Here is a 55337-nt window from a genome sequence, read left to right as displayed (position 1 = left end):
CTCTGTAATGGGACCACGATGTTGCTTTTTTTCGGCAAGACACAGAACACCCCTAGATGCAGACGAATCCGAGGGCCAAACACGCATAGGCTTTCGACCGAGAATACATCTGGGGATGCTAAGGGGCTGGGCAGGAATCAAGGGCTACGAGGCTATCTCTACGTGTGAAATGTGTAGGTTGTGTTTTGGGCTGGCGCACCGTGTACTTTGCAACCGAACATTGCTGGCGGCCGGGTAACGAGCACATGATCATCACAACGTGCGATCCGCGAGAGATGACAACTGGACGGGAGCATCCATTTCCCGGCCGGTTCCTATCTCTCCGTGTTTCTCCTGGGCTGTCTTGTTTTCTTTGGCGGCTGCTGCTTTCTGGTAGATAGGGTCGAAGTAATGAGCAAGTGACTTTCCTTTTCTTAAACCGATATCCTGACATGATGCATGGGCTTGGTGACTGCAGTTCCGACAGTTCTCATGAAATCGACGAGTTGTGAATGTCTAGGCTGCCATGAGCTTGACAACGATGACATATGACGTGCGACGGTACTCGGGGAGGATTCTTCGGATGGGCCGGCGGTCATCGGGCGCGGCCTCACGTGGATTGGGTTGGGTTGGGGGTTTGTACTTTTGGGGGTTGGGTTGGGAGGGCAAGAGGGAAAGGCAGGACGGGAGAAGGATTGCGTCTGCGGGCATTCCGCAATCCGGGGGGGACACCACGCACGCACATGACCCCGCGCGGTCACATGCGTCACTTGGACCTCAGTCGATACCCACATCTGCCCCCGATAAGCTAAGGTAAGGTAGGAAGGGGGAATCCTCTCTTACTAACGCGCCACTCCTGCGGCCGAAGACTGCCTGAACGACATGGTTGGTAGGAATTCATGTGAAGTCTGTTTGTAAATGAAGTCGTGATGACGGAAAATAGGGGACAACACAAAAGTAACTGAAGTCGTCATCAGCAGTCAACGCAGTCACTTGGCATGGATCTTGTAATGACACTTTTTTGCGGCTTTTGAAGTCCTTCTTTTCCTATCTAAGGGGAATTCAATCCCTGGGTATTATTCGTGACTACTTGAATCATTAAAGATTCGCCAGTGAGTGCAAGTGAAATCCTCGGTCTTCCCAACCGAGCAGCAAGTTTTCCGCGACCTAAAAGAGGAGGACATCGACTCCCTTTTCCTGTAAAATCCTCTTCCCCGATGTTGCCATTCACTCGACTCGCCCCTGACGATCCACCACAAAAGAAACCGATCGTTACGCTCATACAAGTACAAATGCTTACAACAGTGTGTGATGCCAGCCCACATGCTAACTCGAATGCTAATGAAGAGATAAGAAGGGGAAAAGAACTGCGTCAGGCGAGGCCGAGAAACTTCAAAGCCTTGCGGCTGTTGCCCTTGTTGCGAGACTGCTGGGGAGACTTGTTCATAAACATGGGCATCAGACGTCTTTCCTCGAGGTCCAGATCGCTCTCGTAGTCCATATCGACGGTCAAGACGGATGCGCCGTCCCCCAGAATCTTCTTGTCGGCTCTTCGAGACTTGATCCGCCGGGTCTTGATCGTGTCTGCAATGGATGAAGGCCGACCTGACGTCTTGATTGAGGCCGACCTCTTTCCCGTTCTCCTGCTGTCCGAGGACGGCGGGGACATGGGAGGGCTGACGGGCGGTTGGTTGGGCTGGGGGAACGGAGAGAAGTTGCGCTTGTCCCCAGGGTTGAATCCTTCCTCAGGGAGGTAGAATTTCGAGACGTTGATAAGAATCTTCCACACCGTGGACATGAAAGTAGAAATCTCGCTATCAGTCGCCTTTGATGTCAGGAGGAAGTTGGCCTTTGAGACTGCCATGCCATCGCGTGACGACGATGAAACACCGGTGTTTGAACCCTTGGATTGAAGGGATCCCGAGCTCGAGGCCAAGTCGCTCTTGTTGGAGATACGACCGACAGAGCCGCCGCGGACGTGGGTAAAGGGGAAGGGCTCCTTGGCATCGGCATCGATGACTTGGGCAACCTTCATCAGGTCAACGCCAACAAGCTTCTGCAACGCGAGTACAGTGGCAAGATGATCGGGCGGGTAATCCAGAAGGAGGAAGCGAACTTCAGAGTGAGCGGCGAAGTACGTCTCGAGGTGAGGGACAATGAGAGTTGCCAAAAGATACGAGTTCGTGAAAGGGTTGTCATGAGTCTGGTTGGCCAAAGGCTGAGCGGTGAATGACTGCATTGCAGTTGCGATGAGGTATCTTGGGTCATTGTTAGATGTGTTAACCAATCAACTCAAAATACAACTTACCTGAAATCCAGCTTTCCAGTCCGGGAAATACCATTGGACTTAGTACCCAGCTTCTCAAGCTGACTCGTAATTGAAGAGACAAACGTCTTCTTGACCCCCTTCTGTGATCCAATGGCTAGGATCTGGTCGATTCGGTGGTCATTCTTCCTAGGGCTACCGCCCGGATCCACGTCGCGGAAGATGGGTTTCCACAGTCCGTCCATCTCAGGAAGAAGGGGAAAGTTGAACTGAGAGAAGCCTCTTGCCTTTGGGGGAAAGTAGATATTCAGAACAGAACGCAGTGAATTCTGCATCGCGACAGCTGTCTGGCAGTGAACGGTGTTGAAGTCATGGAACTTATCCTCTGGCTCCGAGACCGTGGGCGGCGGCGTTGCGGCAGGTGTTGGAAGAGTAGATGTTGTAACGGTGGTGGACACGGGATGGAGCTGCTTTGGCTTGTAACCCGAACCCCGGTAGGAGAAGGGATCGTACTCGTCCGCGTGAACGCTCTTCGCAGGTGTGAAGTCGGCCACTTGTGACTCTCCCGCTTGCCATGTAGGAGTTTGCGGAGCTGATACATCGCCGTCGGTGACGGAAGTGCTGGAAGAAGGTAAAGTAACCGGGTAGGTGCCCTCTTTGAAAGCTCGAATCATGTACTCTAGGATCGGGTCGGGGCTGTCGTCTTTGAAGTGAATGACAAGATCCTCAGAAAACGGAAGCACTGGCTGAAATGTAGGATCCTTCACGACAATCTCCTCGGCATCGGTTCCTCGGTCGACGTATTTGTTCTTCGTGTTCTCAGGCTCCTCGAGTGCCTCGCTCTCCTTGGGACTCGGGGGAGGTGGCGGCAGGGTCTTATTCAGTCTCGCCGGCCTCACATATACTGTTTTCGGTGTTGCGACTAGCTTGGCCTTGCTGTCCCGTCGCTCTGCGTCTTCAATAAGCTCAACAACCGAAGATCGACGGTGGTCAGCGGCCTTCTTCTTTGAAGCGGCGCTGTTCTTTTCTCTGAGGCGCAGTAAGGTGTCCCGATAACGTGAGTTGCTCCGGTGAAGTTGGTCCACAGAGTGAGATCTTGGAAGAGACCTGGCGGATGAGGTTGACTTCATTCGAACTATTGATGCTTGCTCGATGATAATGGGCTCTGTTGAACGAATGCTAAACATATCAGAGCGCGGAGACGCCACATCGAGTAGGCCGGGAGGCTTCGGCAAGGGCGACGTGAACGGATCACCAGTCTCATATGCCTCACCAACGCAGCTTGGAGAACGAGGTGGGGCCGGCGCAACTGACTTGTTGTCGAAGTTGAAGTCAAGAGCTGCAAATTTCTCAAGCTCATCGAAGTTTGTGATGGCCAGCCTTGACGCTGGGCTGTTGGTCTTGGGTGCGTAGATTGCTTCATCCTCCTCGGCGACGGTATCCTCGTCAGACTGGCCTCCAAAGACGTAAAATGGCGCCGTGTCACCAAACCGGTCCGCATAGCTGTACAACGGTAAACTCATGCTCCGTGGGCGACCAACGGTAAGGTCGATGTCGCTGTTCGGCTGAAGGTTTTCAGTCTCCCGGTCTAGGGCATCAGCAGCTCTCATAGCTCGGGTGATGGGGTCTTCGACGACATCCTCTGTTGTGTCCAAGAAGGAACCTCTGGAGGCGGCAGGATGCGCGTCCAAGCCGGCGACGCCACCCTTGACAATCTCGTTAAAAATTGCCTCGGCCTTGGAGATATCGCCATTGGTATCGTTTCGGGAGATGGCTCTGATGCAGACAGTTTGCGCACTCGGGGTGCCTCCGTTCATGAAGACCAATCTCTTGCGCTTGGGGGTGGACTCAGAGAGAAAGACCAGGGCTGCTTCCCTTCTCTTGGCGACAGCATTGTGAACTCTCTTGATGAATTTCCGGGCTTCGAATGGCTGGTCGGGGTCTTCAGGCTCGAGAAATTCCTTGACACTGGGGAGAATTGCGATTTGCGAAGATGTGGGTAGCAGGCGCAGCTGGGTTGAGACGAGGTCGATGGGGCCCTCGAAGGCCACGAGGCCACCGTGATATTTGGTAGGCTCGGGCATTGGAGCAGGATTTCGCAGGACTGGCGATGGCGTCGAAATGGTTGATGATGAATTAAAACACTGTAGGCATTAAATGCGGGTGGTCGCAAGGTGGTTGAAAGGTGGCCAAGGGCAAGTCGAAGGAGACCAAGTGGAGGGAAAAGGTGTAGGCGAAGAAGGTTGGTTGACGAATGGAAGGAAGGCTCGATGATGTGCAACCAGTTGCAGATATCTCACACTTTGCCGCTACAGGACCGGGGGATTGGTCGGCAACCGCAGCGGTAGCTCCAATGACCAGAAACGAGATATGGTCGGGTTGAAGATGGAGAAGCTCAACGGTCATCTAATCTGAAGAAAGAAAGATGAGGTGGAGGACATGGGGAGGAAAAGAATGAGAGATCGAGCAGAGCGGACACCGGTCCAAGCCTTTTGGAAGTGGCTTGATCTACCGAGCAGGTGTTCCTGATTTAGGGAACACAAGGAGAGGATTAAACAAATAGTTCGCGTTTCCGGGCTGCGCCCCAAGCCGCTAGACTGGTAGCGATTGGGGAGGCTGCCGAGAGCAGGACAGGCAGTGTGGGTGATGGTGTAGAGCGAGGGAGACTCGGTGTCTGAGATGTAGTGGTGGTGGTGGTGGTGCTGCTTGTTTGGTGATGTGTAATTATTGCGGGTGGTCTTGGTCTTGATCTTGTCCGAGCCAAGGCAAGCTGGATGCAGATTTGTTGACGTGGATGCGGATCTTGGATGCGGTTGCGGTCGTGTCGGAGTGGGATGGGAGCGGCTGGCGGCAGCAGATGGGCGAGTGTCTAGCCCAAGACGGTAGTGGGTGCTGAACGAAATTAAACGGCGTCCTTGCTTGGATAGAATACGGATGCGCGTGGCTCTGGCAAGAAAGCAGATTACCAGGCAAGGCAGGTGAAGCTCATGCCCAGCGTGTGAGAATTAAAGGCAGGCTGCCGTGGGCAGATGAGGCACTGCAGCAGAGCTCTACTAGCCTCCGCCCTCACGCGCCCGGGACACGAATCCGACGCTCGAGGACGCGCAGTCTGGGAGTGAGTACCTTACTTAGCACCCAAGGTACGTGAGATATTGCAGCTTGCCCACGTTTGGGAGCTTGGTAAGACCAGAGAAGCTAAAATGCAAAGCAAAGCGAGCAATCGTGCTGTCCGCGGGACGGCGGGACATGCATCCACACAAAGCTGACTGGTGTCAGGGCCGGGGTGTTTGGACGAAAAGCTTCGCACTAAGACGTCGGGGTGGGATAAGATGGGGGACACTCCTGGTCGTTACGCATGGCTTGAGGCTACCAGATAGCGCATGACAGGGGCGCAGAATGCGACAAATAGCAGAATTTTGCTTCTTCGTTCGATTCGATGCCGGTGTCTCGCAGGAACCAGTCCGTCGGCTTGCCAGCACCGGGGAACAATGGCACAGGTGTTTGACAGTTGTGCAGGCCGCCGTCACTTGCATCATGATCGCCAACGTCATGTCGCCGTTTGACATGGTTCTCGTGAGGGCGAACGAAGGAAAGCGTCGTCGTCGCAGAGAAATCGACACCGGTTAAACGGAGGCAACATCGCTTGCAGAAGGCGAGCAGGGGGTGCGACTGGGCGAGGGTACGACTAGTTGGCGTTGGACAAACAGAGTTCCATTGGCCAAACGGAACCTACCAAAGCACGAGACAAGAGAAGCTCTTACTTTTAGCAACTGGCAGAAGAGAACGAACTGCGAAATGCCACAAGTCTCGTCCCGTGAAATGAGAGACCACAGTGCAGCCCGTGCAGCAAGCACCTCACCAACTCATCTGTCCCTGTTGAGGGAGCGGAGGGTGAGGTGCATGTCGGATGGCTTGGGAGGCTGGAACAGGGGAGACCCTGAAGCGGCACCATCATGACGGGGCCGGTTCCAGGATGGGGGTGCCTTCCTCCTCTACCTACTCCTCATCCGCCAACAATGTGAAAGAGGACGTGGAAGGAGGAAAGGAGGCGGCAGGAACGCGGCTGCTTCGACTGGCGGGATCAATGGGAAGGTGGCGCCACATCCGGCAAGCAGGGGCGCCTGGTAGTTAGGTACCTTAGGTACGTACCGATCTTACGGATACCCAACCTTGTGTACGGATACCATAGTAGAGGGTGCGAAGGGCCAGGGTTCAGGGTTCGGGGCGGGAAGGCGTCCTGCGATGCCTTGTGGACTCGAACTGGGGCTTGCTGTGCGGGTCCATTGATCGGCGCAGGCAATGGAACTGGGAAGTCGGAATGAAACATCCAATCGGCAGCAGGGGATCTGGAGCTCTCCTCGCTGTTTGTTCACCCCATCATCACTGCTCCTTCCCGTCAGCTACCCGCTTTCCTTTCATCGCTTCTCGCCTGCTACGTACTACGGACGGTCCCTGAACATATCCTACCTACCTCACTGATGAACAACGACAGCAGCAATACCACGCTGTCAGTCAGGGGTCCCGTTGTGTGAGCCCTTGCAAGTCCAGGGCGAGCCGCCTGGAATCGTCTCTCTTCTCTCTTGTCACCGGAGCTTTGACATTTGCAAACAGTCGCCGTTCGAAGCTCTCCAGAAAACGGGCAAATTGAGCCCTTTTGGGAGGCGGCACAAATTTCGCATAGGTTTCATCCTGCAGCCCCTCTTCTGCGCCGCCCGCCGAGGTCACAGGTGCTGCTGAAGACAGTGTGAACGGATCCCACAGTTACGCCGCCAATCCAACTTTATCTCGAATCATTTACCTCTAGCCGGAACTTTGCGCCATACTACCCAGTCAGCACCTCCACCATTGCAAATCCAGCCGCCAACGCGACCAGTCCCAGTTTCCAAGCGTTTAGCCGAAATCTCCCTCTCTTGCCCTCGAACCCCGGCTTGCCGCGTCTCTCACCGCGAGGAAATGTCACGGAGATTACTCAACATCTGTGTCCTAAAATACGAGCCTCCGCGAGGGCCACCACTATTGGAAATGCACGGTCGCGTCTCCAGGTTGCCAGGTCCAAGTCTGGAACCGAATTCTACACACTACCGCTTAGAACTACAACCTTGCGCTCCATCATACTTGTCATGGATCGATCGCGTACCCGGGACACTTCCTGGTCTTGGTGGTTTACGACCAGTTCGCGAAGGCAGAAAGGCAAATACAGCTCGGACGCTGTCTGACGTTACATAGCACGAACACCAGGCAAAGTCATAATCCTCACTCACACCGCATCTGGAGCTTAGTCGACCCATCTGCTTCGGTTACGCACCTGACGACGCGAACGCATTCATCTCTGCTTCACCTGGCACCCTCAGCCAGTCACTCGTCTTACACACCATCGCAGACATTGCTTTTCTGGGGCTGTCAGACCCTGGGAACACGTCCTTCGCCAGAGAGGGATCTGCCCATGTACACTAGCGTCTCTCCACTTTCCAGCTGGGCGGACGATCGATCGTCCAGAATCCACAACTGACGCCTTTTCACTTGCCCTGTGCCCTTGATCGCCGGCAAGGAAGTCGTTGAAAGCCCCCTTCCGCTCAGCGTCTTGCGGATCCCCTTCGCCCACGTCGTCAATCCCTGCCCTTTGATCCAGTTTCTGCGGCAACACGATTTCGTCACCCAAGAGGGCGGTGAAGGGCTTGAAACGGACTAAACGCCTTCTTTGTTGTGCGGCAGCCCAAGTCGTCGAGATGGAGGCCTTCGTTACACCGTTTCCTTCGACCCGAACCACGCGAGGTTGCCCTAGTCTCTTTGGTTTCCCCCAACACGTTTCCTTCACGGCGGTTTGCGTCGCCTTACAGGACATGTTCTTTGTGTTCGCCATTTCTGCAGGAAAATTGTCCGGCGGCTCTACGACCACACGAGACGCACAGGCACCTGTTGTGTTCGCAGACGCTCACCGCCGTCGTCCGTTGGTACCTGCCTTCGACGCCCAGTCTCCATCAGATCTTACATGCAAACGCACAGCAAAATGTACGCTTACGTCCTCAAACCGAAAGCCGTTTGCTTGTAACCGCTACTGCTGTGTTCGTTAGGTGGCCGAAGCATGGCATCACGGCAGTGGGAAGGGTCTGGATCCCCAGCTGCCCGTGCGGTCCAATAGGCGAGAAGCGGTGCTTGCTCTCCAACGTCCGTGGTCGAATTTCGCGGCGGCCGAGACCCATCAACTGATGTTTGGCAAGCTTCACCTGTAGACAGAGATGTCTGTTCACGCTGTCAGAAACACGAACGAGCAACCTTCCCAAGCTCGTTGCAGGAAATCACCCCCACTTCTGTCACTACTTTGCCCCTATTCTGTGTTCACCGAACGACAGGCTCAAGAGCATCTGCGGCATCCCGAATTCTGGCCAGGATGCCCTTGAAAAAGCAGATCAGCCGGCCTGTCGGTGAAGGGCTTTTGCTGAAAACTATTGCGAACTAACTTCTAGGGCCTGGGGGCCACGGGTGCTCGCACTGATGGGTTGAACCATCAACGCCACTCATTTCTCATTATTAGGGGCTTGCAACTCATCCAACCTCTCGGACAGCCACGTTGGCTAGAGTAGCACATGCGTCTCCTGGAGCTCTTGGTCAATACTGAAGTTGAACGCCTTTGCGGATGACCGAAGCGTGGCTACGGCAGCGGGCTGTGGGACTTGGTGCGAAGCCGGCCTTCCCCGGGGATAAGGAGCTTGTCTCTAATCTTTGTCGGCCGACCCGGAGCGGCATCAGAGCAGATGACGCCTCGTAGATAATGTTCCCTGCGCTGCGTGGGGAATGACCCATGTACTCTGTCCGTTGGGCTTGTCTCGGCTGGGTGATGAATTCTTGGGCAATCAGGCCAGAATTAACCAAAAGAAGCTTCAGAATCCAAAGTCCTTACCAGTGGACTGAACCAAGATCACTGAGAATTCCGGCGATCTCCATATCAACAGATTCGGCCACACGCTGGCGACTAGACCCAGCAATAGGGACAATCTCCAGTAGGAACTTGATACCTTCTCCTTACTGGCTTGGACTGCTGCAATTACATCAATTGATGATCTCAGCAAGCCATCAGACCGGCCTTGTGTCAATAACAAAGCTCGGCCCGAGACACGGCACTTACATGTGTCGAGAGTCACATCTCAACATCTCAGAGGTATACATCGTCACGCAATCATGCTCTCAACACGCGATGAAGGGCTTCCATCACGTCATTGACTCAGCAAACACTAATCATCTTCCATCAAGGCAGCCAGCTCAGCCTCCTCCTCAGCCGTCATCAGGCCCTCCTGCTTTTCCTCCACCTTTTCCTTGCCTTCTGCCGCCGCCTGGATTTCCTCCACAACGCCGTCCAGACCCTTCCTGTCAAGCGGCCATGTCCGCAGCGTGCAGTCGATACCAACACTGCACAGGACGTCCTGCCTTCCCGGCGACGGGTCTCTCAGCACGATCAAGTCCGTGATCTCGTCAAAGTGCGCGTCAATGGAGGCGTAGAGCTTCCCCGACGTACGGTCCCAGACCTTGATGACCTGGCTGATGCCGCCCGTGACAACCCACTCGTCCGTCAACGCGATGGCCCTGACAAAGTCACCATGCTCGAAGGCGTCTTCGGCCGTGAAGCTCTTCTCTCTCAGCAGACACTTGGCCGTACCGTCCGCGCTCGCCGTCCACAGGTCCACCTCGTCGCCCGTGACGTCAAAGACGACTTTATAGACGCTCGTCTCGTGCTCCTCAATCGTAAGCTTGTCGTCGGCGCCCTTGACTTCGGTAGGTAGTTGCGAGGCGCCACCAAGGCTGACCTTCCACCGGCGGATGTGTGGGTCACTGCTCGCGCTCACAATCACCAGCTCCTCCCTCGTGCTGAGGACGGGGTCGACGGCGAGGGACTGCAGCGACATCATGCTCGCCCCGGACGCCGAGTCTTGGAGCGTGTGCAGCTTGCGCCCGGCTTCCACGTCCCACACGATGATCTTCTTGTCGGCCCCGCCGCTGACCAGGACGTGCTTATCCCCGATCTTGCCGGTGACGACCGCCTTGACGAAGTCGGAGTGTCCGTCGTAGCGGCGGAGGGGCTTGCGGGTGACGACGTCCCATGACCACACCGCCTTGTCCCAGCTTCCGGCGAAGAGAATGGAGTTGTCCTGCCCGCCGATGGCGAGGCACGTCACGGGGACGGAGGGACCGGTATACTTTGCGGTGGCGGTTCGTGACTGCCCCTGGTCAGTCTTCCATGTGCCTACTTTCTCACGACGTGGTCGCGACATGGCCAGGGTGTGAGATGATGTTGCAGCGCTGAGGACGTACTTCGGTGTCAACGCGGGAGACCCTGCCGCCAGACTCGGCCGTGTAAACTGAGTTCGCCTTCTTGGGATCCAGGATCACGGCCAGGACTTTGGAGGTCATGCGGAGCGGGTTGCCAAACGTGTTTTCCTCCTTCTGGGCACGCTGCTGGCGCTTGGCCTGCTGGGCGCTATTATTTCTTTAGGAACTGGTTCCTTCGTGGCAGTGAAGGCGGACGCGGCACTTACTCCGTCTCAAAGAAATGTTCCTGGTTTGATGACTCCATCTTGGGTATTTCACTCCTTTTTCACTGGTGACTGATAATACTCAAATGGTGATCCCGAACTTGGATGTTTGGTGAGATGCTTTCCTCCCAAGATCGCAAGAAATATGAGGGGGTATAGAAATGAATAAGAACAAGTCGATTATCGGTGCCTGATCGATACAAGTCCAGACCGCCCGATCCCACTCACAGTCTGTATTTCTCATCAATTCGGATGCCTGCGATGTATTTCTGTGGACGTCAAGCCGCTGTCCAGCTGGCACCAGACGGCCATCATCGGCAGGGTACGTACTGCTCGATGGCGGGGGATCCATTGGGCCCCTGTCAGTTGCTAAATTGATTTCGCGCCGGGAACGCGTTCAGACGCGACTTTCTTCAATGCCGCCGTCCCACCACCGTCACCACCATCGCCGAACCTCGAGCAATTATCTTGAACCGATACTTGAAGGAAGACTACGGCGAAATCAACCTGTCCCACGAAACCCTCCAAAATTTCAATGCCAATAGAACAAACGAATGCACTCCAACTGAGAAACCACACACACATACAATGTCCTCCTCCGTCGCCCCAAAACCGCGGCCCCGGCCGGCGCACACCTCGGGCACAACCCGCCTGGCCTACACGCCGTCGGGCGCGCGCCTCGTCACTGTCGGCTCGAACAATACGATCCGCCTCTACCGCACCCACCACGATGGCGAGCCCTACAACATTGACGAGTGCCCGGAGCAGAACTGCGCCGTCGCCGCCGCGGACGACTTCTTCGTCGTCGGCTCCGAGGACGGCACCGTCAGCCTCTACAGCGTCGAGAACACCTCCTTCGAGCGCTACCTCGTCCGCACGTCGCTCCCCGTGCGGGACATCGCGCTGTCGCCCGACGGCAAGTGGTGCGCCGTCGCGAGCGACGAGCTGACGGTCAAGGTCGTCGACACGCAGGACAACTCGCAGATCCGCACGCTCAAGGAGCACGGGCGGCCGACGAAGCATCTGGCCTTCGACCCCAAGGGCGGCATGCTCGCGCTGGCGTGTACGGACGGGGTCATTTACGTGTACTCCCTGACGGCGGACACGCCGGAGCTGATCCGCAAGGTGGACGGCGTCCTCGGACCGTTGGAGTCTGATTCAGAGAACTCGGCCAAGATTGCGTGGCACCCGGACGGGAGGGCTTTTGCGGTGCCCACGCCGATGCACGATGTGCAGGTGGTGTCCAAGAACGACTGGGAGAAGCAGAGGACGTTTCCGAACGGCCACCTGGGCGACATCACGGCGATTGCGTGGTCGCCGAACGGTGCCATGCTGGCCACGGCGGGCAAGGACGGCAAGCTCCTCATCTGGGAGACCAAGACGCAGAGCGTGATCCAAAAGTTCGATTACAGCAACGTCATCGACATTACGTGGCATCCAAAGGACAACCTGCTGTCCTTCACAACTTCAGACGGCGAGGTCTACATCTATCCCAACCTCATCACCGAGCAGTTTGCTGGCCTGTTGGCCCTGCCGCGCCAGCCTGCACCCTTCATCCACGACCCTCTTGCCGAGATCTCCAACAACGCCAGGAGGCCAGAGCCTAATGGCAAGGCGGGAATCCCCTCGCGACCGAGGCGTGATTCGCTCGGCAGCTTGGACTCGTTCCTGAACGGCGCAGATGGCTACGATGATGGGGATGATTTTGTTGTTGACGACGACGGCGCAGGCTACTCGACAGGGAAGAAACGGCCTCACGAAGGCGGCGGCGACGGGGAGCGCGCAAACAAGCGCCGTATGATGGAGTCAACGCTTCACGAAGCCTTCCAGCCTGGCTCGACACCCTGGCGCGGCAACCGCAAGTATCTTTGCCTGAACCTGATTGGCGTCGTCTGGACCGTCGACCAGGACGGCCACAACACTGTCACGGTCGAGTTCTACGACCACGAGCTTCACCGTGACTTCCACTTCACAGACACCTACCTGTATGACAAGGCGTGTCTGACAGAGCATGGCGCCCTGTTCGCCTGCCCTCCGCGCGACGATACCCCCGCCACCATCTTCTACCGCCCGCACGAGACATGGACACAGCGGACCGACTGGCGCACCCAACTGCCCAAGGGTGAGGCCGTCGTCGCCATGTCCCTGAGCGACTCATTCATCACCGTCACCACGACGGCAAACTACGTCCGCATATACACCCTCTTCGGCGTGCCGTACCGAGTGTACCGCCCCAAGAGCACCCCCATGGTCACCTGTGCCAGCTGGCGCGACTATGTCATCACAATGGGCAACGGCGCCGTCAGTGCGGACGGCAACGCCCGCCTCCTGTACACGATCGAGAACATCAAGCGGGACGAGATCTGTCAAAACGAAGATACGGTCGCACTACCCGATGGCGCGACGTTGCAGAGCGTCTTCTTCTCGGACAATGGCGTGAGTTGCAGCATGCTCAATACACACCCCTTTTTGGCTCCTTCGGATATACTGACAAACACCGACTCAGGATCCTTGCATTTATGACTCGACGGGGACGTTGCTCACACTGCTGCACTGGAGGAAGCCGTCGCGCGCTTGCTGGGTTCCCCTCCTCGACACAAAGCTTCTCCCGCGCCTGGCATCTGGGCGCAAGACGGAGACGTACTGGCCCATTGCCGTGGCCGATAATAAGTTCCATTGTATTATCTTGAAGGGCGGGGATCAGTATCCTTACTTCCCCCGGCCCCTGCTTTCCGAGTTCGACTTCTCCGTGCCCATCAGCTCCGCCCCGCTTCCGGTGCCGGATGCAAACTCGGAAGAGCAGCAGGAGGACGACGAAGACGAATCCCGCCGCGAGTCGCGCAAGCTCGAGCAGAAGCTTCTCCTCTCGGGCGTGCAGACGGCCCAGCTGCGCGACCTCATCGACCACACCGACTCGACGCTCTCGCAGCGGGCCGGCCTGGCGCGCCTCGAGCTCGACTTTGACAAGACCCTGCTCCAGCTTCTGGCCATCGAGTGCCGGGAGGGCGAGGAGCGAGGCATGCGCGCGCTCGAGCTGGTGGGTCTCATGCGCGATCGGACCGGCCGTATGATCGAGGCGGCGGGCAAGGTTGCGGAGCGGTACGGGCGGTCGATCCTGGGTGACAAGATCCGCGAGATCGGAGAGCGGAGGGTCAGCGGCATGGACCTCGACGACGAGCTTTAGACTTGTTCCATCATCACACACCCCCACGATTGGGAAGAGGTAGTAAGGACAACCCCCGTCGTCTCGGCTGCCGGGGACGGCGGGTTTCATGGTTGTTTGGATGGGGGTCCTTCCCGTCTGTACATGTAGTATATCCCGCGGAAAGGTAAGAAGAAAAAGGTGTTTGGACGATGACATGATCAGACAGCATGTGGCCTGCGTTTGTCTTTCTGGGTGTTGCGCGTCAATGACTAGCTATTGGGCGCGCTGGCGTGGTTTGGGTCACCGTCGTGTTTCTTGTCATGTTTATAATGTGGGAAGACCAATAGAATGAATAATGTCAAGGAAGGATGTCGTTTGGCGGTGCAGGGACCTTCGCGGGTGCAGCGTCGTGCGGAGATCTGTCCGGTCGAAATCGAGTGCCACAACATGCCGCGCGGGAGTTGGTGTGTTGCGGTTCATCTCCAATACGATGGCTTTAAACGTTCCATGGGAGCTCGAGCCCGAGGGACATCATGGCATCCATGCCTCGCGGACTTTCCGACAGCTTGTCTCCCTGCAAGGTGGTGAAGGTGGTGGTTGTCCTCTCCGGCCGTATGGGGAAGTCTTGAGCTTCCCAGCTTTTGACGGCATAACATCTGACTTGGGCGGTTGCATGAGACCAAACACGCGCGAACCCGGATCCGACGCTCCTCCGTCAAAGTAAGTTGGGAGCTCCGAAGAGACCAAAGCGGCTCAGCATCAATCGGGACATCTTGGCAGAGGGGGGCCAGCGTGTTCACAACGATGACATGAGATTCTTGTAATTTCCATCTGCGGACGTATCTCGGCCCTGCAGGTTTTGGAAGTGAAAGAGTGTCGTGTGGTCTCGTCTCGTGTCGATCACATTCGACGTGCCTCGCCCTTGGCTCGGCCACCACTTCGGCCCCTGTTCAATGGTACCCCCTTGCCCATGGTCTTGTTCGGGAGACCCAGCCGAACTTTGACAACATCGGATCCGGGGGTTACAGGCATCGCGGAAATGCCAGACGGAACAGGCGTCAAAGTTCCGCGGCCTCATGCTCCGGTCGACATAACACAAGAAAGACATAGAACCGCAGTCAGAGCTGGCCTGATGGCTCTGATTTCACGCAGCCGTGGAAGCAAAATCAAGGTTCTGGCGGGCACACCGCTGGTACCTTACGGAAAGTCGATGCCGGCCGCATGCATGATTTGATTGCAATCTGCCCTCTGCGTGCTTCTTGCAGAACCGGTATGAGACGTTGAGTCCCCGAGGCAGGGGGCGGAAGGATGAACAACCATATCCGGCATGCGACGTGGTGGGATCAAGATTTAGAGTTCAATCGAACGGGGTGGATCTTGCCAGTGAGCTTCTACAAAGCCAAGTGTAGGTTGTTGAATGGGCGTTTTGCGCCGTCAAACCCCATCTTATGCCTTGAACGGCGATAAGGCAAAGACCGAAGCACATGCGACGAATGGTGGTGGCTCGTCAACGACAACAGACCGGACAGCGAGCCGGGCTTCAGGGTTCGATGCCACAAAGAATTATTCGAGAGCCAACAGGGGCCACTCAGGGGGAACCAAACTTCTAGAAGGTCGAGTCGTCAGCAGTCGGAGAATGTTACATGGCTAACGCTTCCTGGCAGAACGCCAATAAGCGAGAGTTCGCCGGAGCAGGATCGCGTCGCATCGGAAGCGGATCAGGCAAAAGACTAGGAGGCGTCTTGAAAAAAGCCCATCGCAGGTTGAAGATTTTGTCGGATCGACAACGTCGACGTGCGCGATCCCAGCTGCTTTAGCATTTCCCATTCAGTGGTGCCTTTTTTTTTTTTTCCTTTTTTTTTTTTTTTTTTTTTTTTTTTTTTTGGTACCACCCAGGCGAAGGTCCCCTTAAAAATCTGTAGCGCTGGATTTCTGGTCACCGCACAAGGCCAGGGCGGTCCCGCTGAAACATTGAGACTGCGGTTCGCTCGCTCAGGCCGCCATCCACAACTTTCTTCGTTTGGGGTGAAGTCCAAATGCTCAATCAAGAGGATGCGAATGGCTCCTGAGAACGTGTTGGAGGCTGGACGGTCACGTACCACCATTCCTCGTGAGGGTAGTCCGACGTGATGCTCATTCCCCAGCATATTCCCGTTGACGTGTCCATAACAGCGAAGTCGATGAAGAGAGTAGGGATGAGTATGCATCGAGCAGCTGAAATACCACTCAGAACCTTGTCCTGGCGAGATGCAAATCTCAGAAGAAAAACCAAAACGAGGGGGGCAAATGGCAGGCTAGCAGCTGAATGAACGCCCCAGCAGGTGTCCGAAAAGGAAGGTATTCGCTGGCAGCCTTCGAGGCAATCTCTGAATGGTTTGATCGGCTCGGCCAATGCCAGCTCTCAGCATGTGATGTGAAGGTTGCTTTTGCTATAACTCGGTGGAACACACGAGATGGTCGGATGCAGCGCGATGAACCACATGCCATGTGGAGCCCCTGCAAGATGCCTTGTTGAAGGTTTTCTTGATCCCGACGCAAAAGACGTTCTCGCTGCAATGTTCGTTCTTGGCTACGGATGTTCTCATGATCCTCGAGATTTGCAACCGACGTCGTTTGGCTCTAGCAAGACGAGCCAGAGAGTTTCTGCCAACATGTCCACAAGTCAGATTTGGGCATATGTCGTCGTCTTAACTCCGTCCAGGGGCAGGGATTGTAGGGGAAATTCAGGTCTCTGCTTGACGCTATGGCCGTTGCTCTAGGTTGGCCCTCGCCGGCCCGGTCCATAGGGAATAGCGAAACTGAGTCTTTGCGCATCAAGACAAGTAGAGAACTAGGGTCGTTCCTGTAGCTAGGCGGCTCCTGTCAATTGACTTGTCTGCAGTCGGAAGTTGTCCACATCCGCAGTCCCCTCTGCCCGGAAGCTTTCCCCAGAGCGCAGCCGTGGATCATGGTCGTTCCGGGCAAACACGACGCGTCGGGGGAGCTCCTCGCGTCTGCACGTCAACCCTTCTCAGCACAACCTTGGGGGTTCGAGAAGGCTTTCTTCCCGAGTACTTTCTTTCCGAGTGCAAGGGCCTATGGGTCGGCACATGTTTTCCAGCCGCTTGCTGCGCTTCCCCATGCCTGGTCTGATTCATCGATAATTGACCTTATCCACACCCGCGATTCATATTCCCTTCCGATGATGTTGTTTGCAAGAAATTTGTGCCTCTGCCAGCATCATGATCCTTTGGAGCAACGCAGTCGTTCACCTGGATCGGCCGCATCCAAAGTTCCCGCCAGCACAACAGGCAGGGAGGTTAACAATGGCCATGGCCATGCCGATCTAACGGTTCCGCTCGTTCCTCTCTATCTGCAGCTGGACGGGGCTGGACAGCTGCCACTTCTCTGTGCGGAGATCTTGATAGGAAAGCTCTGATGGCCCGAAGCGAGTGGATAGCGTTAAGAAGCGAAGCCGTTGGAACAGAAGCGCACCGTCTGGCCGGTTCAAATGTTCCGCCATTCCTGGACTGATTGCGGCCCTGCGTTAGCTCCCACAGGCAGCACTAGCCCAAACTCTGGTCTTAGATGATGGTCTCCTTCGAAGGGTGTGAAAGCGGCCGCCATTGGTGAGTGGCAGAATCCGTCATCACGCCACGGCAAGACACAAGGACGCAGAGAGGCTTGCGCAAAGGCCGCTCTGAAGCTCCTGCGCACCCAAGACCCAGGGTCGATTTGATGAGGACCTTCACTCCACATACCACATGCTGAACAGTTTCCAGTGCCGTAAAGCACGGACTTTGAAGCAAAGCCAGGTGCATGCGGTCTGCGGGCCATCCTCACTGCAAACCGCTGCTGATCGAGATTGCACGAAGTGTGTTGCATGGAGGCCAGTGCAGTTGCTGGCCAGCCCGCCAGTCGCGGGCGTCTAGTCAAGACCACACCCGTCCGGTGCCTTGGCTGGCTAATGAACCGCCGGGTGAGACGGGGAGCTTGGGGCCACTTAGTCCAAGACGACCGTTTCCCCAGCTTTGCCCAGATCGCCGCTCGCTCGGTGTCGGAAGACACAGACCTGAAGGGAAATACGGGTCAAGTTGGCTTGTCGGCCATCCCAAGCAAACGGCTGCGGGCACAAGGCTGCAAATTGGGAGATGGGTGTAGTCCACAAACGATACCGGTGTGAGTTGACTTGCGGCGTCCTGTGGGGATGATTGCCTGCCGCTCATGTTGTTGTGCGTTTGGGACGTGTCAATGACATGTGTGTGTCCCTCAACCTGACGCAAGCCCCGAGGAAGTATCATATCGACCCTGAGTAAGAGCGAAGATGCAGGTCGGCATATCATGGCATGGGGGTTGGGCTTGACTGTCACTTGCGGGTGCGTACCAAAGGAGGTTGTTCGTTGCGTTGGAAGGCGTGGTGCGGCGGAAGAGAGGGCGGCGAGCTTGAATAGCGGTGGTGTATGTGCTACTGCTAGACGTACTGTGGTAGCTGCTGTGAGGTGAGGTATTCGTGCACTAGGTACGTCGACTAGCAAGCGGCCCTCGGGTCTTCTCCACCCACACCCCCGGTCGCGGCCGCATCTGGGCATCTGAGCTTTCGGTTGGTTTGGAGAACAGGCATTGGCTGGTATCCGTACTGGCAGATAACAGTGTGTGCGTCCAGGCGGCGACGATTGGCGATTGAGGACCAGATCTTTGGCTGCATGGGTGAGACAGCGTGTCAGAGAAGGAGGAGCTGGAGGCGAGCAGCGGGAGAAGAAAGCAGAGGCGTGGACGGGGGTGGGGAGACAAAGAGCGAGACGAAAGTCAACGAAGAGACTGGAACGCCCTGATGTGCATCTGCCATCGTGGCATATTCATGTCGGCGGTGGTGTCGCTCAGGTTGCACAAGGTAAAGGCTTGCTGGGGTTGATGTGAGATTGAGGTAAGACTTGAGATTGGGGGGTGATGAGGGAGAGGCGGTGGGCGACCAGGGGTGAGGGAGACATTTACCACGACCACGACCACGACCACGGCCACGGGGGTGAAGGAGAGACACAGAGAGGAAGCTGGCAACCTAGCTGCCCAGGCGTAGAGGATGTTCGGGAGGCAGAAACATGACGCCGGGAACAAGAGACGGGCCTACGACCTCAGGTTAGGTTAGGTACCTAGGTACCTAAGGTACTTAGGTAAGGTAAGGTAAGGTAAGGTGAGGTAAGCTACCTAGGTGGGCTGACGTCCGTAGAGAGTACACTTGGAAGGGAGAGAACGCAGAGAGGCAGGCATGTACAACGTAACGTCGTACCTTGCTTTTTAGTCTGGCAGGTGCAGTGAGCGTAAAGTAAGGCAGAGTCTGTTCCACCTGCCCGCCCACACACGCTACAAACCCGACTTAGGCACGTAACAACACCCGCCTGCCCTTTTGCTTTCTAACAAATGTTGTGTTGGATGTCTGTCGCCTAGACCATCCGCTACCTTACAGCGCGCCCGGCTCCGACCAGCGACTGAATAGAGGCGACATGCTAAAGCAAGGTCATGCCGACCGTCTTGCTCACTACCTCACCTTAGGTAGGTACGGTGTTAGGGTACCTCGCGTACGGGCGGGCGCGCATCTGGGGGTATTTTCAAGGTTGTCCGAGGCCCTCTGTCGTGTCCATCTACTGACCATAGCTCCTGCTGCCTTATGGCCCTCTGCATCACAAACAAGCCCTGCGCAGGCGCAGAGTGGCAGAGACAACGGCAACACCTCCACAGGAATCTGTCTGAGATATCAGAATATGAAGCGGCATAACGACGAGCTTGCAGGATGGGTACTTCACCCGATATGCGTTTTTACCCATGGTATGGTACGGTACGGTACGGTACGGGTACTCCGTGCCTCAGCTACCTACCCAGCTACCTTGCCTTAACTACTTTGCACATGTGCCGAAGTAGCTTTGGATTGGTGTAAGTTGGAGAGTTCGGGGGCCCTGTGTGACGACGGGCCGAGTCCTTGGGCCACGAATGATGGATTTTCATGTGCAAGGCCCCGGGCACGGCACGGCATGGCATGGCATGGCTGAGCTTCTTTGTGTGGTTCAGCTCTCGCTCAGTACTCGGTTCGAATAAGGCAAAGTCAGCTGCTGCTTTCTTTCTTCCACGCAGCTACCTTGGATGGTTAGTTAGCTGGAGTAGGCTGTAGCCTCGAGGCAGAGCCCGTCGTCATTGACTAGCCCCTTGCCTAGACTGGTGAGGTGGTGCCGGGGTTGGAAAGCAAGCATTCTGAGGTCGTGTCGTCGATGCAGAAGTCCTTGATGAAATGAAACGGACGAAGAGAAGATTGGCCACATTTGCATTCAGTGCACTCAGGCGAGGTCAATCCAGGGCAGGACAGTTGAGACCGAAAGAGAGAGAGAGGCAGAGCGAGTTGTGTGCTCCTTCTGGAAGGACATTCTGTCAGGGGTTTCTAACAGGTCGGGTATTCATCTCAAGTGGACGCCTCTTGGATTCAGATTCAGAACACAGACAGGCGAGCCAAACTTTGACCCTGAGCGGTACGGGCCCGGCGGCGCCATCATTTCCAACGTGCGTTGCCATGCCTTCTTACCTTACTACGTACCTCGCTGCTCGCACTCTGTCTGCTGCTCTTGGAAGGTGCTGGATGGTGTTTGGTTTTGGTTCTGGTTCTGTGCTGTGCTGGTGCTGGACTGGGCTGGCCTAGGGGGGGAAAGTACCTCGCGGTGATGATCCCAGTAGCAATTGTCCACTCCTTTCCACTCTCATCCTCCATTCCCAGCTTGAGGTGACCAGCGGGGACCACACCCACCAGTGCACCCCTCTTTCGCCTTTCCCTTCCACTGGCAGCACCACCACCACCACCACCCAACCTTGAACCCACAGCTCATCATCCACTTTTCCCATGCTGCATCCCATCCATCCCCTTTCTTTTTTCCACCTTACCTTACCTGAATGTACAGTATGGGTACTCAGTACTCATCCCTCTAAAAATTCGCTGTAAGTAAAATAAAGTGCCCGTAGGGTAAGCAGCATTTACCAGAGGTGGTCCGCCCCATACAAAGCCGGCCCCTCATCTACCCCCCTCGGAACCAATCAGCAAGCTCCCATCATCAACCACGCCTTCCCCGACCTGAACATCCTGAACATCCTCACTCAGTGGGACAGGCGCCACACCTCCCTCTCACACTCCTTCTCCCACCTTCGGCTTCTCTCGCGCACTCTTTCTCTCTCTTTTCACTGTGCGTTTGCGTGTGCGTGTGTGTGCATTGGATTGAATCTCCTTGCCTTTCTATCAACCTCTCTCTTCCTCTCCTTTTACGTTCAAATTCTTTTCTCTACCTACTGCAGCAGCTTCTGCTACAACTATTACCCGACCTTACTACTACTGCACCTGCTACTGCAACTGCTGCGCGGAGCTGCACCAACCATCTCTCTCCCCTCCCCTGGTCTGGTCTGCTTTACCTACCTTACCTTACCTTACCTACCTTGCATCAAGGAGGTACTGGCATCAGAGAGCTCCTGTCGCTGCATCTGCCTGATAGGTTGGGACTTGGGATAGAATACCTTACCACTCTTCTCTGAGGTACCTCGACCTTGTCCTCTCTATCTGTCTCCTTTCCCCGGACTCCCTCATTGCGGGCGCGCTGCTGCTGCTACTGCTGCTGCTGCTGCTGCTCCAAAACGACCCAGGACGGTTCGGTACCTCACTTCTTCGTCTGGGCTGTCTCTGTACGGATACACCACCACCACACACCTCCCGCCTCCGTGCTTCCACTCCTTCTCTCCTCAGATCCGACCGACTATCGATCTAGTCAGCCACTTTAACCTTCGCCAGCAAACACCCCCGTCCCTCGTCCTTGTCTCCCCATTCGTCGTCATTTTGCCGGCCGCCCTGTCCTTCGACAACCCTTCTTCTTCCTTTCGAACTCTAGAACTTTGACATTTCCACCTCACCTTCATCTCACTCTGCAACTCTCTTCCTACGTCGCCGCCACTGTTGGACAACTGCTCCAGCATCTTTTGCATTCCCTCTCGTTACATTCCACGAGAGCCCTTTGCTTGGAATTCCCCAAAATATCGCTAGCCCTGGAACAAAGACCAGAGACGGACCATAACCCCGACCATCAAGGACGGAAACGCGCACCGGTTTTCAACCCTTCACCTACCCTCGCCTGTCTCAATCCACCTCACTGTTGCCAATCGCACCTGTGGACAGAGACACCCATATGCCACATTGCCTGCGACTCATCGCTTCCACGACTTCGCGATCCACCAAGAGAAACCCCTGAGCACTCTTTCGCCTGCTCCCGCCTGCCTAGTGCTCAATACCTTCTCGTTGCGCACCAGTGCAGAATCCACTTCCGCGCCTGCTCCTCCCAAGAAGCCATGAGGTGAGACAAGCCCTTCAAATGTCTGCTCAGGTCCTCCGCTGCCACGCTCGCTGGCGCCCTGGTTCTGTCTTCCATCGCCCCTGCCCGCCCCAACCCGCATTCCCTTTCGATCCTTTGCGCCCGTGTCTCGCAAGCTAACATGTATCCTTGCACCATGTAGAGGGGATGGCAACCGTGACTGAGAGCCCGCAGAGAGTTCCTCTGCCTGCCGACGGCCATGCCGATCTGACGTCGAACCGAATCGTACCTATCCCGACTCCAACACCCACTATCCAAATGTCTGCTCCATCTCCTGGTGAGCCAATGGAGATAACCTCCTCTGCGAACCCTAGCTCCTCTTCACCTTCCACCAAGCACGATCCAGACGCCAACGGCGACCGTAAAAATACTTCTCCCACCGACCCCAATCCCTCAGTCACAATGCCCGCTGCGCCAGCCGCTGCCGCCGCGGCTGTCCACCAGCCAAAGATTGTCCAGACTGCATTCATCCACAAGCTGTACAGGTGAGCAATAGATGCTGCTCCCAAAAGAGGGGGTTGGCTAATGCAACGCAGCATGCTTGAAGATCCCAGCATCCAGCACCTGATATCGTGGTCAGCGAGCGCCGAGAGCTTCGTTATGTCTCCGTCGGCAGACTTTTCCAAGGTTCTCGCGTACGTGAATTTGTCCCAATCTACTCTGGCCAATGGCTTATCTGAGAATAGGCAATATTTCAAGCATACCAACATATCCTCTTTCGTTCGACAGCTCAACATGTACGGATTTCACAAAGGTTAGAACGCCGCTCAGCTCGAATACGGGCAAGTTCCAAGGCTGACACGACGTAGTAAGCGATGTTTTTCACACTACCAACCCGGAGACTGCTCTGTGGGAATTCAAGCACGGAAATGGCAACTTCAAAAGGGGCGATCTCGTCGGGCTGCGGGAGATTAAGCGCAGAGCTTCTCGGCATGCTTTAGTCCACCGAGAATATCCCAACTCCAAGCCGAGCCCGTCGCAGCCAGGGACCCCGGCGGAGCCGATGCCCCCTCCCAACGACGGCTCAGATCCTCGAATGGGTGGCATTGAACACACGCTTTACGATATGAGCATGCGCTTGCAGAGAAGCGAAGAGAACGCACATTACATGCACGTGAGACAACAGGCTGTGATGGAGACAATGTCGCGTCTCCTTCAATTCAATCAAGAGCTGTCGCGGACTATTTTGAACCTGGTTCCTAGCCCAGATAATCCAGTTCACAGAGATGGTGAGTTCCGCCTCTTATGAGGGCGAGCGAATTCACTGACAGTCAGCAATTAGTTCTTAACCTGCAGGCGGAAATGGCCCGCCAGGCGGATATGCTTCGGACAATTGACGACCCTCAAGAGTCCCCTTTCGCCAATAGCCGAGCTTATTTTTCCAACGTCGAAAATGCCCCTGTTTCGCCCCGACAAGTACCCCAAGACGACCCAAGACGAGCCAATCTTGCAGTTCCTCAGCCAAGAGGGCAGAATTTCTACCGGCCTCCCGTACCTTCAAACTTATCCATTAGCACGCGACGACCGTACGGGTCAATTGGCGGGAGTTCCGCGCCCCAGGCCTCATCCCCCTTGAGGGGAGCGCCACCTCCACCTCCGCCGGGACCTCATCCCTTGGCTCAGGTTGAGCCGCCTCCTGGAAGCCTTGCCAGACGCCACACGTCTGCCGATATTCGCGCGCATGGTTGGCAGCCAGCCGCCCCGCCGTTCGCTTCCGGTCCTCCCTCCGGGCCCCCTTCAGGACCGTGGCCATCGTCGCCCAGTCGGCTCGCACCAGAGGACCAACGTCTCAGGGAGTCGTTGTCTACTTACTCACTACAAGGTGCTACTCAGTCACGCCCTCTTTCCCGGCCCGCAACTCCTCCTGCGCCATTCTCCAACGGCGGCGGAGAAGTTTTTGGAGCCTGGTCATGGAACTCGGCCAATAGAGACAATAAGAACTTGTCCGTCAGGGACAGCTCTGGACCTCCTACTCGGCGCGGCAGCATGGCCCACATCCTCAACCCGACGGACACAGCCGAGAGGGATGACGAGGACGAGGATCCGCGCGGTGACGATGACCGCAAGCGCAAGCGAATGCAGTGATCAAGCTTGCGCGATGCTGTTTCGGCGCGCGGCGCATGTCGCGCCATACGGCGAGGCGCCCGTACATTTTGTGACAAATACCGGATGAAAGTCGGAAACGTTTCTTTTTGTATAGAGGAAGAAAGGTGGTGCCGGATTCGGGCCGGCATATGATTTTGCACGGATACCTCCTCCACGGCCGTCCACCAAAAACAAGACCCGAAACGTATACGAAGCCCACGGCCACAACATAATCGGATCAGGCTCCTGGTCAAACATTTTCTATCCCCAAGTGGACGGCCCATCTGGATACTTTTTCACAGCCAAAAGTTCTACACCCCTTATCGATTTACACGCATTTACACAGCATCCACGGCGGGCTTGCGTGACACAAAAAACATACACCACACAGTCTTAGTAATTCAGCGCCCTTGCGGTGTCACAGAACCAGACCCAGTGCGGATCGCGCGACCCTTTTCTCATATTTTCCCCTCTCAGATGGAGGCTGTATGTTTACTGTCGGAGCTCAGGAAGAGGAATACCCAACGGACACTCGGCGGCGGGATTTGTCAGGATTTGTCCACATGGGGGAATAATTGCGTTGGCGATACTGCATTTAGGATGCGTCAGAGGAATGAGGTGATTTGAAGCATTTTCCATATCTGATTAGTAGGAGCACCAGCTATGTGTGGCTTTCGATATGGTGCCATGGCGAATGCCACGGGAGGTCTTGGCCGGATCTAGTATGGGAAAGGTGCAATGCAACACCGAATACCAATGCAGAACATAATTTTCACTGATTTATGTTGCTGTCGACCGCGGTGACCGTCGGTATGGGACTTGGAAAATGCGGCCGACGACGCCGACAAGGGAGGCAGGCCGATGACGTTTTCCGTGAGATTAGGTCCCAAGGCTTCGGGTCAAGGGAGCCAGCCGCAAACAATTGTCGATCTGCGCCCTGTCTTCAGCGCCGTTTTGATCCGTTTCTACCACCGTCCCGGAGACGACGACGACGACGACGACGACAACCGTTCGGGCTTCTGCGCTTAGATGCTACCATCCACCTTCTTCGTCTTCTTCTTCTTCTTGTTCTTCTTCTTTGTTTTGGCTTCGCCTGTCTCGGGTACCACCGCCTCCCCTAACCGTATGGCATCTTCAGGTCTCGCTTCGGAGACGCCGGCCTCCGCGTCGCCTCGGTGCGTCTCGACATCCGGTACAACAACAACATCGCCCGCTTCGGGAATATCTTCTTCATCCATTCTGACCCTCTTGATCTTCTTCTTTCGGCCAAGTCCGCTCCGTCCCTCCTCTTCCTCGCTCTCCTCTTCTTGAACCCTGCGCTTCTGCGCCGTCTTGTTGTCGACTTCGCGGCCACGCTTGCCGAGGAGACGACGGCTCAAGTCCCGCGTTGCCGCGGAAGCCTGCTCCTCGGATTTGGGCGCGGCGTAGCCGAGGCCTGTGTTGGGGTTTTCGAAGCGCAGGTCGGAGTCGTCTGCCACGCGGGTTCTGCTGGTCGTTGTGGTCGTAGGCGTTGCCGCGGGTGACAGTTTCGTGAGGGAGGAGAATGTGCCGTTGTTGGCGGGTGCAGAAGTCGAGGCTGACGCTGACGAGGATGACCGCGCGAGGGAAGGGTATTTTGCGCGCATGGAGTTGAGGAACGTCGTCTGCTTTGCGGAGGCGAGGGATATCCTGTTGTAGATTGCGTTGAAGTCTGCTGAGGCGGGGAGCTTGGGCGCCGACGGGGCGGGTTCTGAGGAGGGTGCCATGGTTTGTCTGTCTTTTTCGAAGCGTCTGGGCTATTCTCGCGCCGTGTGAGATGACAATTGACTTGTTCGCGTGGAGGCAGGATTTGCGCTTCGTCGTCGAAGCTGTTTGCGACAAAAGAACTCGAAACCAAGGTACGGTAGGCAGAGATGGAAAACGGCATCCCAAAAGTTTTTTGGATAAGCTTGGTCCGTGCAGGGTCGTTATCGTTATCTTGAGCTCCGAAGCGTCAGAGCGCGCGCGCCTTATCTTAGCGTCTTCTTTTTGCAGCACGCTAAAGGGAGCAGGTTCAGGGGTTCGCAGGTGTCAGATGGAAGCCAGCCCGCGGAGAGAAAAAGGGGGTTGCGTCTTGCCGGGCTGAGGCGGTGCAACCTTCTCCACAGCTCACGCGGGCTTGAAGGATCGGTTTGGGTGTGTGTGCTTGCCTCCCGGATGCGGATGCGGGGCCGGGGCCGGGCCGATACGGGTACGGTTCGGGACGGTGAAAATGTGTCCGATTGATACGAGGTAATAATTTATGACGATGGAATGACAGTGATGAGAAAAGGAACGAACGTGTCATCCTCTGTGTCTCGGTTAATAGAATGCGAGGTAGGTTTGTGTCTGCGCTGAAGGACACGACGATTAAGCCCAGAATGGCATGCACACTGCGGTACATAAGCAGGCCTGGCATAAAGTAGGATTCGTTCTTGGCGTCTGCGTGCCTACCTCTGCTTTTCTTCCTCCTTTTTTTTTTTTTTTTTTTTATCTTTGGTGAGAATTTGCTGGACGTAAGCAAGACTTCTTTCTACCGCATTGAGAACGGGTTCTGTCTGACACGCGTTGCAACGTCCTTGGCGAGTGAGTCTGTGTAACAACGTTACCAATTGCACGACTTCATGACAATGTGACTAAGTCTCATGAACGGGTTTCATTTCAATCAGCGGAGGCTCGTAACATGGCGCATGCATCTTGGGGTTGTACGTTCGTAGTGAAGCTACATTGAGTGCATTACTCCAACAAATTCCTCCAGTCTTAAGACTCGGTGAAGTTTAGTCGTGTACCATGGGATCTGAGAAGATAGGAGCATACTTAACATTCGATGGGAGAAAGACTTGGGTCTGAACCATATTAACCACGCATAGACTTCGGCATTGCCAACGTCACTCCTTGATACAGACGGATTTGACTTCACGGGTTGGGATCAAGCTATAAATACGCAAACTTCACAGAAGCTCCTGTAAGAGAGGGCGTGGTCTAAAAACTTCACAACTCGGGAGCCGGTTTTCCAGGAAGCCACCAACAAAATGCTTCGCTCGACATTTCTGATAAGGAGACTCAGTTGCACCAAGAATAACGATAAATTTACATAAAGTACCACGCGTTTCATCTTCAATCGACAGGATATGGTTCGGCGAGGAGAAGGCAGTGTATCTTTGTCTTCAGCGCAGTGAATGAGGGATCGGGTTGATACTGTGTGATTCGGGGCTGACATCCGTCTTGCATTGCTCCAACATATTCTCATGCGCGGCGATTACTCAGTTGGGAAAATGCCCAGACTTTTCCATGCACCTTCATCACGCAGATAAGTTGATGTTGTGGACATGATTTATGTCGAGAAATTTTAAATAAGCCCAAACGGCTTTCTTGACACTAGGGTTGTGTTCATTTATGCTCATGCGTCCCACAGATTTGACCTCTTTCACCGACGACTTCTTGGTAGCGACTGAATAGACATCTTACCGTAAGCTTCTATTTACAGCAAATATGAATAGTCTCCCAAACTTCAGTCGTGGCAGCTACATAGACCAAGACCATGAGGATCTGATAACAACAAGGTATCATTCCCCCAATGCCTTCCCATACGACTCTGTGCTAATTTGCTCGTTTCAAAAGACCTGGCAGCAACAGCGGACTGTCTGACGACAAATTTCTTCATCTGATCACCAGCAAGCTCCTTAGAGACGCGCATATACAGGCTTGGGACCGTGAGGTGGGCGAGACGCTGTCCGCCATGATGACCATGGCCGGCTACGACGACGGAGCCAAGGCCATTCACCGGGGGTTCTTTGGGTGCCGCCGTCTCTGACTCTCTCGGACCGTATCCTTCGATTAGGACGCCTCGTTGGGAGAGTTTCATGACGGACGACCACACCCCCGTTGAGCTTAGCTGGGCCTGGCCTGACGAGCAGAGCACACCCACGGTCCGTTACTCGGTTGAGCCCATCGGATGGACTGCAGGTTCTGCCAACGAACAAGCTGCTGCTTCACTGCTGAACAGAACCAGATCGTATGCTCAAGGTCTCGATCTGTCTTGGTACAGACACTTTCTGCGAAGTACGACGATTTGTTCGAATCATGCAACCCAAATGTCCAGAAACGGATGTCAAGATTATGATATAGACGGAGCTGTTTCTTCCTCGCAGACCTTCTCTGCCTTTGACCTCGAGAACGACGGGAGCACCACGGTCAAGTCTTACTTCATACCCACCGTGAAGGCCTCCTCTCTGGGCATATCGAATTTGGACCTGGTTGAGCAGGCCATACAAACCCTGCAACCACTCGGCCCAGAATGTTCCTCGACAGCACTCATGGGCCAATTCAGCTTGCTCAAAGACTTCATTCTCTGCCATCACCCCACGGAGCAGCCGGTTGTGGAGATAGTCGCAATAGACTGCGTTAACCCGACCGACTCCCGCGTCAAGATCTACATCCGGTCCAAGAATACGACCTTTGGCAGCATGATCGACGTCATGAGCTTAGGCGGACGACTCCCCTTCCTCTCCGATACCGTCATGTCCTCGCTCAAGGAACTCTGGGTTGCAGTCTTTGGTTCCGGCGCAGAAGACAACGTGGGTGCCTTGTCGAGGCCGCTGCCCACGATAGATCATCGCACCAGCGGCATCCTGTACTACCTAGAGCTGAAACCTGGTGCTCCACTCCCCAAGCCCAAGGTCTATCTGCCTGTTCGACATTACGCTCTCGGACGACGAGCAGATTGCGCGTGGTCTGTCGGGCTTCTTGGAAAGGAGAGGCAAGTCCTTGGCAAATGATGTGACGTATTACGAAGGAGTAAAGAGTCTGTGGTGAGTCTGACGGTGGCATTCATGTGGATGAAATGCTGACTCTTGACAACGCAGCAAGCATCGGAGGCTCGAGGATGGACTGGGATTTCACACATACATCACCTGTGCTTCAAAGAATGGTTCAGTGGCCGTCAGTACTTATCTGAACCCTGAGCTGTACCACCCTTCGAGGTTTGAATGTACTGGGTCTCGAAGCAATCATCTATGACTTGAATATTAGTTTGCCGAGCGGCATCTCCTTTTTTGTCCGTAGGGACACAAATGCCGAGACGTACGTATAAGCGCATTGATACCACCAGATTTCCTTCTTGCTCGTAATTAAACCAAGAGTCCCAATATGTCTTACTTCATCTACTTCTACCATCCCTGGCTTATGGCCGCCGTCGCCCCTAGCACGCAAGCCACGTCGCTTCTTCCTTGCCATCTCCAAAAGCTCTTCCCACTCCTCCTCCGTCTGCGGGAATCCCTCTCCCGTCTCAGGATCCCACTTAGACTGCTCCCCAGAGCCAACGCCGCCCTGGCGCATTATATTCGTCCCCCAGAGACCAGAAACCCAAAACTTCGTGTCCTTCGATGGCAGTGGCGTCTGGCAACCCCAAGTATCGTCCTCCGGAAACTGCGCTCTTTCAGCAATTAGGATAACCTCCTGCATGGTAAGAAGCCACTCGTGAATAGCAGAGACGGCCTCGCCAAGGGTGACGTAGGGCTTCTCCAGCGCTTGAATGACCAGCTTCGGCTCCTCGGTCATGAACAAGTACGGTTGACTCTTGCACTCCTTGTCGCAGCAGTAGAACTTTGTAACGCCCGCGCGCTGAGCCTCCTTGATATTGTCCCAATCAAATGTATGCAGCTCCGTCATCCTCTCGCTAACCGCGAGGAATTCGTCAAAAATGCCGGCAGATGTCACGATGCGGGACAAAAGGGGGCAGGTAGCAGGCAGCAAGGCCACGGTGTGAAACTTCTTGGAGCCGTCCGGATTCTCGATTACAAACGGTTGACGGTTCTTGAACGCCTCGCCTGGGGCAGCTGTGCTATCGAGGACGGCGATGTCGGTGATGGGCCCGAAGATCGGCCAGACCAGGAGCAGGGCTCGGGGCACTCGAAGGCGGCGGCGGGCTGGACTTTGTCCCAGAGAGACCATCGTCGGACCGAGGGAGAACTGTTCGTTCAGTGATGTCCAGTGGCGAGTAGACGACGTCAATATGGGCCTCAGTTGAAGACATGGTGCAAGTGCCGCCAACTGCGACGTCTCTGACGTACGAGAGAAGGAGAGGAGGGTAAGGAAGCCAAAGGACCGGTGGTGAGAGAATGAAAAGGAGGCAGCTGAGAAGTTCTCATGCACATTGAAATACCTTAGGTACCAACAGATGGTTCATAGCGGAGTAGCAATCATAAGTTGCAATGACTGGCTTTGGCGGAAGGCGTCCATTTACTTACGTGGGTGTCAACTTACTATTAACCCCACACTCTCGTATTTGAGTATATTCGACCTCGATAGCCCCCGCGAATCTTTGTTTCTTCCACATGTCATTCAAAATATTATCTGAACCTGCAATTGAAGCACATCATCGCAAACAATATGCGTTCCTTCGAGATCCCTTAGCTGCAAACGTGGACCAGAGGCATGCTGTCTCAGTATATAACCCACCTTCTCACTCCAGGTTGCCACATACGACCATACCCATTGGAAAACTCGGGATCCCGTCCGCTCTCCCATAGATAAGCTAATGAGGGCTGGAGTAGTAGTCGGGTCGGTGACGACCGGCGAATGCCCGGTGTTGTATGTTTTTTTGATGTTTTTGCCTCTGTCCTGGTGGTGGGTGACGATAGCTTCATTTTGCCAGTCATGGGGGAAAGCGGGGCCATCCACAGGCTCACCCTGAAGGAACCTGTTTGAGACTAAGCACGGACTACGAATCAAGTATATGGGTTAGGAAAGCCACGTTCACAATGCTTTGAGGTTATTGGCGGGGTTGACTTTGATATGTGGTAGACGCTGTCGCTTATCTAAATGTGACAGCAATCTTGATGTGCTTCGTGAAAGGCACCTCAAGTTCGACCCCTGCCTGTTTGCCGTCAACAGAAATACTCTGTTTCCTCTCCCAGACCTGACTGGGAATTCTCACTTTGCCCTCAAGACCAAGCGGCGCCCAGGCCTCCAGCAACCACCCAGCCTTAAACACTTGCCACTTCACAACGATTCCATCCCCAACAGGCGTCGGTACTCTTCCTTGCGCCCATTTCAGCCCATTCACATCAAACCTCGGCCAGATCTTAAACTCCTTGAACCCAGGCGCGAGAGGCTCGACGCCCAGGGCGTACTGCGACAGTATCGAGGTCGGCCCGGCGCCAAAGAGCTGCGCGTATGAACAAAAGTTGCCTTTGAAAGGCGTGCCGTCGGGGTTGAGAAACTCCCAGGTAGTGCCGGTGAAGTGTTCGCTTGATTTGTCTGCCATGGGGCTAAAGACGCTGCGAAGTACGCGCTCGCCTTCGGCTGGTCGACCTGCTTGAAGCGCAGCTTGAATGTGGAAGGCGGACATTATGGGTGAGATGACGGGCGGTGGACCGGGGGTGTCTGGGCTAAAGGATAAAGGGGCCTCATTGATGGTAGAGGGCAAGACGAGGGAACCGAACTTGTCGAGCAGGCTAGGCATCTGCTCTTCTTTGCATATGTGTTTTGGAATAAGCCAGGCGTGCATTTCTTGCTGGAAGCCTTCGGTGCGAGTGTCTGTGATATTGTAGTGCCCCGAGTTTGCGTTGAAGCAGTGCTTCCGAACTGCGTCCACCATGCTTATGGCCGACATTGCGTAGGCTTCTGCTGCCGCTTTGTCGGAGATGCCTGGGCACAAGGCAATATGTGCGCAGGCTTCGAGGGACGCAATGAACAGGGCATTGCGCTTTGTGCTTTGTGGAGATGCCTGTTTGGAGTCCATTGTAATAACCGTAGTCTCCCGCGTCGAAGCCTTCGGCGCAGACAAGACCGTCCTTGTTTACTCGTGCTGAAACATAGGCGATGCAGCTTTTCAGCTTGTCCCAGCAGACCTTGACCAAATCATCGTCTCCGGTGTACAGCCAGTAGTCGTAGATCACAAGGATCAGGTAGAGAGAGTAGTTGATTGTCTCAATATTGAAGAAACCGTCAGTCAGATCTCTGGTGAAGTCTCGGCCAGGAGGCACCCCTCCCGGAAGAAGCCGTCGCCCTGTTTCGTCACCCTTAAACCTCAACATAGAAGCGGCAATGTTCCCTCGTATGTACTCTGAGCCCGCCGTGGAGTAGTAAGCTGATCGTCCACCCACGATGATGTCGGCTGTCCATGGGTATCGATCCCGCTTGGCACCATCAAAGACGAATGGAAACTGATTTGTTTTCAAGCCAAAGTCACCGAGAACCGCCGGTGTATTAAGCCCAGATTGGTAAAGTACTTCATTGTTAGGATTTCGGACCATGAGGTTTCTGAAGCGGCAAAGTTGATCTTGCCCTGCCCCGATGGCAACGGAGCCCTTGGGGAAATAGGGGAAATCGGGGTGATCGGGAGGAACTGCAAGACTTGCGAAGCCCTCTGTGAAATAGTTAGCGCAGCCACTCAATTTCTCCCAAAGCTGATATCACCTACCGACTTTCAGACCACCTTGCTTGAAAGTTACAACTTGGCTGTCGTCGATGCTGATAGACACAGGGGCGTCGCCGATGCAACTCGTCCTAATGCGCAACCATTCGCCTTCAGATATCTTGGGCTCAGGGATCTCAACTGAGGCAATGAGCTTTGGAATCAAAGTTGTTTGGGGCTTATTGTAGTAGCCGAACCACTGTTCAATGACTGCTTTGCCATTTTCAACATTGAGTTGGAAGAGCATTCCCGGCATGCCAGGAGACACGCGAACCATCCACGCTAGACCTCCCTCAAGGATCATGCCATCAAACTCCAAGTTGTAGTCCGTCCACAAATGTCCCCACCCATAAGCATTGCATCTTTGAGAGTTTACCAAGACACCCATGTCTTCCGATACCTGCCATGGGGAAGGTATAGAGCGAGCCGGTACGCAGTTCAGCTGCAACGTCCTCGCTCCATATCCCCAGAGCTCTGACAGAGTCTCGTCAGAGCATTGAAAGTATCCCGGAAGCTTATCAACCGGAATATTCGAGGTTGTGGGCACGAAGCCTACCAGAGAGATGCGTACGGAGCATGGGCTCTTCGTGATGAGAGAGACCTTGAGCCAGCGCTGGCTTCCTTGCACACACTTGGCCTCGTAGAAGCCCGGGCCGCTCACTCGAAAGCGAACACGGCGGGAGGTATCGGCACCGGCTGAGAAAGGGTATGGCCCATCGCCTTCGCCCTTTGTGATCCCTGGGTAACCTTCGGAAACCGTGAAGTCAATCAACGCCTTGTTGGAAGGCGTGCCAAGCCCGTGGATATGTAGCACTGGGATGCCTGTCACGGCGACGCCATAGTCAAGGGTGACACTACCACTCTCCTCTGTGGAGTTGGTGAGAGTGGCATAGCTATCAAGTCGAGAAGTCGTGAGGCTGTTCGCGGATGTTGTGTTGACAAAATTGTGTACCCGTTTTGGTACGAGGAAATCGGGGATCTCGTCTTTCGCGAAGAGATAGTTGGGCGAGAACGGCTCCGGTATGGTGGAGGGGATGCTAAATTCGAGCTGAGCCATCTTTGCGTACTTGAATACCTTCTCTGGCCTTTTCTGTTCTTATAAGCTTCCAAACCAGATCATCGTGCGTTGCAGTCGCGAACTATTGTCAAGCCTAAACACTTCGTAGTCGGCACATGGAAAGAATTGTGGAAGAGGTCTATGCCGTCGGCGCTTCCATCTACCGGATCAGACGACCGAGAAAGCTGCCGAAAGACCGGGTGTTTAGGACTCCCCTTTCGAGCATTAACCAGGCCAGCCGGCGAGCATAAAGCTAGTCTGCCCAGAGACCGGGCTTGTCTAATCTGATGGGAACGATGCTAGGTGGGCTAACCACGCAGGGTTCTTCCATTACGACTTGCTTGTCACCGCAAATAGTTGATGAGGCCTGTCTAGATGGAGTAATAACGGGGAAACCGCGGGGAAAGCATTGGATCACGTCGTCAGAGAAGAGCCGGTCTTGGTCATGAGGACGGCGAAGTTCGTCCTGAGTCGCTAATTCAAGTTTGCCGGCCCCAAACTCCACAAGCTCCACAAGCTCCACTGCAACCCCCGCAGTGCGAGCGCACCGGGGGTAGCAGCTCCCCTGTCAAAGTAACTCTCATTGGCCTCGTTCGTGAAGCTGAAGATCCGCAAATCCCCCACGGAGAAATACCCCTGTTACACAGCATTGTCAGACCCTGCCTGCCGCTCTTTGCAATTGAGTTTTGTCGCGTGTTGACGTATCAATACCAGAATGACGAACCCGAGAATCTGGCCATAGTATGCCCCGCCTTCCTGGTCTCTTTACCTGGTTCACGGCAGATGATTATGGGATCCTAGCCCGGACATGGTGAATCCCCAATTGAGTAACACCAAGCCCCCGGGCCCCCGCAAATGCCAAATGCAGTCATGGTACCCGCCCCTGTCTTCTCCAGATGTGTCAAGTGGCCCCTCGTTTTCTGGAGTCCCAGGTTCATATGAGCCGTAGCCTCGGGAACACGATCTCAACCTTCGGCAATAGTGAGGCTCGTGGCACCACCTCGGCGAAGCGAACGGGAGATGAAAACCTACCGTCGTGTATAAAGCTTGGGGTGGCCACTTCTATTGCGACGTGGTTGTCTACTCGCAAGCGTTGACTTGACCTCGATTAAAGTGAGGACATATCCGCAATTGCTTCATTAACCGAAAAGACGGCCTCAAAGAAGGATCTGCATGCGTCGTAGCATGTTGAAGCACCGACGAATGTCGACCTTGAGTCGGTCGCCAACCAACAGGACGAGAAGATCACTTTTCAGTACATATGGGAGAACAAGAGAGTTCTGGGATGGTGTAAGTTGATGAGCCTCATACGAGACAGGAGCTATCTCCAACTCACGCTCGCATCAAGGCCTCCTGATCTTCCTCTTGCCGGTGAACTTTGGCTACGAGGCCAGCACTGTTGGTAACCTGCTTGCTGTAACGCCCTTCCTTGAGGAATTTGGCCAGCAGGTCGACGGCGAATGGGTCGTCAGTGCCAGAGATCAACAAATCCTCAACGCAGCAACGACAATCGGTCTCTTCGTCTCGGCGTTCGCGACCGGCTTCGTTTCGGACAGACTTGGGCGCAAGAAGACTATCATCGGTGCCTGTATTCTTTGCGTTGCCGGCGTCATCGCGCAGTACTTCGCCAAGTCCATTATGCAGATATTCGGCGGAAAAATCGTGGCCTGCTTCGGCTTCGGATTGGGGCATTCTCTCGACCCCGTTTTTGTTGCAGAGCTCGCGCCTGTCAGGATGCGTGGGACCTGCTTGGCGTTAGTGGTGCGTCACACCTGGACTTAAATCCCCTTTGAAACATAACTAACCTTTCAAAGAACACTATGATTGTGATCGGCCAATGGCTCAACTCTCTGGCTGTCTTTGCGAGCGACAAGACGCACACTGACCAACTCGCATGGCGCATCCCTATCATCACACAGATCATCCCCCCGGGCCTGCTCCTGCTGGGTCTGCCTTTTCTGCCCGAATCACCCTCTTGGCTGATTATGCATGGAAGGCCCGACGAAGCGGCCAAGTCTTTCCATCGATTCAACGGACCCAACTTTGATGTCGATGAAGCCATGACCATCATGACGGTGGCGGTAGCCAAGGAACAGGAATCCTCGAAGGAGGGTGGATCTTGGCTTCAGTGTTTCAAGGGCCCTGATGGTCGTCGGACACTGATCATTTGTTTTGTGTTCATCTCACAACAATTCATTGGAGTGAACTTTGTGTCTGGCTACTTGACGTCAGTATAGAGACGGGAAAAGCAGTACGGTCTTCGTTGCTAACATGGCTGCAGTTACTACTTCCGTCTCGCGGGCGTCCAGAACCCGATCGGCATCGCTCAGGCAGCGTTTGCTGTGCAGCTCTTCGGCAACATGTGCTCCTGGCCTCTCATTGACCGCGTCGGTCGCCGCCCAATGATTGTCGGTGGCTGTTTTGTCATGACGGCCACTTTGTTGTTGATCGGAGGCATCGGCACGTTGGAGAACAACCAGAAGGCGTTGATGGCCACCGTCAGTCTGATGACGATCTGAGGCTTCTTGGTAAGCGCGACGCAGTCAGACTTTGTGGAATTGTACCTAAGTTCTCACAGTACCAAATGACACTCGATGCGACGAGCTACTCGGTTGGAGGAGAAACGCCAAGCAACCAACTTCGCCAAAAGACGTACAGCATCAACATCATGTCCGCGACAGCTGTCTCGTGTATGACGCTGCAGGTGATGCCATACCTGTGAGTCTAGCCCCTACCGATGCAAGAAACAGCATGAGCGCACAACGGACCAAAGCTAACGTTTGGTAAACCAGAATCAATCCTGACCAGGCTAATTTGGGGGCGAAAATCTGCTTCGTATTTTTCGGTCTGTCGGTGCCCATGTGCGTATACTTGTACTTCTGCTTGCCAGAGATGAAGGGTCGCAACTATCTCGAGCTGCAGGAGATGTTCCAGAAGGGTGTGCCAGCACGGAAGTTCAAGACGTATAAGTGTGATTGCATGCTTGATGCATCGCAGACCAAGGTGGTTGACCGCGAGGAGTAGTGGGTAGGAGCACTGCTGTGTTGACGACACTCAAGCGGGGCAATTTGTTCGCATATCTTAGATTCATAGCTTGGCTGGCGTGAATGGAAAGCCTTGAACTCGAACGCCCAAGGCGAAGCGAGGAGGTTGGTCCTCAGGCAGAAGCCCCCCTGAGGCAGCGACGCCCTCCGTCCCAACGCGGCCGCCCCATGGTATATGCCCCCAAAAGACAAGTCCGTCTATCACAACAGTCCGTGGTCTAGTGGGATCAGTATGCGCTTCAAAGCGAGTTTTTCTGAACGTCTCACGCCACGGGTGCGCAGGGTTCGAGACCTGCCGCCGTTAGAAAAATTCCTTGCATCGTTACACCTGAGGTTGGTAAGAATCTCCTGGGAATTTTCATAAGCCTCTGGCTGAACTTTTTTTGTTTTTTTTTTCAAATTTTATTTTCAGATTTGTTTTCGCATGTACCTCATTCATTGATTGCGACTGATGGCTTTGATGTGGTCGCGGTTTTCGAGTGTGAGTCGTCGACGCGAAGGGCAGGAGCTTAATTACCCCACACAAAGAGGTGTGGGCGTAGAACGACCCGAGAGTCTGGTACGCTAGGCCCGTGCGGTGCTAGCCCCCGCTTGTAACGGGGCACGCGCTGGTGCCCCGAGCTTCAGGGAAGAAGGTGTGGTCTAGGCAAGGTAGGCAGGCAGGCGTCAAGACCCAAGGTCCCAGGACCGACTCAGTGTCACCTCATTCCGGTCGGTAGCGAGATTGATTCGTTGCCCGCGACACGGGAATAATGCAACTGCCGATCAGTTTCTGATGTCCCGGCGATGTGCGATGCCCATCGGACTCTTCCGCGACCCAACGCGACCGCTCGGAAGAGAAGCTGCGATCTTCTTTCATATGGATAAGCTCCCCAACAGCGCTTCCATCTATTCTGATGCTAGGATTTCCCATGACGACATCTTAAGTGGTTAGGTCGGATCTAGTCACAAAGTCCCAGAACATTTCGGCCAAGACAGCCCGTCCCGGGAGCTAGTTCTTGTCGGATGCAAAGTTAGATTAGATGGATCCGTGATTCTGGGTTACAGGGGTTTTCTGACTCGTCGAGGAACATAGGGTCCAGGACAACGGAGGTAAGTCTGTGAATAGGACAAATGCCGTTGCGTGCGAAGCCGGGTCAGCACTAGAAGATTGGATAAATCTGGGGTGCTGATGGTCGGTGTTGACAGCGGTGGTGAAAGGGTGGCTCGTAAGCCCACCAATCCGGTTATCAGGAGCAACTTATGCGCCCATCGTCTGTGATGGAAGCATCTGAAACGTCTAGATTGACCGTATGCAGGTCGTAAAACCTCTTGAAAGGCCCGACTGTTTGGCTGCAGCGGTCCCACGCTCATGGATGACCGGGGTCCAGGTCGGACGGTTGGGTACGGTACGCGGGGGTTGGTGGCCCCGCCTCAAGAGCCCAGCATGATTGAATATTGTAGCGTCTTGTCTATAGCAGCTATCTTCCGCGACAAGAGAAGTCTCGATTGATGCAAGCCGATGTGATGGAAACGTTGCAATGCCATTCAATGTTGACAGTAATATCGCCCGGGTTCGGTAGCTCGTACATGGTGTCTTTCAGCCCGTTGGAACGCATGCACCATGGTGTGATCCACTGCGTCAACGGTCTCCAAAGCTAGGTATAGCCTTGTGTGGAGACGCCAAACCGCATGAGCTGCCTGTACTCTTCGATTTGTGCAAGAAAGGTTCTTCCGGAAGACTTGTGATAGCCGGCAGCCATCGACGTCAGTCTTCCAGGAAGGCTGAGCCGAGCAAATCCCGTTCTGCCTATTGCTGGCACAAGCTCACCAGTGCAAAGCCTCTTGTCAAAATTGGAACGCATGCTTTTGTGCGGGAGCAGCACGCAATCTGCTTGGCGCAATACTTCTGTTGCAATCTCGGCTGTGGCCATCCGTCGGACTGTGTTCGCGGTCAATCTTGGACGCATCTGGCTTCCAAACAATCCAGCTCACCGACACACCAAGAAGGGTAGCGTTGGAGTGGGTCGATGTCGGCCGACACTTCCTTGTGTGTCTCATAAGTTAAGCGACCCCATTCCTCGGACGTTTTCTGAGAGTGCCCGACTGGTATTCTTCTTTCCGTGCGTTAGATCAAATAGTGATTCAAGGCATTGGTTCTCTTGATGCCGGCACCGTTCAATGTGGCAGACTCGGTGATGGAGACATCGTCGGGGAAGAGAGGAGTGTCGGTGAAGGATGGCTGTCACCCACAAGCACTGTCCTAGTTTCCGAATCTCTGGGTTCGAAGATGGCGTACTTTCAAAGTCGGCCAACTGGCCATTCTGGGATACATAGCCCGCAGAGGGGGGCGGCCGAGAAGCCGGTCATGGCCGCCTGGCGGATGCCTCGTTCCAAGACCTGCAGAGTATCCATCTGCACGCATGAGAGATTAGCATGTGACGTTGAGGGAGAGGATTCATTCTGCCTTGAGCTCCGCTAGAACACAACCACGGCTATCCCAAAGAGCTCGGGCCAAGCTGATTGAAGTTGTGATGGTTGTCTGGTCAAAAGAGCGCGCCATCGCGACGACTGGGAATTGCAAGGAAGTGTTGTCGACGAGAAGCACCAGCTTCAGTCAATGCACCGGGGCGGGGTCGGCGGTGGGCACCCCAAGGTCCCCCCCTGGCGCTCCCCGCCATGTTCAGTGCCTGCACCGTGGCGCCTGCCTTGCACGGGGCGCCGCTAGCGTAGTGCCCGTGACAGGCCCCGCTGTGCTTGGTAGGGGTCTCCTTGAAGTCCCAGAAATTCAATTGAGGGTCCATGCATCTTCTTCCAACTACACACCACTCCAAGCTGCCATCCTCGTCCATGATACAACCTCCAATCCGGGTGCGCCATTTCTTTCCACATTGCTACGCCGCTCTCCTGCATCCATTGATTGGAATAAGAACGATTCTGACAATCAATCAGTCTGCCTTAGGGGCCAGAGGCACCACGGCCCCAGTTATCCGCTGACCATGCGTTTGCGAGATCCTGGAAACGTCGTGGCTGAGGATCACAGTTATCGCCACCCTTGAAGCCCTTGGCTGTCTACGGATCCCTCTTCACTCTGGAATCACACGGAACACGGACACGGAAGCGGGAATTGGCACGTTTGTCAAGACTTTGTCCTGCTACAGGACTGGCCAGCTTCCGCTTGAGGCATCGCTTATGCAGGGCCAATCCCACGGCACATCGCCTCTGTTTCCGACAGGCAAATAATTCGTTTCCAGTGTCCGCAAGGCATTGGATAACTCATCGCCGAAGAGAGAGCGGTGAACTGGGGTAAGAGCGGGGATCAACATTCAATCGACGTATCTTCTACAGTCTTGGGGGCCGACGCACCTCTGATCCCTGCCATTTCTGGCATCCACCATCCCAGAGCCGCCGCTCCTTTTTCGCGAATTTTCTCTTGCATACCACCATGCAGCTCATCACACATTACTGACCCTCCATTCGCAGAAGGCCGAGCCCCGATTCAAGGAACGACCTCGACCCAAACTGTGGCTGTTGCCTTCTCTCTTTGCCTCTTTTCATCACGTTGGCCAACCACGTGAGCACACCAGCCACACCCAGTATCCTCGCGCGGCCTTTTGATTCCAGCTCTCACGCACTAGCCACACTTCTCGCCGAGTTCTGGCGGATGCTCCGCAGTCGCTCGGCAACTCTACTTGCCAACCAGTTTTAGTTGCATCGCAAACGCACCTATACACGATGCCACTAGGCCAATTCGTTGGAATTGGTGCCTCGGCTATATCCAGCCAGCGAGCTGGACGGGTTCCTTGGATTGACATATCCCAGCGGCTTTGTGGCTGATACTTTGCATCCCGTGTTGAGGATGACAGACGCCTGGCCGGCCTCGTGAAGCGCCTTCCCCGGTTTCCATACAACAGTTCAGAGACGGGAAATGAGCAGAGAGCCTTGGGCTTATACCACGGAGACGACTCCAGGATAGGCTTGGTCAGCCTTCTGACCAGCCGCAGACCGGGTTTTTGGGCCGTTGGGTAGGGCTTTGCGGCCCGCAGCCTTAGGGATTATGTGCCGGTCTGGTACTAAACTCAAGGGTGGTTATGAGGCACAAATTGTGCTCAGAAATGCTCAAGGGCCGACTTTCTAGTCGGCCGCAAAAGGACAAAACAGCCAAGTCTGGGTGCGGACAACTGCGAATCGGGCGACCCAGCCTGCCAGCCTAAGCTCTCGATGTTGATTGCACCTGCCCAACGTGGCTGGGCTCTCGAAGCAGTTGAATGGTGGTGTCATATCACTTTGGATGGCTGGTTCGCCATTTCTGGTCATCTCTCTTCTTTCAGTCAGCCCGTGAGTGCTCGAGACGAACGTTATTTCAATTTTTGAGTATAAGACCATCAACTGTCCATCGTCACCAACAACATCTCAGTCTAATTACATTGTACTCGCTGATGGCTTCCTACAGTTCAAATTGTTCAACCCTATCTGTAGTTTACCTTAGTTCATGCCATAATGTCACCCTCTGAGCGGAGACCGCCCCTTGAGAGGTGAGTTTCCAGTTGACTTCATGTCATGATTTCAGGCTTGCTAACCTTTTGCAATCAAGCAGTGTCACTCCATCTATTCGATTTGACCCTCTCGCTGCCCGTATTCCACGCCAATCACAGCTTGCGAGGTTCCAACGCGAAGACCAGAGAGAAGGAAACGCTCTTGTCACCCTAGCCGACAGTTCTCGAGATGTGAAGTCAGCGATTCAATACCACAAATCCCGTGCCGCTCAGGCGATCAAGCTTTTCCAGAAGAAGTTTGGGAAGCAGCCCGAGCAACCGTCGACAGAGTCTGCCCAACCAGACTCAAAGGGGCGCAACTCGACCTCACAGGAGGAAGCGAGTGGCTGATGAGCATGTCTCACCGCCATTCGGAGGCCGACGAGCCCAATCGGACCCCCACACAAGGCTCAGATGCAAGTACACAATGCTTCAAGTCATGGAAGGAGGAGCAAGTTGTGCAACACATGAAAGAGCAAGGTGAGGGATGGGGCGGGGGTTATGATGAAATGCGTGGTTGTAACACTATCCCAGACAACAGTTATGAAATATCCTGCCATGTATTCTGTCAATCTTTTTCAATAACCTTTATTCAGGCCAATCATTATTTTAGGGAATTAATACCTTGTCAATCATTGTCACTGGCGAGAAACATTGGTTGAGGTGCAGGAAACAGGGGCTTCTATTCCAGCTCATGCCGCCATGCACGCCCGATGGACGTGAAATGTGCAACTATGATGTCTTGGAGTTGCCAACCCTTTCTAATATTAGGTTTATTCCATGGATCTTGGAGTTGACGGAGCTTCTGGCAACCTTTTAAGATCAGGCTGGCATGTCGGGCACAGCGATGCAGGGGCTCTCAACTCGGAAACCTTCTCCATCTGTTCTCTAACCCCCTTGTATTGCGGAAATACCTGGACGCAGACCCGGTGAAAGACTGTGTGGATGTAAATGTGAGATACGGGAAGTGGAGCGGGCCAATCGCGTTGTATGGAAACGCGGCTGGCAGACCAACGCAAGGTACCAGCAGGCGTAGCGGGGTGCGTGACATGTCCAACACGTGTGGGTTCGGCACGCACGCCCAGCAACAACCCCCGTCTCCCTCCTCTTAAAAGGGAACCCCAGACTGTCTTGCTCCTCCTCCTCGTCGTCACTCCTCACTCTATCCTGGTCAAAGCTTCTTTCCGAGATAATGCTTCCCCCGGGGGGATCAAGTCAGCCTGGTTGACCGGGCTCCGATTCCGCCTTGGACGCCGTGAGTCCGCCCGGGCAAGACCTGCATGACGATTTCCCCCACGCACAAAATGCCGGGCAGCTGCTTTGTGGGATTGACAGTGTAAAAAAGGACAGCCTTCTCGGACCGATAATGACGCCTCTCCTGTCGGTGGTTCCGTGGGTTGGTGTGAAGCTTCCTTGGAGAGCCTTGTCCGAGGCCGCGCGGGTCGTTCGATGATCCTCTCTCTTCCATGCCGTCGATCATCTCGGATCATCATAAGGAGAATTGGTTCTGTCAACAGTGACCGAGCGAAGGCAGTGAGTTATTGTTGACGTGCTTGACGGTCGGTCGGGCTGACTTGACCTGATGACCGGGTAGGTGACTGTGCCGCAAACTTCTTATCTTTTGCCAAGTTCATTCTGACAGAGCTTCTGATCAGAGCAAGACCGATTGAGAAACTTGTGTCAATAAGAATTTGTTCAAAGCAGCTTTGGGCTAAATTTGTAGCAGGCTTCAATCACTGTTCGATTTTGGCTTGGGATGACAATTGCTGTCACAGCTTCTTGATGTTGGCGTAAAAGCTGGCAGCTTGGCCTCAGAGTACGGTAAGTATCTTGCATCCAGGACTCCCACACGGGAGATCATGATTATGGCTAACCTTAAAACAGACGCAGCGAACGCCGTCGTGATAACTTCGGACAAGAATCACAACTATCGTCTGATGTTGGGTATCGGTTTCTGACCTGAGTCCTATCCAGTCTGTACTGCAGGTTTCTCGGGCTTCTGGGGTCTCGACAGTAGTCTCTTACTTGAAATAAGGTAATCACGTCATGGAGTATACGTCTGTGGTGAAACTGATGCCACGGACACACTCGATTGTTCAATAACAACTTTCCATGACTTTCAGTAGTGTTCAAGAATATCGACAGACTTCGTGGACTTTTGGCTGGGTCTGGCATTGAGGCTGTCCCGTCCAGTCGCTCTTCTCGCACGCTAAGTAGAGTTTCATAGAAGGAAGAGAATTCTGCGCCTGACAGTAGCACTGATTCCTGTACTGACAAAATTTATGATTTTCGCCTGGTCGAATGGCGAGGTTCATCTAAGCGGAAGTCTTGCTGGTGAGCTCTGATCATATACAGAGAATTCTTTTTGAACAAAAATTAGGAACTCCATAGATAATGACAGAGAGTGAGAGTTTGTATGCAAATGATTTGTAGACGTTTGCATCGCGTTCACGCTTAGTTAGAGTGACCAACGAAGAGGTTCCCATACATGGTTAGGATCGATGGAGATTGGGATATAATTGGAGAAAGCATTACGGACCATGCCTCCTCTGGAAGGTCAGATTGGCCAAAGGCTGCTGCGTTCAAAGCCAGCCGCGGTCTGCTGAGCAGGGGGGGACACATAGGGGGTCCAAGTTGACGAAATCAGCTGGAACTCCGGTTTAAAAGAGGCCATTAAACCGTCAGCATATGCAGGTTTGAGTAGGATTCAGCGGTCCAGTCCAATCGGGTTTTGACAAACTGCATCTGAAGAACCAACTGAGCGGGGTGCCAACAAGTGGGCTGGGATGTTCATGGCCAGGGGGTTGTTGGCCCATCTGTTTCTCGAGGTGTCCAAACCACATTTAATCCCCGTTCACTCCCGCCCACCATTTAGCATTTCCCAAAACCTTTCATCTTTTCCCCCCTGGAACTCGACTTGGAAAAAGAGTGTGCTGCTTAGCAGAAATGGCGGAACACGCTCCTCAACCCCCGGTTGCTGTGAGTGCAATGTGCTCTACATCGCAATTGCGGTGTATATCATGCTACATGGGGCAGAATTGACTTATGTAAAAAAGGCGCCTCAAGTCGAAGATGACGCCGTGTCTATAACGCCTGAGGTTAGCCATTCACATGCCTGTCTGAGGTGGGCTTGAGTCCTCAACTAACATTTCGAAGTCCGTGGCATCGTCGAAGGCTTCCTTGAGGTCTAGCATCATGGAATTTCGAAAGGAGAATGGCCGCACCTACCACAGGCTGAGTGACGGAAGTGAGTTGAAAGCCGAAAGTGGTGTAATGAATCTCTTGCTAACAACACTACCACAGAGTATTTTGGACCGAATGATGAGGTAGGGCCCGGCTTTGATTTTTTTCTAGAGTGAAGTCTAACGTCACTTGACGCAGACGGAGCAAGATCGCCTGGGTACGTCTAGCCAAAACCAAAACGGTAGCGTGCGACTGACGATGAATAAATCGTAGACCATGCTCATGAATTGTGGGTGAGGACGTGGGACGGCCTATGTAACAGCCCCAAGAAGTACGGTGCGAACCGTGTCCTGGACGTTGGCACTGGAACCGGCATATGGTCCATAGACTATGGTATGGTGGAAAGCACTTCGGTTTCTTTGAGAATTCTGAGCTAATCAAACCGTAGCGGACGAACATCCCGAGGCAACCGTAGGTCACTGAGTGAACCTGATCTAAATTGGGCTAAGTAATCACAGGTTATTGGGGTTGATTTGAGTCCGATCCAGCCTGACTTGTGAGTTCATTACAACTTCCACCCAGCCACAAGAGATGACTGACCTAAGCTACCAGCGTCCCGCCAAACTGTCACTTTGAGGTGGACGATGTCGACAAGCCGTGGATATTCTCGCAGCCGTTTGACTTTATATTTGTGAGGGCTATGGTCGGGAGCTTCCGCAGCTGGCCTAAATTCCTCTCTCAAGCCTACGACAACCTCGAGCCTGGTGGATACATCGAATTACACGACAACAACTTCCCAGCGATATGTGGAGATGGCACAATGACGGAGGACTCATATATTTTGCAGTGGACGCAGAACGTCGTGAAAGCCACCGATGCCGCCGGGCAGCCCATTACGACGGCACCAAGCTTCAAGAGGCTGCTTCAAGAGGCAGGCTTCGTGGACGTTCAGGAACGCACGGAGTACTGGCCCGTCGGCACTTGGGCCGCTGACCCCCGTCAAAAGAACATTGGCTTGTGGTGCGCTGAGAGCATGACGAAAGGCATCGAATCCATCTGCATGGCTCTGTTTACTCGCATGCTTGACTGGACCAAGGAGGAAGTGTTGGTATTTTGCGCGCATGTGCGGGATGAGATGAAGAAGGGCAAGGTTCACGCCTACTTCCTAGTGTAAGTGATTTACAGCTCTATAGCTCTAGGGGTTGAAAGATTTACTAACAAATGGTTCAGGTATTCCGTTTGGGGCCGGAAACCTGAGAAGGAAGCTTCCGAGCCGCCTGAGGCATAGGTGACTCTTGACATAAGGAACCGTTTCCTTTCGTCTAGATAGATTGATCCAAGAGACTTTTCATCTGCATAGCACATTCTCTTTAAAAAAAAATAGTCTGAAAGTTTCCCCAAAGACCCTTAGCCCGACCCCGCCGCTCGGGCTAGGTACCTACCCACCATGATTTTCAAGACCGGGCCGGTCCGGCCCCACCGACTCGGAGAGTAAGATGCACAAATGCAGGAAACCCGAGTCGAACGGGATCTAGCAATCTTTATTCCTTTAATCTGAAGTCTGTTCTATGCCGCAAAGACATAATGCTGGGAGTGACTATTCTCGACGCGGATGGCAGATATTTGCCGCGCCACAGCTATCCATCATATTAGCGACTAAGACGGAGTCAAGCAGATGGCTGCATGTATTCCTGGAATAGTCAACGTTAGACCACGACCGTTGAACGTCTAAAAAATGTCGACCCAAATGGACCATGGGAGCTGGTTATTTGGCGGTAAGCCCTTGTCGGATCTGCTTGTGACATGAGTGGCATTGAGACCTGGGGGAAGCTCAACTACCCCAAATTTCTGACGGGCGAACCACACAAATATGGCGAACTGGAGGCGCGACGAATCCTGCCTTGTCGGCTGCACCCGCCCCCCAAAGAACGAATGACTTGACGAAAAGACCAACCACGGCGAAATATGCGTACATGTCGTCCAATTGAACCTGATATCTCGACGCTGTGGAGGAGGCGCCCTGCTGCCTCGTTTGCCTCATGGCCAACCTCAACCATCAAAGCCTCAACTGTGTTCACGACCTGCTTTCAGATCATTGGCCAGATTTATCCACTCTCCGACGCATGGCATATACCCGCATCAGTCGTGCGCTTGACTTATCTGCCCGAACTTGGCGGAGGTAGAAGTGGTACTTGAACGCCATACAACAATGGCAGGGAACTGCAGATGCAACGAAGTAGCTGCTGGCATGCTCGTCAACTTTCAGGCAGCAGATTGTTCAAGTGATGCTGCCGCCTCGATAGTTCCCTCCAATGGACATATTGTGGACAAAATCCTTCGTTGCGACCCTGACTCCGACAGTTTTCATATAATATGGTTCTCGACTCGATTGCGTTGGAGGAAAGTCGCCCTGTTGAATCTCAATTTCTTTCTACTTTTTATTATCTTCTTCAGACGCGAAACCCTCGAATAAAGCTCAACATCTTCGCCAAGCCCTCGACGGGGTTTCATATCACTGTTGCACAGGCACGCCACGCTCAGATGGACATCAGCTCTACCAGAACATTAGTGAACGGGTACGTAGTCTTAGCACACGGACTCATATACCATATTGATTGTAATACATTGCGACTTGTATTTCACATTGAATCAGCGGAGCGTTGCTTTTGTAGACCATAGTGGCAAGTATTTGGACTGACATGGACTGTAATCCAGTGAAAACCCAGCCAACATGATCGGTTCCGACGTTGACGCCTCCAAGTCGCAAGAGAAACAACGCATCGCCTCCTTCTTGGCCGACAGGAATGGTCCCGTCCCTATTTTCAGCCAGACCAAAGCCTCCATTCGTCAGCGTATTGACCATAGAACCAAGATCATACACGAAGCCATCTCCAAGGTGAAGAAGTGAAAGCGATGTGTGAGGGTTGGACCTCTCTCGCTGCACGTCAAAGAATGATGCTCACCCAATCAGAATCTATCAGTAAGACTAGGATTTCATGATTGGAATCATGAGATCGGCTAATAAGCAACAGATGCTGACCTACAACGCCTCTGATGGCTAGGTGTGTCAGCTCAGCTACCTAATACGGCTTCCGTAATAATTCGGCCCCGCTCGGATCCGAACCATACACCGTCTCGGGTCCGCTCCGGCCGGGGTCACCGGCTGACACCCGAGTTTCGTTGTCTACATGTGCTCCAGGCACCGGAAAAAACAGGCAAAGACACCGAAAACAAAGGCACAATGCCAGTGAGAGAGACTCTAGCGGGGCCAGCCGTCGCTTTCGCCGAGGATATTCCTCTACTAGCACTGCCGAACATAGGGGCCGCAACTAAAGAGTTGGCTGAGTGCAGGCCGCCGCCCGTTCGCACCATGCAATGATGCGACAGGTGCAATAAGGCAACCAGCGTGCACCCCTCTTTATCACCCACGATTCCCCTTCTCACCCAATTTGCGAATCCCCACCCACCTCCTTTTCCTTCGAAACATGTCGTCACTCTTTGGATCTTACAACCCACGTTTTTTTTCGGAGATTTCCACACTAGCTTCCTCTCGGCTGAAGCCACCTCGGCGGGTTGCTACTGGCGATGAGCCTGTCAAAGCAACTCCTATTTTAGGGCAGCGCAGAGACACATGCGGCGATCCAAGCAGCCTTTAACCGACGGAGGTGCAGGTGTCACAGATGCAGCAGGCATTCAAAGGTTAAAATTGAGATAATCCTTTGGAGAGAGTGTCCAGAAACTTGTGTAATTAACGATTAAATAATACATGTGGCTGCCCGTGCCCCAGAACGCCGTGGATATCATGCTAAACCCAATGCCTAGTGTCATTCAATCGTGATAATACAGGTTTTGACTGCTATGTTGTTTCCCTCAAGGTTAACACGTACGGCAAATCGGTCGAGTCTGTTCGGGTTGCCAGTCGGATGACTGAGCCCGATGCCGAGCTTCCGGATGCCCTTGATCTCATACTGGCGCTAGATGAGAAGTGACTAGGTCCGTACGCCGGCCGAGACTGAGCAAAGCTGTTTAAGCTTGATGATCTGGATATTGCACCGCCTAGGGTACCTATATTTGGTGTTGCAGGTGCTGTACGGTATTGAAGCCAAGTATGTGCTGAAGAGTTGCGCGCATCCATCTGCAGCACCCTCTTCTTTTGAAAGGAGCCTTGTGTGCTCTGCGTTGCGGAACGGGACAGGTTGCTTCGAGGCGTAGTCGGGTTTGTGCCCATGGGCGCGTCGTTATCGATATCGCTCTCTTCGCTGGGCTCATCCGCAAAGCCTAACATGGTTGGATCTAGAGGTCGCATGCCTCGGAGGATAGCGGCAAATAAGTGCATTAACTCGCGAAACCGTGCATTCGATATTGGCCGGGTGGAGAATCGCGCATATTCATAAGCGGCCAGGAAGTCTGCGGTCGTCGCGTTAAGCGAAATGACACCCAGCTCAGCCAGGTGTCCGAAGTAATCGCGCAACCCCATTTGCAGAGGTCGCTGCAGAAGTGCTACGGCATCGGGATCGAGCAATGGGGGGATAGTCGAGGATTTTGGATCGGGGGGCGCAGACGTAAGCGCCTTCGCCTCGATGAGGTTCGGTAGTTCGGAGAGGACGGTGCTGTATTGTAGATCGGGAAGATCGAGGGAGTTGGGGGACGACCAGCCGTAGTGTTCGATTTCGCCCCAGACTGGTCGTCGAGGAGGCAGTGCTATACCTGTCTCCTTCTCTGTCGTGGCGGGTTTCTTCAGACTCACGAGTTGAAACCTTTTCTTGCCTTCGCTGCCTCCGCTGTAGGTTTTCTCTGCAACCGTTTCATCGGCCTCGCTGCCCAGCGCATTGGTCTCGACTCGGGGTCTCGCATCGTAGGCGATTGCTGCGCTGCGTTTGAGGTCCGCTGTGATCATTTCGTGAACCTTCTTGTTCACGTCGCCCCTTTCGATGGGGACCCATGGTTTCGGTATCGATGCGAGGATGGTCTTGTTCAGATACAACCGCGTCGCATAGATGAAGGATACGATGAGAAGGACGAGAGTGAGGGTCGCGGCGATGATCCATATGTTGTATGGTTGGTTGTTGGAGTAAGCCTGGTATATAGTGTCGCCCGGGGTGACGAGGAGGAGAGCGGCGAGGAGGAAGCATAGGACGAAGTAGAAGCTGCCGTAAATAAAACGGAAAATTGCGCGTGGAGAGAACATCGGGAATGGTGTGATAGGTGCGACTCGAGGGAATCAACCCGGGAGGTGACGAGTTTTCTGGACAGAGATCATGGACTGTCGGGTCAGTGCATGAGGTAATGGTGCAAATCGGAAAAGCATGGCTGGGTGAATATGCGCCGATGCGAATAGTGTCGATAATAGTGGCGTGAATGGTCAGAAGAAGAGGGACGTAGAAGGCTAAACATTACATAGGGAACGGAAGAAGGAAGGGGAAAGGTTTGAGGGAACGAGTGTGAGAATGGAGGTTGGTTAAGATGGCGGGAGGTTGCGCCGCACGTAGCGTGATGGTGACGACCTGAACCGGGAACCGCGAAAGCCAGGCGAGCGCGGGAGAGGCTGGGTCATTTTGTTTTATCTCGCTGCGGTCCACTGCTCATCCCCCCCAAATTCAAAAGCTCCGGTGGGGGTTCCAATGGGGACCCTTGTAGCTTCCAGCTTTCAGGCTTTCCAAATCAAGATTCGGCCTAGCGGCCCAGGCGGGTGAGCGGCCAACGGGCACTAGCCATCTACATTCCAACCCGGTCTCGCAGGATCACAATGGGCTGGGCTGCTGGACTTGGGGGAATCCTCGGTAGCACCACCTCATTTTCTCGTTACCGCTGCTCTGTGGACACGAGCAGGCATGACTAGCGTCTAGAAGGTGTCTTACATGTGCGACTGCGCCCAATCGCCGGCATCCAATCGTCTTGTGTCCATTCTGCTTCTGATCCAGACCGGACGGACTCATGCAGTTACATGTGATAGACTTTGGGGCTTGCAATCGGTATTGTGTTTTACTTTCTTTGATTGTGTGGTACGCACACTTCATTATGCATGCGAATATCTTTTTCGTTCGCCTCGCCCCCCAATGCGCTCCTCACCGACTGCTCAATCTATTGATCCATCTGCACCAAGCACGCACCTGCGACATGGCCCGTCCCTACCGGGCCTGTTGCATCTCAGGAAGCAATGGTCTGTCCTCCTCGGTGGGAGATGCTTCGGTTGAAGCTTCCTTGGCTAGTCTGATATCCGTGCGACTTAATCTCAAGTCGCTCGCGTAAGGCTCAAACTCTGCCACAACCTGCGCAAGGCCCGTCTTCAGCGCAGACAACACTCCATCCACCTCCGGCGTGGCCCTGCTTCCGTGGATATCCGTCCAGTGAACTGGGAAGTTGGCCTTGAACGCCTCAATCTTGTTAATGATAACGGTGAAGTTTCGGATGACGGACGCGACGTCTCTGTGGACGTTACCAAACTTGTCCTCCTGGATGCTGTTCACCAAGAACAAGCTGAGCACATCAACGGCGTTGATGTACTGGCTCAGCTCCGAGTACGGGGATCCCAGAATTACAGCAGTGAGGCGGTTGCGGAACTCTTGGCGGAAGATCCAGCCCACATATTCGTTACCCACGATCGTCAGTGCCCAAGTCTGGATCTGGGTTCTCAACTGAGGGGAGGACAGAGCCTCTTGCTGCTCCTTGCTCAGGACCTTGTCCCGCGCACCCCGAAGCGTTTTCTTTGCCAGAGGGCTGAGCTGCGAGACGGGAGAGTGACCAGGGTGTCGTCCAACCGACGTAAGGGCCTTTTCCACTTCGCCGCGCATGCTCTTGTTCGCTGGCTTGCTCTGGAAGATCGGATCCTCCTTCAGAGGTGCCGAAGAACGAGCCCGCACCTGCTCAGGCTCGACGGGAGGAGCAGGCGCTGCTGGAGGCTTTCCATACTCATCAATTCTCTTTTCAATGCTCTTTACCACCTCAAGGCAGAGCACAAAAACTTGCGACCACATGGAACCGTCTTTTCGATCAATATCCTCGTAGATAGCTTTCCGTCTGACATCATCGCTTCGGGCAATGTGTGCAAGTTCCCACAGAGCAAAACACTGTGGACGTCAGTTGGATTTTTGTCAGAACGGCAGCAGATGACTTACCCGGATTTGCGATTTTTTGCTCTTGAGTCCATTCAGCAGGCTCCCATTGGGATCCTTGGACTCGCTAGTAAGGGGCTTGCCGTTCTTCAGCGGCTCTTTAACCATGAAAGTCGAAAAAGCATGGTTCGCCGTCTTCCATGCGCTGGAAATGAGGAAGCCTGCAATAAAGCAGCGAACGAAGAGGTGGATGTCGACTGGCTGACTAGGAGGCAGCATGTTCGTCTTGGGGAGGTTGTAGAAGGGACGCAGGAAGAATAGCGCCCATCCCCAGGCCCATGATCGCAGGAGGAAGAAATAGACAACGGATGTGACGAGAATATTGGCAAAAGCTCTGGAGCCTGCCTGGGCCAGAATCGCTGGGATCTCTCCGACAACATTCTTCAAGGTAGCGGAGCTATCCCCCGAGCTCTTCGCCTCACCGTTCTTCGACCTCGAGACGTTGATCAGGATTTTGTCATCATCCTGGTAGAAGTGGAAAAGCGCCTGCACGGCAGCGCTGATGCCCATATAGCAAAAGAAGAAAATCGTCCTCTCGTTCGCTCGCGCGCGGTCGCCGCTGTAGTATGTTACCACCCCCAGATTCGCGGTCTCTGGAAGCGCCCACAGGTATATGTAGGAGAAGAGGGTGCTCGAAAAGCTGTAGAACATCCATGTCTCGATGGTCTTGAGACTGAAGAAGAACTTGGTAAACGCGTCGAAGGTCGAATTAGCAGCGCGGACGCCGACGTGGTATTGGGAGATGCGCAGGACCAGTATCGCCAGTCCACAGATGAAGATGAAGAGGGTACGAATGCCAGCGGGGCCAATGGGAAACCATGTCCAAAAGTCTACCAAAGGTCAGTCGGGAGCTTCGCTCGTAGGTAGGCATCGTGAGCGGCAACTCACAAGAGCTCCAGCCGGACAGAATGATGGCCTGGAAGTAAGAAAGGGCGAGCAAAATGGTAGCCGTGGAGGAAAACCGTCTATGCAGTGCAGGCTGCAGAAAGTCCTTGTAAGGCGCCCTTCTGACTGTTGCCGGTGCCATGCTGACAGCGCATGGTCGATTGACCGTGTTTTTTGGGGAGAAGTTGGCGAGGCTGCACTCGAGCTGCTCGTGCCGGGATCTGGAAGTAAGTAAATAATGCAAAAATCTCCCACGCAACAACACTGCAGCTAGGTAAGGTACGGGTCAAGCTTTCAGGGCGCCTGGGCCCACCGACGAAGCCACCTGCAGACTGAAGTAAGCCACGACATATCACGTGCAGATAAGATAATCAGGCACCATCAATGCGAACGTGACGTGATTGGATGACGGCAGGCACTTACGTAGGTTCCAGCCACAGCTAACGACGACATCTAGCTCCCGGCATTGCATCACGAGCCCACGTTTCTCCAACAATACAAGATATTGGTATCGTCCAAATTGATCCATCGTCGCACGATACGACTTCACTCTTTTGATACCCATCGCTTCTGTTTTTCATCTCGGAACATGTCTTATGATCAACTCTCCTCGCTCGAAGCGGGCCGATCAGGTCGCCAGGGCAATTACTCCGACGACCCCGAGTTCAAGCAGCTCCAATCGCAGCTGACGAACAAGATCTTCAACCTGCGGCGCAACATCCAGCAGCTGACGTCTGATGTCAATATTCTCGGCACGAAGCGCGACACCGCTCGAGTGAGAGAAAGAGTTCATGATCACCTAGATAAGACACGGGATCTATGCAAGGAGATTGGAGATGGAGTGAAGAAGCTACAGACCTGGGACGACTTGACGGTATATTGTGGCGCGCAGAGGATGCATGTTCTCCCGCTGACTTTCATTTTAGAAACAACAAAAGTATGACCAGTCTAGGGTCTCGACGGACTTCCAGAATGCCCTCCAAGAATTCCAAGACATCCAGCGCAAGGCCCTTGAGAAGCAGCGTGCATCGGTCACGGCTGCGCGCGCGGCGCAAGACGGAGAGGGAGCAGACGCCTCGGCTGGCACCGAAGACCGTCTCGAGCAACAGCAGCAGCAGGAAGCCATCCGATTAGCATCTCAGGACGAGGTGGACTTCCAGGAGGCGCTCATCATCGAGCGCGAGGAGGAGATCCGCAACATTGAGCAAGGTGTTGGCGACTTGAATGTTCTATTCAGACAGGTGGCGCAGATTGTATCCGAGCAGGGCGAACAGCTGACGTCGATCGCGGACAACGTGGAAGATGTGCGAGACGACACCCGAGGCGCCCAGGTTGAGCTCCGACAGGCGGCAAGACATCAAAAGGCTGCGCGCAACAAGGGCTGCTGCCTCTTACTGATTCTGGCTGTCATCCTCACCATCGTTCTTCTCGCCGTTTTCCTTGACTAGTGTCGGGACAGTTTGTGCGCTTTCATTTCTGTATGTTGGGTTATTCAGGGCGTTATGGGCGTATGGCCTTTTGTTTGTACACTATCGTCAGTCCTTAGTGCGGCCACCGAAACAATGTTTCCAAAGTTCCTCCGCGTTTCAACTAGGTCCTATCTATTTCATCTTTAAAAACATCGGCTCAAAGTTCCGGCAAGGGACGACCTTGTTCTCCCGGATTGCCTTCTCGGGCGAACCGGTGAATAGTTGGGCGAACCATCTAAGCGCATGCCCAGCCCAAAACGACGAGATCCAATACCAAAACAAGCCCACCGGCAGTTGGCAGAGTGTGAACGGTGCGACTGCGCCGACGAGAAGTGCCGCTCTGCTAAGTCGGACTCTCCATCTCGTGCTCGGAGGTAGGAGTTTGAGGTCGGTGGATAAGCCAAAGACCAGTCGCTTCATCTCGTTGCCTTGCGGCCAGAAAGACGTGACCATTGTCGCAGCGAGCAGCGAAGGCCAAAAAAGCAAGGGATCGGAGCGAGCTGCGATGTCGCATAATAGCTCCCCGGGCGCGTAGTAAACACCCGTGTCCAAGGCTGTAGCAGCAGATTGAATACCATCAGAAGCCGCCGACAGAGCTGCTGCTGTCTGGTCTGAGATGATAGCTGCTCCCTCGCCATCGGACTGTGTTGCTTCTCTGTAGCTGCCGGTGATGAGTGAAAGCAGACCACCGTTGGCGCCGCATACCCGTCTGATGGCTTCGGTGTTGACTAGCCAGAATGGTATGGTGAGCATTGGTGCAAGGTTCTTCCATTCTTGCACACCCCGTTCCCTGTATATTCTTTTCCTTTCCCTGGCCACGTCGAGGACCTTTTGAATTCTGGTTGGAGAGCGGACTGTGTGGTTCCAGGCCTGCACCAAAGGATTCAATTTCGATTGGCGTACTGAAATTCTTGTTGAGTAGATGGTCAACGGCACTCGGAGTGCCGCGGGGATTAATGCCAGTCCGAATATGGCTGTTAGCCAGTCTAGACCGGCGAGGTGCAATGAGACCATGTGATCCTGAGCGAGTTGGATACAGCTCTCTACCGTCTGAATGTGGAGACGCCTGGTGCCAATTTTGTGCTGAGTGAAGCGCTGCGTATTGTTGGCGAGGCCTGGTCGGAAACAAGTGTGAAATGGTTTTGTAGAGCAGGCGGCTGGCAGGCGCCATGTGGGCGCCGAGATATGACGCGCGCCTCTTAGAGAAGCCATCGTGGTTTGACCTCTGATCCGTCAATGTCGTCAAGAGGCGTTGGGCGCGACAGGAGTGAGCTGTCGGAGAGACCAGGTAGGC

At 54.2% G+C, this 55337-nt stretch overlaps 15 protein-coding genes across 15 annotated transcripts; 7 read left to right on the top strand and 8 right to left on the bottom strand.

Annotated features, from left to right (window-relative positions):
* Nucleotides 1-1351: 1351 nt before the first annotated feature.
* CGCA056_v003084 (uncharacterized protein) lies at nt 1352-4329 on the bottom strand (the record flags this gene model as incomplete). Its single annotated transcript, XM_037318341.1, has 2 exons — nt 1352-2237; nt 2288-4329. The coding sequence occupies 2 exons, from the start codon at nt 4327-4329 to the stop codon at nt 1352-1354; spliced, it is 2928 nt and encodes a 975-aa protein (XP_037182576.1).
* Nucleotides 4330-9474: 5145 nt separating this feature from the next.
* On the bottom strand, nt 9475-10811 carry CGCA056_v003083 (putative WD repeat-containing protein; the record flags this gene model as incomplete). Its single annotated transcript, XM_037318340.1, has 3 exons — nt 9475-10455; nt 10550-10715; nt 10774-10811. 3 exons carry the CDS (start codon nt 10809-10811, stop codon nt 9475-9477), a joined length of 1185 nt encoding a protein of 394 aa, XP_037182571.1.
* A 547-nt stretch (nt 10812-11358) lies between these two features.
* On the top strand, nt 11359-13954 carry mcl1 (Minichromosome loss protein 1; the record flags this gene model as incomplete). Its single annotated transcript, XM_037318339.1, has 2 exons — nt 11359-13206; nt 13277-13954. The coding sequence occupies 2 exons, from the start codon at nt 11359-11361 to the stop codon at nt 13952-13954; spliced, it is 2526 nt and encodes an 841-aa protein (XP_037182570.1).
* Nucleotides 13955-22680: 8726 nt separating this feature from the next.
* On the top strand, nt 22681-24363 carry SFL1 (Transcription factor SFL1; the record flags this gene model as incomplete). The annotated part of the gene is made up of 5 exons (XM_037318338.1): nt 22681-22763; nt 22815-22913; nt 22965-23032; nt 23088-23507; nt 23561-24363. The coding sequence occupies 5 exons, from the start codon at nt 22681-22683 to the stop codon at nt 24361-24363; spliced, it is 1473 nt and encodes a 490-aa protein (XP_037182573.1).
* A 1025-nt stretch (nt 24364-25388) lies between these two features.
* CGCA056_v003080 (uncharacterized protein) lies at nt 25389-26108 on the bottom strand (the record flags this gene model as incomplete). The annotated part of the gene is made up of 1 exon (XM_037318337.1): nt 25389-26108. The coding sequence occupies one exon, from the start codon at nt 26106-26108 to the stop codon at nt 25389-25391; it is 720 nt and encodes a 239-aa protein (XP_037182572.1).
* A 1744-nt stretch (nt 26109-27852) lies between these two features.
* tcpD (4-O-dimethylallyl-L-tyrosine synthase) lies at nt 27853-29138 on the top strand (the record flags this gene model as incomplete). The annotated part of the gene is made up of 4 exons (XM_037318336.1): nt 27853-27923; nt 27982-28158; nt 28202-28422; nt 28489-29138. The coding sequence occupies 4 exons, from the start codon at nt 27853-27855 to the stop codon at nt 29136-29138; spliced, it is 1119 nt and encodes a 372-aa protein (XP_037183578.1).
* Nucleotides 29139-29373: 235 nt separating this feature from the next.
* CGCA056_v003078 (uncharacterized protein) lies at nt 29374-30312 on the bottom strand (the record flags this gene model as incomplete). The annotated part of the gene is made up of 1 exon (XM_037318335.1): nt 29374-30312. The coding sequence occupies one exon, from the start codon at nt 30310-30312 to the stop codon at nt 29374-29376; it is 939 nt and encodes a 312-aa protein (XP_037183579.1).
* Nucleotides 30313-31174: 862 nt separating this feature from the next.
* On the bottom strand, nt 31175-33836 carry CGCA056_v003077 (uncharacterized protein; the record flags this gene model as incomplete). Its single annotated transcript, XM_037318334.1, has 3 exons — nt 31175-32010; nt 32114-32731; nt 32786-33836. 3 exons carry the CDS (start codon nt 33834-33836, stop codon nt 31175-31177), a joined length of 2505 nt encoding a protein of 834 aa, XP_037183570.1.
* An 808-nt stretch (nt 33837-34644) lies between these two features.
* On the top strand, nt 34645-36860 carry CGCA056_v003076 (General alpha-glucoside permease; the record flags this gene model as incomplete). Its single annotated transcript, XM_037318333.1, has 7 exons — nt 34645-34647; nt 35021-35126; nt 35185-35597; nt 35651-36063; nt 36118-36334; nt 36415-36554; nt 36629-36860. 7 exons carry the CDS (start codon nt 34645-34647, stop codon nt 36858-36860), a joined length of 1524 nt encoding a protein of 507 aa, XP_037183571.1.
* A 4499-nt stretch (nt 36861-41359) lies between these two features.
* Nucleotides 41360-41745, top strand: CGCA056_v003075 (uncharacterized protein; the record flags this gene model as incomplete). Its single annotated transcript, XM_037318332.1, has 2 exons — nt 41360-41394; nt 41457-41745. 2 exons carry the CDS (start codon nt 41360-41362, stop codon nt 41743-41745), a joined length of 324 nt encoding a protein of 107 aa, XP_037183572.1.
* Nucleotides 41746-44340: 2595 nt separating this feature from the next.
* Nucleotides 44341-45865, top strand: CGCA056_v003074 (Secondary metabolism regulator LAE1; the record flags this gene model as incomplete). Its single annotated transcript, XM_037318331.1, has 10 exons — nt 44341-44373; nt 44451-44492; nt 44551-44641; nt 44698-44720; nt 44776-44794; nt 44851-44970; nt 45026-45048; nt 45096-45133; nt 45190-45747; nt 45808-45865. 10 exons carry the CDS (start codon nt 44341-44343, stop codon nt 45863-45865), a joined length of 1005 nt encoding a protein of 334 aa, XP_037183573.1.
* Nucleotides 45866-48433: 2568 nt separating this feature from the next.
* CGCA056_v003073 (uncharacterized protein) lies at nt 48434-49765 on the bottom strand (the record flags this gene model as incomplete). The annotated part of the gene is made up of 1 exon (XM_037318330.1): nt 48434-49765. One exon carries the CDS (start codon nt 49763-49765, stop codon nt 48434-48436), a length of 1332 nt encoding a protein of 443 aa, XP_037183574.1.
* A 940-nt stretch (nt 49766-50705) lies between these two features.
* Nucleotides 50706-52716, bottom strand: NDC1 (Nucleoporin NDC1; the record flags this gene model as incomplete). Its single annotated transcript, XM_037318329.1, has 3 exons — nt 50706-51644; nt 51693-52519; nt 52578-52716. 3 exons carry the CDS (start codon nt 52714-52716, stop codon nt 50706-50708), a joined length of 1905 nt encoding a protein of 634 aa, XP_037183575.1.
* Nucleotides 52717-53163: 447 nt separating this feature from the next.
* On the top strand, nt 53164-54022 carry pep12 (Syntaxin pep12; the record flags this gene model as incomplete). Its single annotated transcript, XM_037318328.1, has 2 exons — nt 53164-53448; nt 53501-54022. 2 exons carry the CDS (start codon nt 53164-53166, stop codon nt 54020-54022), a joined length of 807 nt encoding a protein of 268 aa, XP_037183576.1.
* A 153-nt stretch (nt 54023-54175) lies between these two features.
* CGCA056_v003070 (uncharacterized protein) lies at nt 54176-54796 on the bottom strand (the record flags this gene model as incomplete). Its single annotated transcript, XM_037318327.1, has 1 exon — nt 54176-54796. One exon carries the CDS (start codon nt 54794-54796, stop codon nt 54176-54178), a length of 621 nt encoding a protein of 206 aa, XP_037183577.1.
* Nucleotides 54797-55337: the final 541 nt, after the last annotated feature.

Source organism: Colletotrichum aenigma (assembly GCF_013390185.1).
Source record: "Colletotrichum aenigma strain Cg56 chromosome Unknown KSG_Cg56_contig02, whole genome shotgun sequence".
Taxonomy (NCBI): Eukaryota; Fungi; Ascomycota; class Sordariomycetes; order Glomerellales; family Glomerellaceae; genus Colletotrichum; species Colletotrichum aenigma.
The sequence above is the reverse complement of the archived record's forward strand: the minus strand, read 5'-3'. Positions and strand labels throughout refer to the sequence as shown.